The sequence below is a fragment of the Chiloscyllium plagiosum genome, unplaced genomic scaffold (assembly GCF_037043375.1).
Source record: "Chiloscyllium plagiosum isolate Xiang-an unplaced genomic scaffold, Cpla_swu_hap1 HiC_scaffold_33, whole genome shotgun sequence".
NCBI classification, from domain to species: domain Eukaryota; kingdom Metazoa; phylum Chordata; class Chondrichthyes; order Orectolobiformes; family Hemiscylliidae; genus Chiloscyllium; species Chiloscyllium plagiosum.
In genome coordinates, this window is record NW_028270171.1 from 21,106,080 (window position 1) to 21,177,151 (window position 71,072).

General features: G+C 50.0%; 2 protein-coding genes across 9 annotated transcripts in view; both read left to right on the forward strand.

Annotated features, from left to right (window-relative positions):
• Positions 1–15,868: 15,868 nt before the first annotated feature.
• Positions 15,869–50,807, forward strand: xrcc6 (X-ray repair cross complementing 6). Of its 2 annotated transcripts, XM_087978337.1 has the most exons (13): positions 15,869–15,952; positions 17,369–17,466; positions 20,480–20,589; positions 22,385–22,523; positions 25,614–25,868; positions 28,218–28,401; positions 32,906–33,092; positions 37,438–37,606; positions 39,842–40,003; positions 41,068–41,197; positions 44,155–44,255; positions 47,690–47,806; positions 48,795–50,807. In XM_087978337.1, the coding sequence occupies exons 2-13, from the start codon at positions 17,397–17,399 to the stop codon at positions 48,998–49,000; spliced, it is 1,830 nt and encodes a 609-aa protein (XP_087834463.1). In that variant the 5' UTR covers positions 15,869–15,952; positions 17,369–17,396; the 3' UTR covers positions 49,001–50,807. The 2 variants fall into 2 exon arrangements, with proteins under 2 accessions (XP_087834463.1, XP_087834464.1); XM_087978338.1 differs by lacking the exon at positions 39,842–40,003.
• A 3,679-nt stretch (positions 50,808–54,486) lies between these two features.
• LOC122542283 (cytochrome b-c1 complex subunit 2, mitochondrial-like) overlaps positions 54,487–71,072 on the forward strand; it is a 105,586-nt gene continuing 89,000 nt past the window's right edge. For 4 of the 7 annotated variants that reach the window (XR_015752568.1, XM_043679862.2, XM_087978339.1 and 1 more), the window contains exons 1-2: positions 54,487–54,529; positions 58,749–58,847. Coding sequence is in view for 6 of the 7 variants with exons in the window: in XM_043679862.2 (XP_043535797.2) it covers positions 54,488–54,529; positions 58,749–58,847 (141 nt within the window). In the remaining variant the exon portion in view is untranslated. Of the gene's footprint in view, positions 54,530–55,950; positions 56,692–58,748; positions 58,848–71,072 lie in introns of those variants that run through there. The other 3 variants (XM_087978340.1, XM_087978341.1, XM_043679865.2) reach the window with 3 other exon arrangements.

Consider the following 71,072-nt stretch of genomic DNA (forward strand, 5'->3'; position numbering starts at 1 on the left):
CAGCTTTGGAATGTTGGGGCCTCTCACTGGAGAGGAGACAGTGAGGTCTGCAGATGCTGGAGATCAGAGTCGAGAGTGTGGTGCTGGAAAAGCACAGCAGGTCAGGCAGCATCCGAGGAGCAGGAGAATCGACGTTCCGGGCAAAGGGTCGAGGGATTCCTGATGAAGGACTCTGGCCCGAAACGTCGATCTTCCTCTTACCATTGGGTCATACAGCAGAGAACAGACCTTTTGGTCCAACTAGTCCATTCCAACCGTAATCCTAAATGAAACCAGTCCCATTTGCCTGTTTTTGGCCCATATCCCTCTAATTTCCTCTCCATGTACCTGTCCAAATGTCTTTTACATGTTGTAACTGTACTCCCCTCTAGCAGCTCATTCCCCATCAGTACCAATCTCTGCGTGAAAAAGTTCCCCCTCGGGTGCCTTTTAAATCTTTCCCCTTTCACCTTAAAAATACGCCCCCTACTTTTGAACTCCCCCCGGCCTGGGAAAAAAAGATCTTGGCTAGTCACCTTTTTTTAGATTAGATTACATTACAGTGTGGAAACAGGCCCTTCAGCCCAACAAGTCCACACCGACCCGCCGAAGCGTAACCCACCCAGACCCTTACATTTACCCCTTTAACCTAACACTACGGGCAATTTAGCATGGCCAATCCACCCTGACCTGCACATCTTTGGACTGTGGGAGGAAACCGGAGCACCCGGAGGAAACCCACGCAGACACAGGGAGAACGTGCAAACTCCACACAGTCAGTCGCCTGAAGCGGGAATTGAACCGGGTCTCTGGCGCTGTGAGGCAGCAGTGCTAACCACTGGGCCACCGTGCCGCCCACAATTTCTCTATAATTTTATAACCCTCGCTAAAGTCACCCCTCAACCTCCTATGCTCCAGGGAAAAAAAATTCCTAACCTTTTCCATTCTGTTTTTGTATTTCAAACCCTCCATTCCTGACAACTGGAATCAAAAGGTATTGGGGAGAAAGCGGGTCCAGGAAACTGAGTTGGATGATCAGCCATGATTGTACTGAATGGGGGAGCAGGCCCAAATGGCCGAATGGCCTCCTCCTGCCCCTGTTTTCTGAGATGACAGGAAATATTTGTAGGGTTATGAGGCAAAGGCAGCGTGGGGGGGGGGGGGGGGGGGGGGGGGGGGGGGTAGGGGTTGCTGTTGTACCACCCACTTACATTTTAAAAGTTCCTTGTCAGCAGTAGTAAATGTCACAGGTCATGAAGAGTGCTATATAAATGCAAGACTGTCTTTTGTAGTTTACACAAGTGTCAATGGAAGCCTTAATAGGGAGACCCAGAGATTAGATCTCATCCCCCCTGGTCAGAGATTGAGGGTGGCAGTGTGCTGGCATGGGGTAAGTGGGGGAGGGGGCCATGGGGTGAATTGAGGGAGAGGGGACAGCAGTGGGGAAATTGTCAGCAAATTCCTAACTAGTTGGAAAGCTATAGCTCAAGTTTGTCCAATGTGTGCAGGAGGGTTTCCTGACACAATATGTAGATAGGCCAACAAGAGGTGAGGCCATACTGGATTTGGTTCTGGGTAACGAACCAGGCCAGGTGTTAGAATTAGAGGTAGGTGAGCACTTTGGGGACAGTGACCACAATTCGGTGACTTTTACTCTAGTGATGGAGAGGGATAAGTGTGCACTTCAGGGCAAGAGTTATAGCTGGGGGCAGGGAAATTATGATGCGGTGAGGCATGACTTAGGATGTGTGGCTTAAAAAAGTAAGCTTCAAGGCAAGGGCGTAATTGATATGTGGAGCTTGTTCAAGGAGCAACTATTGAGTGTCTTTGATAAGTATGTACCCTTCAGGCAGGAAGGAAAGGTCGTGTGAGGGAGCAGTGGTTTAATAAGGAATTGGAATCCCTTGTTAAATGGAAGAGGGCGGCCTATGTAAAGATGAGGCGTGAAGGTTCAATTGGGGCGATTGAGAGTTATAAGGTAGCCAGGAAGGACCTGAAGAGAGAGCTAAGAGCAGCAAGGAGGGGACATGAAAGGTCCTTAGTTGGTAGGATTAGGGAAAACCCTAAGGCTTTCTATAGGTATGTCAGGAATAAAAGAATGACTAGGGTAGGAATAGGTCCAGTCAAGGATAGTAGTGGGAAGTTGCATTTGGAGGCTGAAGAGATTGGGGAGACATTGAATGAATACTTTTCGTCAGTATTCACTCAGGAACAGGACATTGTTGTCGATGTGAATACTGAGTCACAATTAAGTAGAATGGATGGCTTTGAGGTATGTAGAGAAGAGGTGTTGGAAATTCTGGAAAGGGTGAAAATAGATAAGTCCCCTGGGCCTGATGGCATTTATCGTAGGATTCTCTGGGAAGCCATTGGCCTTGATTTTTATGTCCTCTTTGTCTACAGGAGTAGTGCCAGAAGATTGGAGGCTAGCAAATGTGGTTCCCTTGTTCAAGAAGGGGAGTAGGGATAACCATAGTAACTATAGGCCGGTGAGTCTCACTTCTGTTGTGGGCAAAGTCTTAGAGAGAATTGTAAGGGATAGGATTTATGAATATCTGGATAGGAATAATGTGATCAAGGATAGTCAGCATGGTTTTGTGAGAGGGGCATAGGTTTAGGGTGAGAGGGGAACGATATAAAAAAGACCTAAGGGGTAACTCTCTCACACAGAGGGTGGTACATGTATGGAATGAGTTGCCAGAGGAAGTGGTGGAGGCTGGTACAATTGCAATATTTAAAAGGCATTTGGATGGGTATATGAATAGGAAGGGTTTAGAGGGATATGGGCCGGGTGCTGGCAAATGGGAGTAGATTAGGCATGGACGGGTTGGACCGAAGGGTCTGGTTCTGTGCTGTACATCTGTGTGGAGTTTGCACATTCTCCCCTTCCCAGCGTGGGTTTCCTCTGGGAGCTCTGGTTTCCTCTCACAGTCCAGGTTAGGGTGGATTGGCCTTGGGAAATTGCCCCATAGTGTCCAGGGATACATAGGTTAGGTGGGTTCGTCATGGGAAATGTTGGGTTATGGGGATAGTGCAGGATGCTGTTCAGAGGGACAATGCAGACCTGATGGACTGAATGGCCTCTTGCTGCACTATAGGGATTCTATGGTTTATTTGGCCCCTCAAGTCTGTTCTGTCATTTTCGATCATGTGATCATCTACCTCAGCAGCATTCCCACCCCCCCGCCCACTATCCCGTGAAAACATTAACATTTAGGAACCTACCACATTCCGTATTGAATATGGAATGATTAAGCCTCCCCAGGCCTTTGGGACAGAGATTCACAGCGCTGCGTGAAGAAATATTCTCTCTGCTCAATCCGCACGCACACTGTCTTACTCCAAGCAGAGTAGAAACCGAACTCATCATCAGCTCAGTGAAACAGCAGAGCTGACAGCGACTGAGATTTCAAACTGAGATTGCCAGTTGGGAGCCGAATGTAGCTCAAGGCTATATCCTTGAAACATCTCAGCCGTCAATCTAATGAGTGTGGAAGCAGAGTTCCATAAGTCTTCCTGGCAGGAAGGAAGCATTCCGCCCCAAGCGTTCCCATGGCTTTGATTCGAGATAGCATCATCATAGAATCCCCACAGTGTGGAAGCAGGCCTCTCGGCCCATCAAATCCATAACAACCCTCCAAACACCATCACACCCAATGCTCCCTAGTATTTCATGGATGGCTCAGTGGTTAGCACCCAGGGACCTGGGTTCGATTCCTGCCTCGGGCGTCTGTCTGTGTGGAGTTTGCACCTTCTCCCTGTGTCTGCGTGGGTTTCCTCCCACAGTCCCGAAATGTGCAGGTTAGGGTGGATTGGCCAAGGGGGTTGCAGGGTTACAGGAGTAGGGTAGGACGGTGGGTCTGGGTGGGATACTATTCAGAGGGTTGGTGTGGACTCACTGGGCTGAATGGCCTGCTTCCCCGCTGTAGGGATTCTATGAATTGGGGTGGCACGTTGGCTCAGTGGTTAGCCCTGCTGCCTCACAGCACCGGGGACCCAGGTTCGATTCCCGCCTCGGGCAACTGTCTATGTGGAGTTTGCACATTCTCCCCATGTCTGCGTGGGTTTCCTCCCACAGTCCAAAGATGTGCAGGTCAGGGTGAATTGGCCATGCTAAATTACCCATAGTGTTAGGTGCATTAGTCAGAGGTGAATGTTGGGGAATGGGTCTGGGTGGGTTACTCTTTAGAGGGTTGGTGTGGACTTGTTGGGCTGAAGGGCCTGTTTCCACACTGCTGTGAATCTAATCTATCCCTGTAACCCCCCCATTTCCCACGGCTAACCCAAGCTGCCTGCTCATCTCTGGATACTATAAGCAAGTTCACATAGCAAGCTTTGACACTCCAATGAAAATAGTCCACGCACCTTATCCTTATAATACAAACCCTCTATTCCTGACAACATCCTGGTAAATCTCTTCTGAACCCTCTCCTGCTTAATAACATCCTTCCTGTAAACAGGGAGAAAGTGAGGACTGCAGATGCTGGAGATCAGAGTCGAGAGTGTGGTGCTGGAAAAGCACAGCAGGTCAGGCAGCATCCGAGGAGCAGGAAAATTGATGTTTCGGGCAAAAGCCCTTCATCAGGAATGAGGATGAAGGGCTTATGCTCGAAGCATCGACTCTCCTACTCCTCGGACGCTGCCTGACCTGCTGTGCTTTTCCAGCGCCACTCTCCTTAATGCCTTCTTCTGACAGAGAGGCTCCAGAACTGGGCAGAGTACTCCAGGAGAGACCTCACCAATGCTCTGCACAACCTCAACATGACGTCCCAACTCGTGGACTCAAAGATCTGAGCAGAAGGCAAGTGTGCTAAACACCTTCTTCACCACCCTGTCTCCCTGTGACATAAACATCAGATGGCCAAGGGTTGAGTAACCCAACACGTACCAATGGCAAGCAGTGAGAAGGGGAGCGATTCCTGGTCAACCCTGGCATCAGAAAGAATGCTGGGTCCTCTGCCCTCACTACCTGCTGCTGGAAGCTGAGATAACGTGAGCGGTTTTGATCCCTTTCTCCAAGGCATGATTAGATTAGATTCCCTACAGTGTGGAAACAGGCCCTTCAGCCCAACATGTCCACACCGACCCTCCGAAGAGCAACCCACCCAGACCCATTCCCCTGCATTTACCTCCGACTAACGCTATGGACAATTTCCCATGTCCGATTCACCTAACCTACACATCCCTGAACACTACTGGTAATTTCCTATTGCCAATCCACCCTGACCTGCACAGCTATGGACTGTGGGAGGAAACCCACACAGACACGGGGAGAATGTGCAAACTCCACACAGACAGTCACCGGAGGTGGGAATTGAACCCCGGGTCCCTGGTGCTGTGAGGCAGCAGTGCTAACCACTGAGCCACCGTGCCGCCCATACATTGGATATATGATATTGCACTGGAGGCAGTCTAGAGAGGGCAGATCCCGGCTGACTGCCTCAAGGGGAGAGGTTAGGGCCTCGCCTATTTAGGACAGAGATGGGTCGGGATTTCTTCTCCCTGAGGGGAGGGAATCTGTAGAATTCTTTACCACAAAGGGCTGGGTCACTAAGTATATTCAAAGCTAAGGTGGACAGATTTTTACTCAGCGAGGGAATGAAGGCAGGAAAGTGGAGTTGAGGATTATTGGATCAGCCCCACAATCTCATTGAATGGGGGAGCAGACTCAATGGGCTGAATGGCCATCTTCTACCCCATCTTATTGTAGTCTTGTGTGAACAAGCATATTGCCATAGCAAACCATTGTCCTCCAGGGGTTTGTGAAGGTTGGGGGAGGGGGAGTGGGGTGGGGGGAGTGGTGATTATAAATGCTGGTGGGAACTTAGATTCCCTACAGTGTGGAAACAGGCCCTTCGGCCCAACAGGTCCACACTGACCCTCCAAAACGTAACCCACCCAGACTCAATTCCAACTAATGCAATTAACACTACGGGCAATTTAGCATGGCCAACCCACCTGACCTGCACATCTTTGGACTGTGGGAGCAAACCCACACAGACACGGGGAGAATGTGCAAACTCCACACAGACAGTCGCCCGAGGCTGGAATCGAACCCGGGTCCCTGGTGCTGTGAGGCAGCAGTGCTAACCACTGAGACACCGTGTGGTGAATGGTGCCCCGATGGTGGAGGGGGAGGGAGCGAGATTCTAGGCATTTGGCCAGCCCTGACCATTCAACATGTCTGGTCAGTGTGGCAGCTCCGTGGCAAGGTAATGGCTGAGCGGTGTTATTGCTGGATTGTTGATCCGGGGGACATGGGTTCGGATCCTGCCACGGCAGATGGTAGAATTTGAATTCAATTTTTTTTTTTGAAAATCTAGAATTAAGAATCTAAGTCACCTGGTTCACTAATGTCCTTCAGCTCACCTGGTCTGGCCTGAACGTGACTCCAGACCCACAGCAACGTGGTTGATTCTGAACCACCCTCTGGGCAATTAGGGACGGGCAATAAATGCTGAATGAATGAAGATCATGGGGGTTCGACCCCTGATCTGACTGGGGGAGGTCTGTGACACTGGCTTCCTCCCTCGATGGTGGACGTAGTGGTTGAAATTATGAGGCATTTGGCCAACCTGACAACTTCACATCACAACCAGAGCGACAGAGTGAACAGACAGCTGCCCTCCGAGCGGTATGGAAACAAGAATTTAATGCGGCAGAGATGCACATTCTTAATTATAATGCGAAGATCGCCAGGAAATATCCTGTGTGTTTCCTCAGACCGCCCCCCCAACCCCTACCCCGGTAGCAGCTGGAATTTCATCAGAGTAAATAAAAATTAAGGTGCAACCAAGCAAAAGGCCAACAGGAGTGAGGATCCACAGGAAGGGCAGAGTTATTCAGAGAGGGAAAGTGGCTCGATGTTACATTTTAAAAGTTCTCTTCCTTTCTCCAATCCCTCGTTGCTGTTTGACCTATTTTCTCCGTCTCCTGTCTTAACTCCAGCATCGCCCTCTCTCAGACCAGCCATTGTGTCAGCCTGCCATCTGCTGGTCGCAGGCTGCATTCCAGCTGCAACTCAGTCTGTGAAACTCTCATTGACTCTGCAGGGCCTTTAGAGTCATAGAGATGTACAGCACGGAAACAGACCCTTCGGTCCAACCCGTCCATGCCGACCAGATATCTCGACCCAATCTAGTCCCACCTGCCAGCACCCGGCCCATATCCCTCCAAACCCTTCCTATTCATATACCCATCCAGATGCCTTTTAAATGTTGTAATTGTACCAGCCTCCTCCACTTCCTCTGGCAGCTCATTCCACACATACACCACCCTCTGAGTGAAAATGTTGCCCCTATCTACCTGAGACTCTACTTTCAAGGAGCTATTACACTCCAAGGTCTCTATGTTCAGCAACATTTCCCAGGACCTTACTATTACGTGTACAAGTCCTGCTAAGATTTGCTTTCTCAAAATGCAGCACCTCACATTTATCTAAATTAAACTCCATCTGCACCTCCTCAGCCCATTGGCCCAGCTAATCAAAATCCCAGTTAGTCTGAGGTAACCTTCTTCGCCGTCCACTACACCTCCAATTCTGGTGTCATATGCAAACTTACTGACGATACTTCCTATGTTCACATCCAAATCATTTATATAAATGATGAAAAGTAGTGGACCCAGCATCGATCCTTGTGGCACTCCAGTGGTCACAGGCCTCCATCTCAATCTCCTCTGCTCTGAGGAATACAGTCTGTCCAACCTCTCTTCAATAACTAAGAGTCTACAGCCCAGGCAGCATCCTCTGCTCCCTCTCCAGTGCTGTCACATCCCTCCAATGAAGTGGATCCCTGAACCGTACACAATACTCCAGTTGTGGTCTGACCAACATTCTATTTAACTGATTTTTCTGGACAAGAGATGTTATTACACGTCTCTAGAACAGGTGGGACTTGAACCTGGACCCGGAGTAGGGACACCACCACTGTACTGTGAGGGAGGCCATGAAGAAGGTGTTTGGTATGCTTTCCTTTATTGGTTAGGGTATTGAGTACAGGAGCTGAAAATGTGTTGCTGGAAAAGCGCAGCAGGTCAGGCAGCATCCAGGGAACAGAAGAATCGACGTTTCGGGCATAAGCCCTTCTTCAGGAGTTGGGAGTACAGGAGTTGGGAGGTCATGTTGCGGCTGTAAAGGACATTGAATAGGCCACTGTTGGAATATTGCGTGCAATTCTGGTCTCCTTCCTATCGGAAAGATGTTGTGAAACTTGAAAGGGTTTAGAAAAGATTTACAAGGATGTTGCCAGAGTTGGTGGGTTTGAGCTACAGGGAGAGGCTGAACAGGCTGGGGCTGTTTTCCCTGGAGTGTCGGAGGCTGAGGGATGACCTTATAGAGGTTTACAAAATTATGAGGGGCATGGATAGGATAAATAGACAAAGTCTTTTCCCTGGGGCGGGGTAGTCCAGAACTGGAGGGCATTGGTTTAGGGTGAGAGGGGAAAGATATAAAAGAGACCGAAGGGGCAACTTTTTCACACAGAGGGTGGTATGTGTATGTAATGAGCTGCCAGAGGAAGTGGCGGAGGCTGGTACAATTGCAACATTTAAAAGACATTTGGATGGGTATATGAATAGAAAGAGTTTGGAGGGATATGAGCCGGGTGCTGGAAAATGGGACTAGATTGGGTTGGGATATCTGGTCGGCATGGATGAGTTGCACTGAAGGGCCCATTGTATGACTCTATGATAGAGTGACAGAAAGAAAGAAACATTATGAGGACATAGAGGACAGACAGGGAGGAATCTTTCCCCTTGGTGGTGGGATTAATGACCAGGGTCTTGGATTGAAGGGAAGGAGCAGGAGGTTTTGAGGGGAACGTGAGGAGATACTGTCTCACCCAGAGGGTGGGGGGAATGTGGAACACACTGCCTGGGAGGGGGGGGGGGGAGAGGCAGGAACCCTCATCATATTGAAGCAGGATTTCAATGTGCACTCACCATGCCGAGGTACACAAGGCTAGCGGCCATGGGCAGGGGCATGGGGTTAGAATAGTCAGGTGGGGGCTTTTCACTGGGTCAGACTCGAAGGGCCCGCTGATCTCTGTGACTAGGACACAGCACCTCTTGGGAACTCTGAAGGATGCTTCGAAGCCAGGGTCACTGCCTGGAAGCAGGACGAATGCGACAAACTAACCTGTGCACAGCAAGAGCCCACTGATGGCAAGAACACTCAAGAATAAACATAGAGAAACACAGCAGGTCTTGGCAGAATCCATTGACTGGAAAAAGCAGAGTTAACACTTCGAGTCCAGTGATCCTTTATCAGAAGAAGAAACCTGACACCATCCAGGACAAAGCAAGCATTTGATCAGCACCAAGGAAATGAACATCCCTCTGTAGCAGCAGCAGTGTGTACCATCTCCAAGATGCACTGCAGAAATTCACTAATAATCCTCAGGGAGCATCTTCCAAACGCATGACCACTTCCAAGGACAAGGACAGCAGATACCTGTGAATACCACCCCCCTGCAAGTTCCCCTCCCCATCCTGACTTGGAAATATCTCACTGTTCCTTCACTGTCGCTGGGTCAGAATCCTGGAATTCCCTCCCTAAGGGTCAACCCACAGCAGGTGGACTGCAGCGGCTCAAGATGGCAGCTCACCCCCACCTTCTCAAGGGGCAACTAGGGACAGGGCAATAAATACTGGGCCCAGCCCAGAGACGTCCACATTCCATGAATGAATAAAAATGTTTTAAAAATAAACAAACCAAGAATCATTGTCTGTGGTTTGGGGATTAAGTGATGGATGGGAACCATCGCCAATCAAGGGGAGCTCAGAGAGGCATTTAAAAAGATGAAAGGTTTCAATCAATGGGTACGGGGAGAATATTTCCCATTGAGAGGCAGAGCAGTACTAGAATCAATATCAGGTTAGATTCGATTAATTTAGATTGAACCTGATATTAGATTAGATTTTATTGTGTGTACAGAAGCACTGTGAAAAGTGTACAGAGTCATCATGTGGCCCCACTTAGAATACAATGGTTGGAATTTGAAGAGAGAGATGGCACGGGGCAGGGTGACACTAGGCACATGGACACACAAGATGGCCGCTGAGCCATCAGTTGGCCAACATGACACACAAGATGGCCGCCGGATCACAATATGGAGAGAAACAGCAGAGCAGATACAGACACTGCCTGGGGCCAGCACAATGCACTCACCACCCAGTTGATTAGTTTAAGGCCGGTGGGCGAGAGAATACACATGAGTAATGTACACTGCCCGCTGAAGTGTCTGAGTCCAGCCAACACCTCTTATTGAAATGCTAACAGCTTGATACAGACTCAATACAAAATGCGAACAGCCCGGGCTGCAGTAATCGTCCTTCTCAGGAAAAGCGATTAGTGCCCATTACTACAGCAATGGACTTCCGCGCAGACGTTGAAACTGACGGAAATTAACAAAGGCTGCGCAGGGACTCAAAACTACCAACGATTCTGCAATGATTGCCATAAGCAAACCCATGTTACAAAGACAATAATCTCATCACTGACCTATTGTGTCACAAGATGGAGACAAGTTTCTTGACATGTACTCTGAGTCGAGAGCAGACTCACAGCTGACCACTGTGCTGCTGGTCTCTCTCTCTCTCTCTCCCCCTGGAGCTCCGGTATTTCCTTCTGCAATAAACTCTGTCGTTGAACCCCGACTCTGACTCTGAGACTGGTGTTTTTCTCCATAACAAATTCAAAACAAGAGCTGCGAAGCACGCGGTGTCCACCAACCCCCCCCCCCCCCTCGAGATTTTCAGGGAGAGGTGGGCATCGCAGGGTGTTTTCTTTCCCCCATCCAATTCTATTTTGATTTAACCCCTTCACTGTTTGATCAGTCCTGGGGTCTGACTCCAAGCTGGCTGGCCACAGCCAGTGTACTGTGGGGAAGAAGAGAGTTCCCTTGACTAGGGAGATGTTTGACTTGTTTATTTTTGTTTTTGTGTTATTTGATTTTCTTTCTCTTTATTGAGCTGCGGGAAAAAAACAGCTGAAATTAAAGAAACAGGAACAAAAGGAAATGAAAATGACCCTCACCGCTGCCACCATGAGAGTGTTTAGCTGGGCTCACTGCACCGGACTCACCACAGCCCAGCACCATCACTCACTGCCCACCTCGACGACGCCATCTTGGAATCGATCGTAGCATCGGAGTCCACAGCCTTCCTGAACAAGAGGGCAACCCTCTGAAGCAGCGCTGACATCAGAGCGGCTGTCGATGCCAATGCCTGGAGTCCTGCGCTGGGCCCACCACGGCCTCCCGCTGCTAGGCCTTACCTCAGCTGGTGGTACCACCACAGCCAAGCTCCCCAAAGTGAGGGGGAAACCGCAAAGAAAAGAAGAACATAAAAAGGGAAATGAATGGATGAAAACAGCAGGCGAGCAGGAGCCCAAACGCTCCTACGCACAGCCGCCATCTTGGATCAGTCACGAAGAAACCCAGCAGGGGATTCAGAGAAAACTTCTTCACCCAGAAAGCTGTCAGAGTGTGACGCACACCATCCCAGGGAATAGTTCAAGTGAATTGTACTGATCCAGTTAAAGGGTAGCTGGGCTCAGGGAGAAGGGAACCAAGAGTTTACAGTGACAAATTGAGATCAGGTTTGAGTCAGGAAAAGAAACCAGCACTGACCAGTTGGGCCAAATGGCCTGTTTTTGTGATGTGCAAGTAATCCCAGGAGGGAAATAGGGGCTATTCGGGGAACTGTAGACCTGTTAGCTTAATGTTTGAAAAATATTTTCAAAAGAGTGAGAATATAAATATCATGGGATCAGAGTGCAATGAAAAACAGCACAAATTTCTGCCAAATAAGCTCAAATTTAACCAACCTCACTGAAGGTGCGAAACAGAAACTGAGAGAGAATAGCAAGTCAATTCCCAATGGGGTCTTGTTAGTCGGCGCAACATCGAGGGCCGAAGGGCCTGTACTGTGTTCTATGTTAACCGTCCCTTGATTTGAGAACGACGTTGACTCAGGGTCTCAGGTTTCTGCCGTGGATCTCCATGTGATTGGACGGGTTGATTCCCCCACCGCAGATCCATGAGCTCACCGGGGCGAGGGGTGCAGGACAGGACATTTCAAGAGGCAGTGGGATCTGCTGCCATCTCATTCCCTCTCCGTTGCTACGCTGCCTCGTTATTAAGGCATTGTGACTCGAGGGGCGAGGTGGCTCAATGACGCCATTTTGAGTGACCAATATTGCGACCCCCCCCCCCAACAGTGCTGCCCTGCCACAGGATCTTCTAAGGGTCTTTGTTGAGTTCTGAGGAAAGGGTCACTGGGCCCGAAACTTTGACTGATTTCATAGAATCCCTGCAGTGTGGAGATAGGCCTTTCAGCCCAACGAATCCACACCGACCCTCTGAACAGTAACCCATCCAGACCCATTCCCTTACTACTCTATATTTACCCGTGACTAATGCACCTAGCCTACACATCCCCGAACACTATGGGCAATTTAGCGTGGCCAATTCACCCTCACCTGCACATCTTTGGATTGTGGGAGGAAACCCACGCAGACACGGGGAGAACGTGCAAACACCACACAGACAGTCGTCCGAGGCGGGAATCGAACCCAGGTCCCTGGCGCTGTGAGGCAGCAGTGCTAACCAATGATACTGCCAGGCCTGCTGATTTACAGCATCTGCTTTTATTTGATTTGTCCTCCCCAGAACACACTGACATTTTGAGAGTGAAGGAAACGGAACGTGCCAAGGGGAACTGCATTTCTGCCACCCAGACGGAGTGGCCTGTCCATCAGAGATGGCCTTACAGAATTGGTACTTAATTGCCCTCTGAAATGGGCAAAGGAAGTTACTCAGTTCAAGAGCAACGACCAATGCAGGCCTTACCACAAAATAAATTTTAAGAGGCCCTTCAGTCCTTTCAGACTGGGCCAGCCCCTTTGGGGTGCTATTGAGTTATTCTTGCTGACCTGCTCTTTCTCCATGCCCCATCCTGTCAGCTAGTTTTTCATTTCAGTTAATCGTTCTGTTTGTCTGTGAGCGTTACTCCTGGATCTTTCTGCCTCAGTTTGACCCAGCCTGAGCACATATTGTTTTATCGTGTTGTCAAACAGCTGCACAGCCAACGAAGGGCTTTGTTGAGGTGTAGCCATTCTAGTAATGAAGGTAACGTGGCAACCACCTCTCACACAGCCAGCTCCCAAAGTCAGCAATGCCATGACGATCGGAAAATCTGTTACAGAGTCATACAGCATGGGAAGAGATCTTCAGGCCAACTCGTCCATGTCAACCTGGAATCCCAATCTAACCCATTCATCAGTGTTTGGCCCATATCACGCTAAACCTGAGTAGGGGGGTGTCTGGGAAAGGTTGTGTGTGGGGGAGGGGTGTGGGGGGAGTGGTGTGTCTGTGAAGGGGTGGGGATGGCAGGGCTGTGTGTGAGGGAGATGCGTGTCTGGGGGAAGGGTATGTGTGGGGAGAGGGGGTAATGGGCGAGAGTGGGGTGGGGGTAGTGAGAGAGTGGGGTAGGGGAGGGGGGTGGTGTGTGAGAGTTGGCAGATGGGGATGTGTGTGGGTATGGAGGTGGCCGTGTGTGAGAGAGTGGGGGAGGGATGTTTGTGGAGGGAGGGCTGCATGTATGGGCAGAGAGGGGATCTTTGACAGGGGAAGGTGGGTGCATGTAGGGGGCAGAGGTGTGTCATAGAGTCATAGAGATGTACAGCAGGAAACAGACCCTTCGGTCCAACCCGTCCATGCCGACCAGATATCCCAACCCAATCTAGTCCCACCTGCCAGCACCCAGCCCATATCCCTCCAAACCCTTCCTGTTCATATACCCATCCAAATGCCTCTTAAATGTTTCAATTGTACCAGCCTCCACCACATCCTCTGGCAGCGGGGGGAGGAGAGTTTGGGGGTGGGAGTGTGGGGGAGGGGAGTGGAGGGAGGAGTGTGGGGGGAGGGGTGTGGGGATCGGTGTGGAGGTGTGTGGGGGGGGATGTGGAGGGGAGGCGAGTGGGGGGGAGGGGTGTGGGGGGGGAGGCGAGTGGGCGGAGGCGTGGATGGGGGGAGGCGAGTAGTGGGGGAAGGGATGTGTGGGGGAGGGGTGTGGGGGGAGGTGAGGGGGAGGGGAGTGTGGAGGGAGGTGTGTGGGGGAGAGAGGTGTGTGGGGGAGGGGTGTATGGGGGAGGGGTGTGGGTGGGAGGGGTGTAGGGGGAGGCATGTATGGGGGGAGGCGAGTGGTGGGGGATCGGTGTGGAGGGGAGTGTGGGGAGAAGGGTGTGGAGGGGAGGCGAGTGGGGGTAGGCGAGTGATGGGAGGGGTGTGTTGGAGGAGGGGTGTCGAGTGGGGGGAGGGGTGTGTGGGGGAGGGGTGTGTGGGGGAGGGGTGTGTGGTGGCAGGGGTGTTGGGCATTGGGATGTGGGGGGAGGGGTATATGGGGAGAGGGGTGTGTGGGGGAGGGGTGTGGGTGGAGGTGTGGGGGAGCGGTGTGTGGGGGGTGGGGGGATATGGGGGAGGGGTTGGGGGGAGGGGTGTGGTGGAGGAGTTTGGATGGGGAGGCGAGTGGGGGGGGAAGGGATTTGGGGGAGGGGTGTGAGGGGAGGCGAATGGGGGAGGGGTTTGGGGTGAGGGGTGTTGGGGGGAGGGGTGTGGGTGGAGGGGTATGGGGGATGCGAGTGGGGGAGGGGTGTGTGGGGGAGGCGAGTGGGGGGGAGGGGTATGGGTGGGTTGTGGGGGGAGTGGTGTGGGGGGAGGGGTTTGGGGAGGGTGTGTGGCGGAGGGGAGTGGGAGAAGGGGAGTTGGGGGCAGGGGTGTGGGGGGGGTGTGTGGGGGGAGGGGTGTGGGGGAAGGTATTGGGGGGCGTGTGGGGGAGGGGAGTGGTGGGCAGGGGTGTGGGGGGGAGGGGAGTGGGGGTGAGGCGAGTGGAGGGAGGGCTGTGTGTGGTGGATGGGTATGGGGGAAGCGATTGGGGGTGAGGGCATTGGGGTGAGGGGATTGGGGGAGGAGTATCGGGGAGCGGTATGGGGAGGGGAGTGGGGGGAGGGGTGTGAGGGGGATGCGAGTGGGGGGAGGGATGTGTGGTGGCAGGGGTGTTGGGGAGTGGGGTGTGGGGTGAGTGGGGGAGGGGTAGGTGGGGAGAGGGGTGTGTGTGTGACGGGTGTGGGGGAGGCGAGTGGGGGGAGGAAGTGTGGGTGGGAGGAGTGTGGGGGGAGACGAGTGGGGAGACGATTGGGGGAAGGGGTGTGGGGGGATGTGGTATGGGAGGGAGGGGTGTGGGTGGAGAGGGGTGTGAGTGGGGGGAGGGGTTTCGGGGGAGGGGTGTGGGGGAGGTGAGTGGGGGGAGGGGTTTGGGTGGCTGTGAGTGGGGTGTGGGGTGTTGGGGGAGGGGTGAGGGGTAGGTGGGGAGAGGGATGTGGGTGGGACGGGTGTGGGGGGAGGCGAGTGGGGGGAGGAGTGTGGGGGGGAGGGGTATTGGGGGAGGGGTGTGGGGGGAGACGAGTGGAGAGACGATTGGGGGAAGGGGTGTGGGAGGGAGGGGTGTGGGTGAGGGGTGTGTGTGGGGGGAGGGGTTTCAGGGATGGGTGTGGGGGGAGGTGAGTGGGGGAAGGGGTGTGGGTGGCCGCGAGTGGGGTGTGGGGGGGAGCGGTATGGCGTAGGCAAGTGGGGAGAGGCGAGTGGGGGGAGGTGTGTGGGGGGGAGGGGAGGGGTATGAGGAGTGGGGGCAGGGGTGTCGGGGGAGGCGAGTGGGGGGAGGGGCTTGGGGTGTAGTGGGAGGGGAGTGTAGGGGGAGGGGGGTGGGGCTTGGGGTATAGTGGGAGGGGAGAGGAGGGGGAGGGGGGTGGGGCTTGGGGTGTGGGTGTTCCTGTGAATGAATAGCCCCGCCCATCCTCCTGCCCCTGCGCCTGCGCAGTCTCCCCGCTCTCGCGAGATTTCCCCGGAAGCGGAATGTGATCGAACTGAAGCCGCCGGCGCCTCCTCCCGCGGACTCGCTCTCCCTTTGGATCAGCGTGAGGCGCCGTTTGACTTTCCCCCTCCTCCTGCTCCTGGCTGCCTTGTTTCTCCCTATCCCCCCCCTCCTTCTCTCTCTTTCCCTCCTTCCCCCAGAATCACATTCCAGTGGCTCTACGCGCCAGAAGCTGACCTCTGTCTCTGATTGGCCACAATTAGCCCCATCCCCTCTGCCTATTGGACAATGCCCCTATCAATCACAGTTTCTGTTGGACCCGCCTCTGTTGCAGATAGGCCGTTACCTACCTATCCTCGCTTGCCATTGGTTACCGAGAATGTCTATCACCAATATCTCCTGCTGATTGGCTCTGCTGCCTCTTATGTAAAGCTTCTGATTGGCCGAATCATCTTGTTTCCTCCGTCAATCAAAAACGACTCTCTTAAAGTGACAGCACCCTCGTTTTTAAAGAGACAGCAGTTCCTGTCTCAAAGTGACAGCACCATCCTGGGAAATCATTTTAGTTTAAAAGAAAATCATAATTTGCATGCATTTTGTGTCATAAACCTCAAGGAACAAAAGAGGAGACCATTCGGCCCCTCAAGTCTGTTCCATTTTTTGAGTTCACGGCTGACCTCTGCCTGAATCCTGGTTTCCCAGGTTGTTTTTGTTAATCCCCTTGAGAACAAAAACCTGTAAGTCACAGAAGGGCCAAGCAGCAGATGTGGTCTGAGAGCAATCCATCAGCTTTTCCAATTCTCAGCCCCAGAGGCCGTAGATACTTAGTCATTGAATATATTCCAGACAAAGATTGATATGGTTTCGGCTACCGAAGGAAACGAGGGCACTATGGAAAACCGGAGTTTGTGTGGCAGATCTGCCATTCTTTGATTGAATGGGGCAACATGGTCAAAAGACCACATGCCCTGCATTTGCTCCTTCCTTGTGTTCTTACACGAGAGGGAACCCATGTGGTCTTGAAAGAGCGAAACAAATGTGGGCGGCACGGTGGCACAGTGGTTAGCACTGCTGCCTCGCAGCGCCAGAGACCCGGGTTCAATTCCCGACTCAGGCGACTGACTGTGTGGAGTTTGCACGTTCTCCCCGTGTCTGCGTGGGTTTCCTCCGGGTGCTCCGGTTTCCTCCCACAGTCACAAAGATGTGCAGGTCAGGTGAATTGGCCATGCTAAATTGCCCCTAGTGTTAGGTATAGGGGTAAATGTAGGGGTATGGGTGGGTTGCGCTTCGGCGGGTCAGTGTGGACTTGTTGGGCCGAAGGGCCTGTTTCCATACTGTAATGTAATCTAAAAAATAGAAATGTATGTCTTTTTTAAGAAATCGGCCGTGTCCAAAGTGACTGAATTGCAGAGAAGCAATTCAGTCAGCGAGCTCCCCCAATTTGTCTCCCTCTTACCAATACTGTAATCTCCAGAACGTTTCCTTCGTTAATGTTGTCTCTTGTGCTTCAAACTGACAGGAAAGGAAGCATTTCCAACCCAGTAGATATGGCGGATTGGCACGCACACTTTCAGAATGAAGATGAGGAGGATCCAGAAGAAGCTGAGGATAATGAAGGTACACAGAACATAAATAAAATCACCGATATGTCTGTATCCGGAAAACAAAGGTGGTATATTCCACACTTATTACATTACACATAAGAAACAGGAGCTAGAGAAAGCCATTCAGCCAATGAAACCTGCCCCACCATTCTATAAGATCATGTTTGATCTGCCCTAGGCCTCAACTCCTCTTGATCCAGCTCCTCGTAAGCCCCAATTCTATGATATTTCAAAAATTTACCTACCTACTCTTTATGTACTAACAGTGATCTAGCCTCCACAAGTCTCTGGCATATTGAATCCCAGACATTTGTTACTCTGTAGAAGAAGAAGTTCATTTGCATCTCGGTTTTAAACGATTGTCCCTTATTCTGTAGCTACGTCCATTAATTCAAATCTCTCCCGGTAATGGAAACATCATCTCAACATCTGCCCTGTCAAGCCTCCTCAAGAATTGTATGTTTCAGTAAGGTCACCCTTCATTATGGGACCAGAACTATACACAGTACTCCAGGTGTAGCCTCACCAGCACCCTGTACACCTGACCAGAATTGGATAGCAGACTCCCACTGAGGGCAAACCAGTGTTTTATAAATTTTCACCATAATCTTTTTACTTTTCTTACTAAATATGCCTATTTATAAAACCCAGGATCCCATAGGCCTTTTCCAACCTGCCCTGCCAACTTCAATGACTTGTGCATATCTACCCCCAGGTATCTCTGCTCCTGCACCCCATTCAGAATTATACTCTTCAGTCTGACTTACTTTCCTCTCCGAAACATATCTCTTCACATGTCTCTGAATTAATGACATGACTGCTCGTTCCATCAACCTGTCCGTATACAGAGGAACCTCGATTATGCGAATATCAATTATCCAAACTTCGGATTATCCAAAGGAAATCTCAAGGTCCTGATAGAAACGTTACATCAAAGAGATGTTTCTAACACTGATTGTGTCTTACAATGATTAAAAATGATCTCGGCTTACTGAAATGCTGCCGTGAACAGTCCTGGACATCGATGGGAGCCCAGGCACCACCTCCAAATGACTAACTGCTTTCTCTCTCTCACTCTCTCTCTCTATCTATCTCTCTCCCTCTCTCTCTCTCTTTCTCCCTCTCTCTCTCTCTCTTGCTCACGTCTCCAAATGACTGACTGCTTTCTCTCTCTCTCTATCTCTCTCTCTCTCCCTCTCTCCCACTCTCTCTCTCTCTCCGCACACTTTCCCTGGAGTTCAGGGGTGTACCCTAAACCCAGTTGGGAGGCTTCAGCAATGCTGCAGGTCCCTTACACACACGTGTGTGTCTGCTCAGATACAAACTCTGAGACAGTGAGAGGGAGCAAGGCAGGCAGAGAGAGGATAAAGGAAACTTCAGAAAACTCCGAGCCCCAGAGGAGAGGCATTGAATCAGTTAACCAAATAATCAATTATCCGAATGAAATACTGCCTGCCCATCTTGTTCAGATAATCGAGGTTCCTCTGTATTTGTTTTATTCACTAATGGGCAGCGTTGGTGAGGCCAGCATTTATCGCCCTTCCTTAGCTGTCCCTTGATCATTTCAGAGGCCATGTCTGAGCCACATGGCTAAGGATTGGCAGATCCCGCGTCCGAAAGGGGATTGGTGAACTAGATGGATTTTTAATGAGGGTGTCGCTGGCTAGACTAGAATTTATTGCCCATCCCTAATTGCCCAGATGGTAGTTCAGAGCCAATCGCATTGCTGTGGGTCTGGAGTCACATGTAGGCCAGCCTGGGTAAGGATGGCAGCTTCCTTCCCTAAAAGGACATTAGTGACCCAGATGAGTTGGTACGACAATTAGTAATGGGTTCACGGCCGTCATTAGACACTTAGTTCCAGATTTTTTTGTGAAACTGAATTCAAATTCTATCATCTGCCTTGATGGGATTGGGACCTGGGTCCCCAGAACATGACCTGGGTCACTGGATTAATAGTCCAGTGATAATGCCCATGATTGCCATCAGCATCGTTTTTAATTCCAGATTATTATTAAATTCAAATTTCTCCATCTGCTGTGGTGAGATGTGAACCCACATCTCCAGAGGATTCTGCCTGGTGACATTACCGTGACACTTCTTCACCTTTAGTGCTATCCTCCTCACAGTATCCCTTGCCTTTCTTAGTTCTGTGTTTACAAACACGTTTAAACGTTCACCGTAGATGGCACAATATTCCTCCTGTGTATCTTAGCCACAAATTGCAGAAGGTCTGAGGATGGCTCCTTCGCCTGAGTCTTGACCACCTCCTCACTCTCCCTCCTCCCCCCTGCAGCCGCACAACAGAGAGTGCCACATGCTGCGTGTTTCCAGCATTTTCTGTCTTCACTTCAGGTTTCCCAACGTCCGCGTTACTTTGCTGTAGTTTAGAAGAGGCTGATATCTCTGTTCTCCCAAGTCGGCCTCTATGAGTGAAGGTGCTGTGGTTACAGTAGTTAGAAGGCTGTGAGACCACAGGTACAGACGTTTCACGTGTGTTAGTTGCGTTGGGGCGTTACAGTACAAGAACATAAGAAAGAGGAGCAGGAGTAGACTATCTGGCCCATCGAGCCCACTCCACCATTTAATAAGATCATGGCTGATCTTTTCATGGACTCAGCTCCACGTCCCCATCTGCTCACCATAACCCTTAATTCCTGTACTGTTCAAAAATCTATCTCTGATGGAAATGTGTTGCTGGAAAAGCGCAGCAGGTCAGGCAGCATCTAGGGAACAGGAGAATCGACGTTTCGGGCATTAGCCCTTCTTCAGGATAATGCCCGAAACGTCGATTCTCCTGTTCCCTAGATGCTGCCTGACCTGCTGCGCTTTTCCAGCAACACATTTCCATCTCTGATCTCCAGCATCTGCAGACCTCACTTTCTCCTCAAAAATCTATCTCTGTCTTACAAACATTCAACTGCTTCACTGGGCAGGGAATTCCTGGCTGGGTCAGAGCAGAAATGGCTGTAACAAGCAGGATGTAGTTACTCACACCTTCCCCACTTTTCCATTTGTTCTTTTAGAGGATATTAGATTCGCAGGAAGAGACAGTTTAATTTTCCTCATCGATGCCTCAGAAGCCATGTTTGAAACGAACAATGAGGACACTTCAGCTTTCAACATGACTGTTCAGGTAAGAGGAGACTGGCGATATCACTGGGATGGGAGACAGTGAGGTGTGCAGATGCTGGAGATCAGAGTTGAGAGCGTGTTGCTGGAAAAGCGCAGCAGGTCAGGCAGTATCCGACGAGCAGGAAAATCGACCCAAAAAGCTTGATGAAGGGCTTCAGCCCGAACCGTTGATTTTCCTGCTCTTCGGATGCTGCCTGAACTGCTGTGCTTTTCCAGCAACACGCTCAACACCAATATCCCTGGTATGTCCACTGTAGACACGACTGTACAGCTCTGATAGTGTAGTACTCACGACCCAGTGACCCAGTGGTCCGAACCCCGCTGGGTTACAAGATACACTACAGCAACCAAAGGTGTGCAGGGCAGGTAAATTGGCCGTGCTAAATTGCCCTTAGTGTGAGGCGCATTAGTCAGGGGGGAAATGGGTCTGGGTGGGTTACTCTTCGGCGGGTCAGTGTGGACTTGTTGGGCCGAAGGGCCTGTTTCCACGCTGTAGGGAATCTAATCTAATCTGAACTCACCAAGGCTCCTTCACCTGACCCACAACTATTCCCATTCGGAAGGACAAGAGTAGCAGACATATGGGAACAGCGCCACCTGCAAGTTCCCCGACTGTGCTCAGCTCACATCTGTCACACGCGTTCGCAGAAGTAAAACAAGTTTGAAATTACAGGGGGGAAAAAAGAGCAACATTTTTCATGATCTTGGAAGAGAACTGGGTTTGGAAATTGGCTTCAGATCTCAGGATAGATAATTAGTCACCCTCCAGCAGACCAGAGGACCTTGAGAAGAGAAAGTTTCATGTTAGGAATAAAATAATCCCCTGTGGCTAACACAGCCTTTCTGCCCTTGTGAAACTACACTCTCTGACTCAGCATCAGCAACGGCTGCTAGAGGAAGCCTTTTTTTGCCAAGGAAGTTTGTGGGTAGTTCTGGTTTTATTACTCCCCCCAAGTTGCCCTTGAGAAGGGCAGTTAGAAGTAGGTTTGGTTCCTGTGGTGTAGGGACACCCAGAGTGCTGTGAGGGAAGATTTTGACTGAACAATAGTGAAGGAGTGGTGATATATTTCCACATAAGGATGGTGCGTGGTTTGCAGGGGGTGGTAATCCTATGACCTTTATCCTGTCCTTCGAGAGGTAGAAGTTGTGGATTTGCAAGGTGTTATCTATGGAGCCATGGCGAGTGATAGAGTCATAAAGATGTACAGCACAGAAACAGACCCTTCAAGTCCAACTCACCTATACCAACCAGGTCTCCTAAATTAAGGATGGCACAGTGGCTTAGTGGTTAGCACTGCTGCCTCACAGCACCAGGGACCCGGGTTCAGTTCCAGCCTCAGATGACTGTCTCTGTGTGGAGTTTGCAGATTTTCCCCGTATCTGTGTGGGTTTACTCTGGGTTTTCTCCCACAGTCCAAAGATGTGCAGGTTAGGTGGATTGGCCATGCTAAACCCTTCCTATTCATAGACCCATCCAGATGCCTTTTAAATGTTGTCAATGTACCAGCCTCCACCACTTCCTCTGGCAGCTCATTCCATACACGTACCACCCTCCGTGTGAAAAAATTGCCCCTCAGGTCCCTTTAAAATCTTTCACCTTAAACCTATGCCCTCGGTGTTACAGTGTATCTTGGAGATGGTGCACACTGCTGTACTTCAGTGACAGAGGGAGTGAATGTTTAAGGTGGTAGTGATGGACTGCTTCGCATTGCTTTAGACTGAATGTCCAGCGCTTTCCGGTTCCACCAAGAGCTATGGCTGTTCTGCTGCTGACCAATGTGACTGTCTGCTTGTAGTGTGTTCACAGGGTATACACCAGTAAGATTATCAGCAGTGAACGTGATCTCTTGGCTGTCGTCTTCTTCGGGACTCAGAAGCACAAGAACTCTGTAGACTTCAAGCATGTTTACGTCCTCCATGACTTGGACACACCAGGTAATGTTTGCAGCGGGTGTCTGCTTTTCCAGCACCACACGTTTTGACAATGTTCAGGACCCATCTGTTTAAAGCTACTGCGGCGATCTCCTGCCTGCACTCTTAACTTGGAGGCTTGCTCCGTGCAGTTTGCAATGTGGAAAGTGCAACAGTGAACACCAGCATGATAATGACAATGGATCGTCCTTGTCAGCTGTCTGTAATTATGTTAGCCACTAATTGCCCCCATTAATGAGTCCTGAAGAAATGTTACACCTGAAAGGTCGACATCTCCACCTCCTGACGCTGCCTGGCTTGCCGTGTTCCTCCAGCCCGGCCTACCTACTAGTTGTCCCCATTAGCAGTTATTCATCCTCCCAGGCTCATCTGTTATCCACTCCTTTGTCCAACGTCTCTTTCGACTCTTATCTCCACCTATCATTTATCCTTATACCCCCCCACCCCACCCTTATCTTCTGCATAAAAACCAACATTTTCCTTGCTGCTATCAATTATGAGGGATGGTCACTGGACCTGAAACATTAACTCTGATTTATCGCTACAGATGCTGCCAGACCCCGCTGAGCTTTTCCAGCAATTTCGGTTTCTGTTTCTGATTTCCAGTGTCCGCACCTCTTGGGGTTTTTATAATGACCGGGTGGTCTGTTAATTGCTGAGAAATGACAATTGGGCCGAACACTGGGGTATTTCACTGACTGGTGAACACTTCGGGATGTCTGAAATGGTGATCGGTGATATATAAATGCAACTACTGCTGCTGTTGCTTTTTCTCTCCCCTTATCGTATTTATCCACCCCATTGGATAAAAGCAAAATACTGAGGATGCTGGAAATCTGAAACAAACACTGAATGCTGGAGGAGTTCAACATCTGTGGAGGGAGAAACTGAGTTAACAATTCAAGTCTGATATGACTCCTTCAGAGCGGAATACCTTTGCAATTCTTTGCTTTAATCTTTGCTTCACTGAAATTGCCCTGGGCTCGGCATACAAGTAAAGTTAGACTCAGTGAGAGACGCTGTTTGGTCTGCCTGAAACTTGTTGGTCTTCCAGAGCAAGGAGACGAAAGTGAGCACTGCAGATGCTGGAGATTAGAGCCAAGAGTGTGGTGCTGGAAAAGCACAGGAGGCCAGGCAGCATCCGACGAAGGGCTTTTGCCTGAAATGTCGATTTTCCTGCTCCTCAGATGCTGCCTGACCTGCTGTGCTTTTCCAGCGCCACTCTCTTGGCTGTAAACACTGACAAACCTGTGGGACCTTCATACTGTGTAAACATTAACACATTCTGCAGAACTCTATGCCAGCATTGCCTCAGCACCACCTTCAAATAATGCCCCTCTCTATCTAGGGGGCTCCTGCAAAAACTGACTTAGTTCCAGACTAGGCAAAAGTGAGGACTGCAGACGCTGGAGATCAGAGTCTAGATTAGAGTGGTGCTGGAAAAGCACAGCAGGTCAGGCAGCATCCGAGGAGCAGGAAAATCGAGGTTTCGGGCAAAAGCCCTTCAATCAGGAAAGCTCCTGATGAAGGGCTTTTGCCCGAAATGTCAATTTTCCTGCTCCTCGGATGCTTCCAGAGCAAGGAGTTGACCCTTGATTGAGTTGCAGCTTGGCACATTCCAAGTTCCAGGACTACGTGCTGAGGGACGCAGTAAAGCTTGGGGCAGCTGCCGCCAAGGCACAGAGTGCGGAGAGACTACCGCATAAGGTCTGCCTGCCAAAGTTAAATGGGGTCTGTTCAGGTACTGCACCTTCCTGCTGCCTCAGGTATATGTAAATATAATCTTGTACAAGTAAGAAATGCCTCAGGTTTGTTTGTTGGATTGAGTCAAACTCCAATGTTTGTTTGTTTCTTCAAATACTACTGCATAGAACTGAATCGCTTCACTGACTATGTAATGACTAAAGTATATTATATTAGATTAGATTACTTACAGTGTGGAAACAGGCCCTTCGGCCCAACAAGTCCACACTGACCCGCCGAAGCACAACCCACCCAGACCCATTCCCTTACATTTACTCCTTCACATAACACTACGGGCAATTTAGCATGGCCAATTCACCGAACCTGCACATTTTTGGACTGTGGGAGGAAACCGGAGCACCCAGAGTAAAGCCACGCAGACACGGGGAGAATGTGCAAACTCCACACAGAGAGTCGCCTGAGGCGGGAATTGAACCCGGGTCTCTGGCGCTGCGAGGGAGCAGTGCTAACGACTGTGCCACCGTATATATCTTTGAAATAAAAAAAACTAGGCCCTGAATCAGGTGTTACATGCTTAAAGTGGGATCAAGTAAAGGGAGTTGAAGAGTGTGGTGCTGGGAAAACACAGCCGGTCAGGCAGTGTCCGAGGAGCAGGAGAATCAAAGTTTCGGGCATAAGCCCTTCATCAGGAATGAGGCTTGTGGGCCCGGGGCTGAGAGATAAATGGCAGGGGGGTGGGTGGGGCTGGGGGGGGGGGGGGGGGAAGGGAGCTGAGAATGCGATAGGTGGATGAAGGTGGGGGGGGGGGTGATGGTGATAGATCGGGAGGGAGGGATTGGATAGGTGTGAAAGGAGATGGACAGGTAGGACAGTTCAAGAGGGTAAAGGGAGATTTGGAAACCTGTAAAAGTGAAGTCCCGGTAATTAGAGTAACAACCGGTCAAGTTGGACAGGAAGGGACAGAGAGTCTCCTCGTGAGAGTATATTCACAAATAAGGCCTGTGCAAAGAATAGTGATTAAAACAAAAGTAAAACTTTTCTCTCTGAATCCGAAAGCACTCGTAGCAAGATAGACAAACTAGCTGCTCAATTCGAAATAAAAGATTTAGATTTAATTGTTGTTACAGAAACATTGGCTTGTGACACATATTGTTGACACACCTTCTTGCCTTCAGTATTCTGTAATGAGCCAGGGTTCAATGAGTAATCTCATGATAAGAGATTCCCTGGGATAAAATGATCATAATGCAATCAAATTCAACCTAGGGTTGAAAGGTGTTTGGGCAGGTTTCTGCAGTCACTGTCTTGGATTGTGAGCAGATTGGGCCGTTTGCTGGTGTATGTTTAGCCGATCAATGTCCTAACGTGAATCCATCCCCCCGGACACAGGTGCTAAGCGAGTGTTGGAACTGGACCAGTTCGAGGGAGAGAAAGGGAAGCGTTCCTTCAAGGATCAGATCGGACACAGCACGGACGGCTCACTGGCTGACGCTCTCTGGGTCTGCTCCAACCTCTTCAGTGATGTCCACCTCAAACTGAGCCACAAGCGCATCATGCTGTTCACCAATAACGACAATCCCCATGCCAAAGACAGCTCCAAAGCACGAATGGCCCGGACCAAGGCCAGCGACCTCCGAGAGACAGGTGCGTGGGCGATTATTACCATCAAACATCGCTATTTATTTGTCAGCAACTGGGCAAAAGAATTGCAGTATGTTACATCCTCACTTAAGCTTCATTCCTAAAATGTGCAACTTTATAACTGGCTGATTGGAAAATACCTCGAGTCATCCAGCACGGAAACAGACCGTTCGGCCCAACCAGTCCATGCTGCCAGTAATCCCACATTAAACGGGTCCCACTTGCCTGCTCCTGACCCATATCCCTCCAAAGATTTCTTATTCGTGTGCTTAACAAAATATCTTTTAAATGTTGTAAGTGTATCTGCATCCACTTCCTCTGGAAGTTCACTCCTCATGATTTTACAAACTTCTATAAGGTCACCCCCCAACCTCCGACACTCCAGTAAAAAATGTCCCAGTTATCCAGCCTCTCCTTATAACTCAAACCTTCCATACTCGGCAACATCCTGGTAATTCTCTTCTGAACCCTCTCCAGTTTAATAATATCCTTCCTGTAACAGGGAGACCAGAACTGGACACAGTATTCCAGAAGAGGCCTCACCAATGTGCTGTACAACCTCAACATGACGTCCCAACCCCTATACGCAGAGGTCTGAGCAATAAAGGCAAGCGTGCTAAATGCCTTCTTAAGTGCCCTTCTTTCCTGATGAAGGGCTTATGCCCGAAACGTCGACTCTCCTGCTCCTCGGATGCTGCCTGACCGGCTGTGCTTTTCTAGCACCGCACTCTCAACTTTCTACCTGTGATGCAAATTTGAAAGAACTATGTACCTGAACCGCTAGTTCTCTCTGTTCTACAACACCACCCAAGGCCCTATTTTTAATTATAGAAGTCCTATTCCTGTTTGCTTTATCAAAATGCAGTACCTTGTAGGACCATGAATGGTAATAGAGGTGAGTAGAGCCAAAACCATGGAGGGATTTGACTCGATTAAAAACTGTGTTTCATATTCATTTGACATCAAACCGGGTTAGGCTGGAGTTCCACGTAAAAACCTCTTCACTGCTTTGACTGTCATGGCTGACACGTGAGGCATGTCCCTCAGGAGTGGCCATAAGGCAGTTTTAGAACAGGAGCTGGTGACCCACCAGTGGATGGAACTGAGAGGCAGCGAGTGACTTACTGTGTCTTAGGAGCTTGCCCTAGACCAGGAGGAGGGATTCTCACAACCTCAACCACTTGCTCCCCTCTTCCCCTCTCCTCATAACCCCTCCCCCCTGCTAGACACCTACTGACTCAGGAGCGAATAATATAAATGTACAGGGCCCATGTTAAGACCACGTTAAGACTGGACGCCTTCTTGCAGAGGGCTTTAGGGAACATCTCTGGGACACCCGCACCAATCAACCCCACTGCCCCGTGGCCAAACATTTCAACTCCCCCTCCCACTCTGCCGAGGACATGCAGGTCCTGGGCCTCCTCCACCGCCGCTCCCTCACCACCTGACGCCTGGAGGAAGAACGCCTCATCTTCCGCCTCGGAACACTTCAACCCCAGGGCATCAATGTGGACTTCACCAGTTTCCTCATTTCCCCTCCCCCCCCCCCCCCCCCCACCTCACCCCACTCCAAACTTTCAGCTCAGCACCGCCCTCATGACCTGTCCCACTTGTCAATCTTCCTTCCCACCTATCCGCTTCAACCTCCCCTCCGACCTATCACCTTTACCCCCCACTTCCATCCGCCTATTGCATTCTCAGCTACCTTCCCCCCCCAGCCCCACCCCCTCCTATTTATCTCTCCACCCCCCAAGGCTCCCAGCCTCATTCCTGATGAAGGGCTCCTGCCCGAAACGTCGATTTTCCTGCCCCTCGGATGCTGCCTGACCTGCTGCGCTTTTCCAGCACCACTCTAATCAAGACCCTCCTCAGTCAATCAAAACCATCCCAGGAAATCATATTGGTCAAAAGCGACCTAGAAAGAAACCATTCTAATCTTCTTGCAAAAACAGAAAATGTTGGAAAAACGCAGCAGGTCTGGCAGCATCTGTGGAGAGAGAGCATAGTTAACATTTCAAGTCCAGTGACCCTTCCCTCAGCACCGATGGGAGCTAGGAAAAGGTTGGCATATATTACAGAAGATGATGTCGGGAGAGAAGGAAATGATGGATGGAGGTAGAGCTCAAAGAGAAAAAAAAAACTGTTGTACAGTCAAAGGAGGGGGTAAAGATCAGCCTGGGAGAGTGAATATCCTCTCCTGCTTTCATAATCTCTACCCTGGGCAAGAACTTGAATGATCTGAGGAAAGTAAGGGGAGAAGGTCTTTTTGTGAAAAGGTATTATCAAAAGAGAAATGTTAATAAAGTGCGTTGTTGGTGTGAGTGGAGTTGTCAATGCCTTCTCTGTGTGCAGGCATCATCCTGGACCTGATGCATCTCAGGAAACCCGGTGGGTTCGACACATCCCTCTTCTACCGTGACATTGTCAGCGTCACAGAGGATGAGGACGGCGCCGCACAAGGCAGGGAATCGGCCAAGTTGGACGATCTGCTGCGGAAAGTGTGGGCCAAGGACTACAAGAAAAAGGCCACCACCAGGTCAGCGGTCTCAGGAACAGCACAGAGTCTCCAGGCTCCCAGGAGACTCGGAGGTTTCAGATTGAGTTGCCGGCGCTCTCTTTCCAATGAGGTGCGGATCTCGGCAGCAGTCCCATGGCACAGCGGGTAGCGTCCCTGCCCCTGAGCCAGGAGCTGCGGGTTCGAATCCCAGCCCCGGGACTGAGGAAGGTTCTGTTTGTAATGCAGTCGCGCGCATTGCTTATCGACCTGTAGCTCCTTCCAACACACAAGCGGTGGGTGGTATGAGTCATAGTCAGCTCTGCCTCCCCTGGAGTGGCACCTTTCAAAACCCCCAGCCTCTGGCAACTCATTCAACAACAACAAAAACACTGTAGTGTTCCAGCTGTGAGTGGTTTAGACCCATACTCACTCGGGTTTAGAAGGGTGAGACGAGACCTAATTGGAATGTGTAAAATGCTAAAAGAAATTGATAAATTAGACATAGAGTCTAAAAAGTGTGGTGCTGGAAAAGCACAGCTGGTCAGGCAGCATCCGAGGAACAGGAGAGTCAACGTTTCGATCTGCTTCCTGATGAAGGGCTTATGCCCGAAACGTCGACTCTCCTGCTCCTCGGATGCTGCCTGACCTGCTGTGCTTTTCCAGCACCACACTCTCGACTCTGATCCCCAGCATCCGCAGTCCTCACTTTCCACTGGAGCAGGTGTTTCTTCATGTTGGTCAGTGTAGAATGAGAGGTCATAGCTTTAGCGTAAGGGAAATTATTTCTCTCAAAGGAATCTGTGGAATTCACTCCCCCAGAGTGCAGTGGATGCCAGAACGCTAGATAAATTTGAGGAGGCGAGATTCATTAGTAAAGGGTTGAAGGGTTATGGGGGAAGAGAGCTGGAGAATGGAGTTGAGGTCTAAGTGAAGATCAGCCATTATTGTATTAAGCGGCAGAACATGCTTGAGGGGCTGAATGGCCTCCTCCCGCTTTTATGTCCTAAGAGCGACCAAACAGGCTGGGGTCGTTTTGCTTGGAGCAGAGAAGGCTGAGGAGATGTACGAGATTGGGATGGGCATTGATAGAATCAGTTTGGACAAATGTTTTCCCCTAGTAGAGAAGGGGCATATGTTTCCCAGGGGCATATGTTTCGGGTCAGAGGCAAGGGGCTCTGAGGAGAAACCTACTTACCCGGAGTGTGGTGGATATGTGGAACTCACTGTCTGAACGGCTGGCGGGGGCAGGAACCACCACCACATTTAAAAGCTATTTAGATGAACGTTTGAAATGTCATCACATCAAGGCTCTGGGCCAAACGCTGGGAAATGAGATTACAATATACAGGTGCTAGTACAGACACAATGGGCAGAAGGGCCCCATTCCATGCTATATCGGAAGGATGTTGTGAAATTTGAAGGGGTTCAGGAAAGACTCACAAGGATGTTGCCAGGGTGGGAGGGTTTGACCTATAGGGCGAGGCTGAACAGGCTGGGGCTGTTTTCCCTGGAGCGTTGGAGGCTGAGGGGTGACCTTATAGTGGTTTATAAAATCATGAGGGGCATGGATAGGATAAATAGATAAGGTCTTTTCCTTGGGGTGAGAGAGTCCAGAACTAAAGGACATAGGTTCAGGGTGAGAGGGGAAAGATTTAAAAGGGACCTAAGGGGCAACTTTTTCACGTAGAGGGTGGTACATGTATGGAATGAGCTGCCAGAGGAAGTGGTGGAGGCTGGTACAATTACAACATTTAAGAGGCATTTGGATGGGTATATGAATAGGAAGGGTTTGGAGGGATATGGGACTAAATTGGGTTGGGATATCTGGTCAGCATGGATGGGTTAAACCGAAGGGTGTGTTTTCGTGCTGTACATCTCTATGACTCGATATATAACTCTATAAGCAGATGCAAGCCCGTGTTTTGTCTGCCTGATGTGACAATAGGTGGAGAAAGCTTCCGAGTCAAAGTGGATCTTGGCAGACTTTATGTCTGAGCTCAGGTTTACAATCCATTCAAAAATGCAGTGTCACTCAAACTCAGATTGGAAACGTAATCCCTGGCTACTCTTGGGAAGAGAGGCCATGACAGTTTCTGATGGACTGGAGTGTGGTTTCCATTGAAGTGGACAGAAAGGCTGTTGTTGATGTGGATGGTGTAATCTTTGAAAGTTGCCACTCAGGTGGATAGAGCTTGTAAGAAGGCCTATGGTGTATTAGCGTTCATTAGCAGAGGGATTGAATTCAAGAGTCATGAAGTGATGTTGCAACTGTACAGGACTTTGGTTAGGCCACATTTGGAGTACTGTGTGCAGTTCTGGTCGCCTCACTTTAGGAAAGATGTGGAAGCTTTGGAGAGGGTTGCAGAGGAGATTTACCAGGATGTTGCCTGGAATGGAGAATAGGTCGTACGAGGATAGGTTGAGCGTGCTAGGCCTTTTCTCATTGGAACGGCGAAAGATGAGGGATGACTTGATAGAGATGTATAAGATGATCAGGGGAATAGATAGAGCAGACAGTCAGAAACTTTTTCCCCGGGTACAACAGAGTGTTACAAGGGGACATAATTTAAGGTGAAGGGTGGAAGGTATAGGGGAGATGTCAGGGGTAGGTTCTTTACCCAGAGAGTGGTGGGGGCATGGAATGCGCTGCCTGTGGGAGTGGCAGAGTCAGAATCATTGGCGAACTTAAAGTGGCAATTGGATAGGTACATGGATGGGTGCTTAAGCTAGGACAAATGTTCGGCACAACATCGTGGGCCGAAGGGCCTGTTCTGTGCTGTATTGTTCTATGTTCTGTGTCAGAGCGGATTAATGAGCGGGGCCAATTTTCTCTCGTCGAGGTGTAACCAAGCTCTTTAAAATAATGAAATATGTTGCAAGAATAGCAGCCGAGGGTTGAATCTTCACTCGTAGGAAAGGACTAAATTAAAGATTATTATGAGACCGTGACCAAGGAGTCAAATTGGGAATTGCTTCACCTTGGGAATGGTGAGAACGTGGAACTCAGTCCAGCAGGGAGTGGTTGAAGAGAACAAACTGGGCGCGTTTAAAGGGAGGCTTAGACCAACATTTGGCAGAGAAAGAATGAGAGAGGGTTTAGCTGATAAACAAGAGGGTCAGGAAAAGGCCTGTGAGGAGCTTAAGTAACCTGGTGAGCTGAATGGCCGGTTTCGAGATAATGTCTAATCCGAGTCAAAACGTGTGGCGATGGAAAAGCACAGCCAGTCAGGCAGCATCCGAGGAGCTGGAGAGTCAACCTTTCGGATATACGCTCTTCATCAGGAACGTTGACTCTCCTGCTCCTCGGACGCTGCCTGGCCGGCTGTGCTTTTCCAGCGCCACACTTTTTAACTCTGATCTCCAGCGTCTGCACTTTCTCGTAATTTCTAATCAGCCTGTTCAGAGGAGTTATAACCACACCCCTCGAGCAGGTGGGACCTGAATCCAGGCCTCCTGGTCCAGAGGTAGCAACACTACCTTTGAAATGTTATGGAGGGCAGCGAGGGTGTACTCCACTCCTGGTGGTTGCCTGTCTGGCCTGATTCTAGGCTGTAAGTTCAGCACAAGAACATTGGTCACCTCATGTTGCTTTGAAGCTGTACTGTTGGTAAATGTGGCAGCTTTTGTCCACTAAAATTCCCACAGTGAGACAAATTACTATTCCTGTTTGCGGCTGGTTAACGGAGGAATGAATGTTGTCCAAGACGGGGCTTCCCTGATCTTTTCCTTATTCGTTCATAAGATATAAGCATCATTGCCTGGGCCAACATTTATTGGCCATCCCTGGTTGCCCTTTAGATGGTGACGGTGAGCTGCCTTCTTGAACCGCTGCAGTCCATTGGGTGTAGATAGACCCACAATGCCCTTAGGCAGGGAATTCCAGAATTCCAACTGAAGGAACAGCAATATATTTCCAAGTCAGGACACTGCTGCCATGGGATCCTGGCACCCGGCTAACTAGGTTGAACAGGCTGGGTCTGTTTTCCCTGGAGCGTCGGGGGCTGAGGGGTGACCTTATAGAGGTTTATGAAATCATGAGGGGCATGGATAGGGTAAATAGACAAGGTCTTTTCCCTGGGGTGTGGGAGTCCAGAACTAGAGGGCATAGGTTTAGGGTGAGAGGGGAAAGATATAAAAGAGACCTAAGGGGCAACGTTTTCACACAGAGGGTGGTACGTGTATGGAATGAGCTGCCAGAGGAAGTGGTGGAGGCTGGTACAATTGCAACATTTAAGAGGCATTTTGATGGGTATATGAATAGGAAGGGTTTGGAGGGATATGGGCCGGGTTCTGGCTGGTGGGACTAGATTGGGTTGAGACATCAGGTCGGCATGGACAGGTTGGACCGAAGGGTCTGTTTCGGTGCTGCACACCTCTATGACTCTGAGAGAGTCCGGATCTAAGTTTAACCCTTCGCCCCTAAAGCTGTCACCTTTTGCAGCCACGTGGTGTGCATTAGCAAGTGTCAGCTTTGATGTGTCTCTGCCCTGTTGCCCCTCTCCTTCATGTGGTATTGACAGCATTTGATGTTTCTGTCCTTCAGGCTGAACCTGAAACTGGGAGAAGGCATGGAGCTTTCCGTCGGAGTTTACAACCTGATCCGGAGTGCCAGGAAGCCCACGGCGATCCGCCTTTACCGAGAGACTAACGAGCCGGTCAAAACCAAAACCCGCTGGTTTAACGGGGAGACAGGCAGCTTGCTCCTGCCCAGTGACACCAAAAAGGCCCAGGTAGTGAACCTTCTCATTGCTCAACCAAAAGACAACATCCACATGAGGATGGGCAACGACCAGGAGTGAGGGGGCTGTGGTATATTGTAATGTCCCCGGACTAATTACTCAGAGTCTTATGGGTACATGGGTTTCACCGTGGCACATAGTGACATCTGAATTCAGTGAAAATCTGGCATTAAAAACCAAGCATGATAGTCATCATGGAATTGTTAATGGTATCCATCGGCGGGGCGGGGGAAGCTGCGGTCCACTAATGTCTTTTAGGGACAGAAATCTGCCATCCTTACCTGGTCTGGCCTACATGTGACTCCAGCCTCACCAGCGATATGATTAACTCTGAGCTGCCTTTTGAAATGGTGAAGCAAGATTTTAAGTTAAAGGGGCAGTTGGGATGGGCATTAAGGGCGTCACAGTGGCCCAGTGGTTAGCGCTGCTGCTGCCTCACAGCGCCAGGGACCCGGGTTCGATTCCAGCCTCGGGCGACTGTCTATGTGGAGTTTGGACGTTCTCGCTGTGTCTGCGTGGGTTTCCTCTGGGTTTCCTCCCATACTCTGAAGACGTGCAGGTCAGGTGCATTGGCCATGGCAAATGTGAGGTTGCGGGGATAGGATAGGGGGCTGTATCTGTGTGGGACGCTCTTCAGAGGGTCGGTGTAGATTCAATGGGCCGAATGGCCTCTTTGTGCACTGTAAGGATTCTATGGTTCTTCAATGATTCTAAATTCTGGCCTTGCCAATGACGCACATGACACCAACAATGACACCCACATCCTGGGAGTGAAAACAATAGGTCATCAGGCCCCACCAGGCTTGCTCTGCCATTGAGTAAGATCGTGGATGATCTGATTACAACTTCAAATTCACACCCACCCGCCCCCAATAACCTTTCACCCCCCTTTTCTTAACTGGGATCTATCCACCTCAGCCGTAAAAAAAGATTCAGCGGCTCTGCTTCCAGCAGCTTCTCCGGGAGCACGTCCCAAAGATTCACGACTCTCTGTGAGAAAAAAAGAATCTTACCCCTCTCTGTCTTAAATGGGCAACCTCTGAGTGACAGTCAAAGCACAGCTGGTCAGGCAGCATCCGACGAGCAGGATAGTCAACGTTTCGACCTTGTTCAAGATCCTCCCACAAAAGGAAACATCTTCAACACGTCCATCCAGTCGAGACCCTGTTGGTTCATATTTGTCCCATCCACGTCACCTCTTCCAGCAGACACAATCCTAACCAGTCCAAACTTACCTCACAACACAATTTTCTTGCTCCAAGTACTGGTCTGATAAACCTTCTCTGAACTGCTTCCATATAAATAACTGAAGCATGATCTCCCTACTTGTGCATTCAATCCCTTTGCGATAAATTATATCATCCTGTTAACTTTCCAAACATGGAATCTCAATTTGTAGCATACAACTCGTCCATGCTGACCAGGGTTCCCAAACTAAACCAGCCCCACTTGCCTGCATTTGGTCCATATTCCTCTGAACCTTTCCTATTCATGTACCTGTCCAAATGTTTTTTGAATGCTGTAATTGTGCCTGCATCTACCATTTCCTCTGGCAGTTCATTCCTCACACGAATCACCCTCAGTGTGAAAAAATTACGCCTCAGATATCTCTTTCCCCTCTCACCTTAAACCTATACTCTCCAGTTTTGAACTCCCCTACCCTGGACAAGACCTTGGCTATTCACTTTATCTATGCTCCTCATGATTTTATAAACCTCTATAATGTCACCCCTTAACCTTCTGTGTTCCCACGAAAACGTGTCCCAGTTCATCCAGCCTCTCCTTATAACTCAAACCCTCCATTCCTGGCAACACCCTGGAAAATGTTGTCTGATCCTTCTCCAGTTTAATGATATCCTTCCTATAGCAGAACTGTGGACAGTACTCCAAAAATGGCCTCACCGATGATGTCTCAACTCCTATACTCAATGGACTGACCAATGAAGGCAAGCATACCAAATGCCTTCTTTACCGCTTTGAAGAAGGGTTACACCCGACACGTTGATTCGTCACCACCTGATACTGCCTGCCTTGCTGTGTTCCCCCAGCCTCCTGCCTGTCCCTCCTGATGCTGCCTGCCTTGCTGTGTTCCCCCAGCCTCCTGCCTGTCCCTCCTGATGCTGCCTGCCTTGCTGTGTTCCTCCAGCCTCCTGCCTGTCCCTCCTGATGCTGCCTGCCTTGCTGTGTTCCTCCAGCCTCCTGCCTGTCCCTCCTGATGCTGCCTGGCTTGCTGTGTTCTCCCAGCCTCCTCCCTGTCCCTCCTAATGCTGCCTGCCTTGCTGTGTTCCCCCAGTCTCCTGCCTATCCCTCCTGATGCTGCCTGCCTTGCTGTGTTCCTCCAACCTCCTGCCTGTCCCTCCTGATGCTGCCTGGCTTGCTGTGTTCCTCCAGCCTCCTGCCTGTCCCTCCTGATGCTGTCTGGCTTGCTGTGTTCCTCCAGCCTCCTGCCTGTCCCTCCTGATGCTGCCTGGCTTGCTGTGTTCCTCCAGCCTCCTGCTTGTCTACCTCAGATTCCAGCATCTGCAGTGTTTTTGTCTCTTTTTTACCACATTGTCTATCTTCAACTCCACTTTTGAGGAACTATTTATGTTACTGGATTATCTCTGCTGATCTGATGTGAGAAAATGTGACCTGTGTTATGAGTGCTGAGCACATCTGTGCCTCTCAGCTCAGTTTACCAGAAGGAAATTAGTGTAAACAGATGGCTCACTAATGTCACACAACATGATTATAGTAATCCAGAGGACCATAGGGTTGCTGTCTCATTAGAGAGAGAGAGAGACAACTGACGTTCACTTTAACCTGAGGGTCACTGTGCCTGATGCAAGGGTCATGGTGGAGAAACCTAGACCTTCGCGGTAACGTCAGCTGGGGTGGCAATTGAAGTTATGTTGTTGGCTTCACTCTGCGTCACAAACCAGTCGTCCAGCCCACTGAGCGAACCAGCCTTGCAAGGTGATAACGTTCCACAGCGTGATCAGTTCCTGTTCTCAGTACAAACATGCTCAGCACTAATAAGACTGGTCATATTTTTTCCACATAAGATCAATTCTTGTTTTCAGTTTGACATTGAAATGGGCGATCATCACATTTACATCAGCGTCAACTTATAAACTCAAATGCCTGTAACCTAACTCACACTGAGTCCTGTGGTTAGCAACTTACATTGCCCTAGCAACGCCTGAATTTTCAAATTCTCATCTTTGATTTCAAATACCTTCATGATCTCCCGATCTCTGTTCCCTCCTGTAGCCCCACAGTGCTATGATATCTCTTTGAGATCTCTGTACCTCTCAGAGTATCATCTCTTGCATAACCCTGATTTTCTTCATTATTGGCAACTGTGTCCTGCAGCTGCTGGGCCCTAGGTGCTCAAAGTCTGTCCATATACCTCTTTTTTCATCTGTCTCTCTCTTTCTCTCACTTGCCCATCCCTCTCTTTCTCTCTCCCTGTCCCCCACCTCTCTCTCCCCCCCCTTTCTCTCTCCCTTTCCCTCCCTCTCTTAAGACAGCCTCTTTGACCAAACTTTTGTTCCCCTGAACTAACCTCTTTATGTGACTTGTTGTAAAATATAATCTTATAGGGCTCCTGTGAAGAAATGTGTGATCATTTACCATGTTAAATTTGCTCTATAAAGACAAATTATTTATTCTTTCTTGGGTGTGGGTGTCACTGACTAGGTCACAATTCCTATTCCCATCCCTAACTGTCCTTGAGAACGGTGATGAATCACTGCAGTCCATGGGCTGTAGGTACACCCACAATGCCGTTAGGAAGAGCGTTTCGCAATTTTGACCGAGTGACACTGAAGAGACTGTGATATAGTTGCAGCTCAGAATGGAGTGTGGCTTTGGAGCGGAACTTGAAGGTGATGGTGTTCTTCTGCATCTGCTGCCTTTGTCCTTCTCAATGGGAGGTGTCCCAGGTTTGGAGGCGCAGTGGAAGGAAATATAGTGAAGTGGTGCAGTGCATCTTGGAAATGGTACACACTGAAAGAAGTGGTCATGTGTTTGGAAAGTACAGTTTAAGGAGTTTTGGTGAATTTCTGCACTGCGCCTCATAGATGGTACACACCACTGTTACTGAGCACCGGTGGTGGAGGGAGTGAGTGCTTGTGGATGTGGTACCAATCAAGGAAGGGTGTTTTGTCCTGGATGCTGTCAAGCTTCTTGAATGTTGTTGGAGCTGCCCGCATCCAGGCAGGTGAGGAGTATTCCATCAGATGGTGTAGATGGTGGACGCACTTTGGGGAGTCAGGAGGTGAGTAACTTAAAAGCTCTTTTGTACAGTTTCGTGCAGCTGCAATCCTGACATTGTTCCTTTTTTTGTCCTGAGGTTTACGGACGCAGGCAGATTGTTCTGGAGAAAGAGGAAATAGAGGAGTTGATGAGGTTTGATGCTCCAGGCTTGGTCCTCATTGGTTTCAAGCCACTGTCTCTGTTAAAGCAGCACCATTACATCAGAACATCCCAATTCATTTACCCAGAGGAGACGATGATAACAGGTAACTCGTCACCACGTGACTTGAGACTCCAGAGTTTCTCCTCTGAGTGGGGGGGGGGGGGGGGGGGGGGGGGGGGAGAGACGATGGTTCAGGTTACAAACCCAGTTGGGAGAAAGTTAAAAATCACACAACACCAGGTTATAGTCCAACAGGTTTATTTGGAAGCACTAGCTTTCGGAGCGACGCTCCTTCATCAGCTGGTTGTGGAGCAGGATCATAAGACACAGAATTTATAACAACAGTGTCATGGACCGTAATATTAAACTTGGGGAGAAATGATGGGGAAACTGTGCTGGTAGCACGAACAGTGAAAAATGCTATTTTCCTAACAGCGAATGTTGCAGCATGTAGTGGGGAAGAGTATTACCGTCGCTGGGATGGGGGTGGTGGTTGGTGGCATTGAATACTAATACACTGCACCCAGACTAAACACAGCTGCTGCTGCTGCGTCATTGCTCAGAATGCCTCAACCCTGCGTCACTGCTTGACATGAGCTGAGAACTTTGATGACTAAGAACTGAGAGAATGGTATTGAGCTCATTGTAACTTCTCCCTGTGGCCCACTTCTCCGCCCCCCCCCCCCTCCCCCATTAGTCCGTGATATTCTGTGTCCCCCAGTGGCCAGCAGAGGCTGAGTCACTGAACATATTCAAGGCTGAGTTAGATTTTTCGATCAATCAGGAAGTTATCAGCTATGGGGTCAGGCGTTCAGATTGGAGTTAAAGCCACGATCTACCAAGTAGCTGTGCCGAAGCAACTGGTGGAATTTAATTTCAGTTCCTAAAGGTGGATTTCTCAAGCTAACGTCAGTAACAGTAAGCACCACAATCGTCATCAGTTGTTCTAAAAAATGCCTCTCACCTCACTAATGTCCCGTAGTTGTTTACTTGCACAGAATTTGAGAATTGCTGAAGAAAAGCACATTTGGTCAAAGCTTTTTGTTGTGCTCACTTACGGACAACTCACAAGGAATCCCAAAGTAAAGGGAAAACAGCATTTACAGCGCAACCTTGGTTATCCGAACATCAATTATCCGAATTTCGGATTATTCGAACAAGATCTCAAAGTCCCGTAAAAACGGCATTCAGAAACTCAGCATTCAGTTATCGGTTAAACGGCATTATGGCGTGCTTTGCCGGATAACCGAGAAATGTTTGATAATCGGCTGTCAGATCGGTTACCCGAACAATCAATTATCCGAACAAAAAAACTCCCTGCCCATCTCGCTGGGTTAATTGAGGTTCTACTGTACAGTGTGTGAGAGAAGAGCGTTGGTTAGTTCGCAAGTGGACCCATGTCGAGGCATTGTCATGGAGTATGTACCAGTTAATGATGATTGACAGTTGTTGATCGAGGAGGCAATGGCCTCGTGGTATTATCACTCGACTGTTAATCCAAAGACCCAGGAAATTTTCAGAGGATCTGGGTTCACATCCAACCATGGCAGATGGTAGACTCTGAATCCAATAAAAATCTGGAATTAAGAGTCTAGTGATGACCATGAATCCATTGCGGATTGTTAGAAAACCCCAGCTGATTCACGAATGTCCCTTGAGAAAAGGGAACTGCCATCCTTAGCTGGACTGGGCCTCCATGTAACTCCAGATCCACGGCAACGCGGCTGACCCTTAACTGCCCTCTGGGCAATTAGGGATGGGCAATAAATGCTGGCCTAGTGAGTGATGCCCTCATTCCTGTGAATGGTCTTTTTCCAAGGGATAGGGGAATCCAAAACTAGAGGGTAGAGGTTTAGGGTGAGAGGGGAAAAGTTTATAAAGGACCTGAAAAGTAGCATTTTCACACAGAGGGTGTACGTTTATAGAACTAGCTGCCAGAGGAAGTGGTGGAGGCATAAGATGGGTATATGAGTAGGAAGGGTTTGGAGGGATATGGGCCGGGTGCTGGCAGGTGGGACTAGATCGGGTTGGGATGTCTGGTCGGCATGGACGAGTTGGACCGAAGGGTCTGTTTCTGTGCTGAATGGTTCTCTGATTATATTTCAAATGGCACTCAATTTCTCTCTGCCGCTCTGCTGGATAGATAATTCCAAAGAGTTCTCACATTTGGAATGTATGGTGTTCAGGGTTCTCTTACTCTGGTTAAACATAAAATGACAACCTTGGTTCTGTTTCCTGTCACCCGGAGAGCCTTGCTCCTTGACGGGAGCCTGCCTTTGGGCTCAGAGCTGACACTAGCTTCTGCTGAGAGCTGTGTTTGTGTTGACAATCCTGACAGGAAGCAGTACATTATTCAGTGCGCTGCTCACCAAGTGCCTGGAGAAGGAAGTGTTCGCTGTTGCCCGGTACATTCCCCGGAGGAACACCCCACCCCGGTTCGTGGCACTGGTCCCACAAGGGGAGCAGCTGGACGATGAGAAGGTGCAGACCATCCCTCCAGGTGAGTGGGACCAGCTCCAACTTCCAACGTCTGGTCTAGTCCATTACAGTAACTGGGTGAGTGTTATGGACCAGACCAGACCCCCCACACCACCCCCCAAAAATACAATCAGAAGACCCTAACATTGTATTATTTTAAAGGCAAGTGCCAGGCATTGCTTTCCAGATGCAATTTGATTGGTCAATCTTAGAGCGAAACACACTTTGTTCATGCACTCAAGTTAAAATACAACAAACCAAAGGAGAAATTAGAGTATTGTCACTGTATTGGAAAATTTAACACAATAATAGATTATTTAATGACTAAACAGTAGCTGTCCCAACACAGTAACATCCCATAAACACACCCTTGGTAAAGGCACATGCAGCAAAACAGATTGTCTCACGGGCAGTTCTTCAACCGAGGAGGAAAACATCAAAAGAAAATTCAGAGAGAGAGAGAGAAACAAGGAGAGATGAACTGCAGCTTCCAAACCCCAGCTTCAAGATCCAGCATCAACTGCTCCTGAAAATCAAAGACTAAACATCCTGGCTCTGTGGGAGCTTGGCCCCACCCGTTCAGGCTGCTTCTATTGTTCTAACTTTATTTTTAAAAAAGCCCAATGCCTCACAAATTGTTTCCTCTAGTGGCTCTGAGGAGACCAATGGGCACCTCTGTCTCAAGCTTTCATTATAAAAAAAGGGACAAAATTCACCCTAAAAGCCAGAGTGTTGTTGCACAGTGACACCCAGGCAAACATTCCTGCTATTGTTCAAAATAGTGCAAGGAATTGGTAACTTCCAGCCAAGAAGGAAGACAGGACCTTGGTTTTCTGTCATTGAACATCAAAGTGCCCAAAGCTTCCTGGCACCCAGAGGATTCATAAATGACCCCCCCCCCCTAGACACAGCAGGCATTTGCAGGAGGTAGTTGCAAAGATCATTGGTGGTGGTGGGTGTACTCCCTTTTCTGTGGAATTATGAATGTTCTTCCTGAGACCCGTCAAGCTCAGCATCTCTAACTCAGGCAGAACGCTTCACCAGCTCTGGGTACAAGTAAAACTGTCCCCATTGTTTTCCTGTCAGGATTCCACCTCATGTTCCTGCCTTACGCTGACGATAAGAGGAAGGTGGATTTTACGGAGAAGACGGTGGCCAATGAGGATCAGATCGAGAAGATGAAGCAAGTGGTGCAGAAACTCCGGTTTAAATACAGGTCGGTATTAGTCCTTGATAGCTGAGCAGGACTGAGCATTTGTCCGTTACAGTACTTGGGGGGTGGGGGGAGGTGCCAGACACCTTGGCCAGGATTGGGAGGGGTGAAACTGCTTGGACAGAGCTTACATTTATATAGCACCTTCCAGGTTAGAATGCCTGCTTCATAGGAGCACAGTCAGGAGATGTTTGACACCAAGCCACGTGAGGAGATATTAGAGCACGTGATGGAATACTTTGCTGAACAGGTAGGTTTTAAGAGGCATCTCAGAAGGTGAAGGAAGGAGTTTCAGAGCTTAACCCCCCGCAGTGGGGTCAGGAGCTGAGACTTTGGGCTCAGGAGCTCTGAAGCTGCCTTGAGTGACCATCTTTGCCCTTAGGTGTCCTTCCCCTCCACCTCCACCAAACCACCACCACCTCCACCCACACACAGCCCCCCCACCCAAACGTCACCAAGGGGTGACAGTGATTGTCAAGCTTTGATCACAGTGAGGGAGGAGAAGTTTGGGAAGCACTGGCTTAGACCCTAGGCAGCTGATAGCAAGGCTGCCGACTCTGGAATGATGGGAGTCGGGGGGAGTGCAGCAGTGTCTTCACCAGTGAGCAGCTGCCCAGGGACTGTTTCACCTTGCAGTTTGAGTGAAGGACATTGTGAGGCTGCCCTAGACACATACAGACACAGACAGACACACACACATACTCACACACCTATACACAGACACATACATGCTCACACGGACACTTATGGACACGCAGACATACACACACACACTCTCACAGATGCACACACACACTCACAAGACGCACACACACACACACACACCCAGACACAGACATAGACACACACGCACACATACAAATACATACAGAAACACACAAAGGAACACAGACAGACAGATACACACACACAGCCCTGCACCACGTGGCTTCCCTCTCTCCCTGTTTCTCGATCAATGAGGGAGATCTCTGTGTTACCTTGAGGCGGGACGGCGGTGTGCCACACTGCCCACTGAACATCAGCTTTTAGCAGGGCTTCTGTGACGGGTCGCACTGTATCCCATAATCACATCACCACCAGCGACGGGATCCAATTCGCACGGTCTGGGTGGAAGATTTCTCTTCAACTGCTTGTGAGAGTTTCAGAATGACCCCGGGTTGGCATTAGGACTTTCAGGGCTGTCACTAAGTTTTCAGAAAAAATCTGAGGACCATCTTCAAATTGTCCTGAGAACAGTGCAGACACAGAGACACTCTCTGATCTTATATCTTTAAACCATAAAACACCAACAAACTTCGACATCTGCTCATGTTCACTGCCAATTATTTCTAAATGTTCACACACACACACAGTTAAACTGATCGTTGAAACCTAAACTAAGAAACCAACCTAAATTTAAGCTTCATAAAAAGCGAAAGAACTGCAGATGCTGTAAATCAGAAACAAGAACAGAAGTGGGTCTGGTGGCATCTGTGGAGAGAAATCTGAGTTAACGTTTCGGGTTGAATGCCCCTTCCCTGCTCAGCCTTTCCAGCAATTGCTGTTTTCTTTCTAAATTTAAATGTTATTTTTCTTATACAATCTAATCATGATTTTTTTTCTCACTTGTATTTTTTACAACACTCTTTGTTTCAGTATACTTAAGAGAGAGACCACCTGTTAGTGCACATGTTTCTGGCTGCGAGTAAGTGCAGCAACTCTGTGGGACGTGCTATGTCACACCTCCAGGGGAAGGTGGGACTTGAACCCAGACCGTCTGTCCTCGTGGTCACTCCACCGCCGACCCTTAAACAGGCTTGAAGTGCTTTATCCCTGGATCAGAAGTCACACAACACCAGGTTATAGTCCAACAGGTTTATTTGAAATCACAATCTTTCAGGTAACACCTGATGAAGGGGCAGCACTCCGAAAGCTGGTGATTTCAAATTAATCTGTTGGACTGTAACCTGGTGTCGTGTGAGTTCTGACCTTGTCCACCACAGCCCAACACCGGCACCTCCACATCATCCTTTGATAGCCCCGAACTGCTAACCTTTCCGTTAATTACCAAATGCTTTACCGAAGACTGATTGATTGTTTTTAAAAAGGGAAGGAGGTAAGGGTTGGAGACAAGTGACAACAATCACTATGGGGATTTAACTTACAAACTTGGCTTTACGAGCACTGCACTGTATCCAACTGACTTGATTTAATTAAGGAGAGGCAGGTTGTGTCAGTATGTTGCCCCTCTCAGGATAGAACTCTCTAGAACTGAGTCACACAAGCCAGGATGTTCCTGTCCGATCCTCCCAACAGTATGGAGTCAGCTGAACACTAGAAACGCCTTTCCCATAATAAATCAGGAATTGGAAGCTGGTTTCAGTTGGAGGAAAAAATCATCTGGTTCACTAATTATCCTGGACGGCATGGTGGCTCAGTGGTTAGCACTGCTGCCTCACAGCGCCAGGGACCCGGGTTCGATTCTAGCCTCAGGCGACTGTCTGTGTGGAGTTTGCACGTTCTCCCCGTGTCTGCGTGGGTTTCCTCCGAGTGCTCTGATTTCCTCCCACAGTCCGAAGATGTGCAGATTAGGGTGAATTGGCCACGCTAAATTGCCCGTAGTGTTCAGGGATATGTAGATTAGGTGCATTAGTCAGGAGTAAACATAGGGTAGGGGAATGGTTCAGTGTGGACTTGTTGAGCTGAAGGGCCTCTTTTCACACCCAAGAGAGTCTATGATTTAGGGAAGGGAATCTGCCATCCTCATCTCCAGACCCACGGCAACATGGTGTGAAATGGCCTCACGCATCACTCAGTTCTAGGGCAACAAATAGGCCTTGCTTATGATGCTCACACCCCCAAACAGATTAAAGAATTAAAAGACTGAAATTGATGCACGCTTGTGCCAGTGAACAGGAAATGGACCTTCCCAGTAGTGGTTCCTTTCGGTAAAACCATGACGTCTGTTTGTCTGGCAACAGGCCCGAGAGCTTTGAGAATCCAGTCATTCAGAAGCACTTCCGTAATCTGGAGGCTTTGGCACTCGACTTAAAGGAGCCAGAAGAAATGGAAGACTTGACACGTGAGTATCCTACTGCATAGCTCCTAGTGACCGCCTTGAATTGAATTTATTGTCATGTGCCCAGTCCATCACACAAACCAATCTTCCATCCACTGACCCCCGTCTACACTTCCCACTGCCTCAGGAAGGCAGCCAACATCATCAGAGACCCCTCCCACACCCCCCGGGTATAATCTCTTCCATTGGGCGGGAGATACAACAGATTCAGGAACAGCTTCTTCCTCGCTGTCATTGAACTTCTGAATGGGCCTCTCAAAGTTCAAATCTGACATTGATCCCCCTCTCTGTGTACCTTCTCTGCAGCTGTCACTTTGTATTTCTCGCTCTGTTCTATTACTCTAATGCACTTTGTATGATATGATCTGTACTGCATGCAAAACAAAATTTTTCACTGTATCAAGGTATACGTGACAATTATAAATTAAAGCCTATACCAGGTTAGCCGACTGCATCATCGCAACTTAACAGGGAAGCCTTTTCCACCTGAGAAAACATCCCCAAGGCAGTGAGATGGAGATGAGCCATGATCCTCCCCACTCCCAGTGGGTCTCCCTCCTGGGAAATCTCAATGTGTAAATTTCGGGTGAGTGTTGACATTTCTGTAGGGATGGGGCTTTGGAGCCTGGGCGTGGACAGCGGGAACTGGGCGTGCAAGGATGAGCTCAGGGGAGCGTAGGAGCAACATGGAGATGTGGGAAGGTTGAGTGTTGGCGAAGGAACAGCATGTTGCTGAAGAGATGTTGTGGGACTTCGGATGTAGAGGCATGAGGGCAGGAAGAGAAGACGCTACGGGAGATCAGCCAGCTTCAGTTGGATAAGAGTGGAATCTGGTGAACTCAGCAACCAACTTATCCCAACCTGTCAAGAGATGTGAAACCCACATGAGGTATCTAATACCAATCAGCCATTACCCCACATGGGGTATCTAATACACATGGGCCATTACCCCACATGGGGTATCTAATACGCATGGGCCATTACCCCACATGGGGTATCTAATACCAATGAGCCATTACCCAACATGGGGTATCTAATACCCATGAGCCATTACCCCACATGGGGTATCTAATACCCATGAGCCATTACCCCACATGGGGTATCTAATACACATGGGCCATTACCTCACATGCGGTATCTAATACGCATGAGCCATTACCCCACATGGGGTATCTAATATGCATGGGCCATTACCGCACATGGGGTATCTAATATGCATGGGCCATTACCCCACATGGGGTATCTAATATGCATGGGCCATTACCCCACATGGGGTATCTAATATGCATGGGCCATTACCCCACATGGGGTATCTAATATGCATGGGCCATTACCCCACATGGGGTATCTAATACCCATGGGCCATTACCCCACATGGGGTATCTAATATGCATGGGCCATTACCCCACATGGGGTATCTAATATGCATGGGCCATTACCCCACATGGGGTATCTAATATGCATGGGCCATTACCCCACATGGGGTATCTAATATGCATGGGCCATTACCCCACATGGGGTATCTAATATGCATGGGCCATTACCCCACATGGGGTATCTAATACCCATGGGCCAGTACCCCACATGGGGTATCTAATACCCACTGTCCCGACCTCACATGGGGTATCTAATACCAATGAGTCATTACCCCACACGGGGTATCTAATACCCATGGGCCATTACCCCACATGGGGTATCTAATATGCATGGGCCGTTACCCCACATAGAGTATCTAATACCCACTGTCCCTACCTCACATGGGGTATCTAATACACATGGCCATTACCCCACATGGGGTATCTAATACCCATGGGCCATTACCCCATATGGGGTATCTAATACCCATGGGCCCTACCCCACATGGGGTATCTAATACCCGTGGGCCATTACCCCACATGGGGTATCTAATACCCATGGGCCATTACCCCATATGGGGTATCTAATACCCATGGGCCATTACCCCACATGGGGTATCTAATATCCATGGGCCATTACCCCACATGGGGTATCTAATATCTATGGGCCATTACCCCACATGGGGTATCTATTATCTATGGGCCATTACCCCACATGGGGTATCTAATACCCATGGCCATTACCCCACATGGGGTATCTAATACCCACTGTCCCTACCCTACATGGGGTATCTAATACCCATGGCCCCTACCCCACATGGAGTATCTAATACCCACTGTCCCTACCCCCCATGGGGTATCTAATACCCATGGGCCATTACCCCACATGGTATCTAATACCCATGGGCCATTATCCCACATGGGGTATCTAATACCCATGGCCCCTACCCCACATGGAGTATCTAATACCCACTGTCCCTACCCCCCATGGGGTATCTAATACCCATGGGCCATTACCCCACATGGTATCTAATACCCATGGGCCATTATCCCACATGGGGTATCTAATACCCATGGCCCCTACCCCACATGGAGTATCTAATACCCACTGTCCCTACCCCCCATGGGGTATCTAATACCCATGGGCCATTACCCCACATGGTATCTAATACCTATGGGCCTTTACCCCACATGGAGTATCTAATACCCACTGTCCCTACCCCCCATGGGGTATCTAATACCCATGGGCCATTACCCCACATGGGGTATCTAATATCCATGGGCCATTACCCCACATGGGGTATCTAATATCTATGGGCCATTACCCCACATGGGGTATCTATTATCTATGGGCCATTACCCCACATGGGGTATCTAATACCCATGGCCATTACCCCACATGGGGTATCTAATACCCACTGTCCCTACCCTACATGGGGTATCTAATACCCATGGCCCCTACCCCACATGGAGTATCTAATACCCACTGTCCCTACCCCCCATGGGGTATCTAATACCCATGGGCCATTACCCCACATGGTATCTAATACCCATGGGCCATTATCCCACATGGGGTATCTAATACCCATGGCCCCTACCCCACATGGAGTATCTAATACCCACTGTCCCTACCCCCCATGGGGTATCTAATACCCATGGGCCATTACCCCACATGGTATCTAATACCTATGGGCCTTTACCCCACATGGAGTATCTAATACCCACTGTCCCTACCCCCCATGGGGTATCTAATACCCATGGGCCATTACCCCATATGGGGTATCTAATATCCGTGACCCCAAACCCAAGTACAGGTCAACCTGGAGATAAGTGGACAACCCCCAAACAAGGAAATTAACACACACAGTCTCACACAGGCATCGACACAGAGAGACATACAGACACAGATACACACAAACACATTTACTCACTCATCCTCACCCTCCACTCCACCTGCACCTCCCCCCACCCCCCTCCCCACCGCATCCTCTCTTTCTCTCTCTTGCTCTCTCCCTGATGCCACATAGTGGTGGAATATGTTCTGGTGACAGATGGAACCTAAATGATCTTTCCTCCACGCAGTGCCAAAGATTGATATGATAGACAAGAGGATTGGGCAGCTGGCCGAGGAGTTCAGGGATCTGGTCTACCCTCCGGATTATAACCCAGACGCAAAGAGCCATATGAAGAGGAAGCTCGGTACGTGGTGATCAGTTTATATAAATGCACGGTGCTGCATTTTGGTGGGTCAAACCAGGGCAGGACTTACACAGTCAATGTTAGGTCATGGGGAGTGTTATAGAGACCTTGGAGTGCAGGTTCATAGCTCCTTGAAAGTACAATCGCAGGTAGATAGGATAGTGAAGAAGGCGTTTGGTATGTTTTCCTTTACTGGTCAGAGTATTGAGTGCAGGACATTGGTTAGGCCACTGTTGGAATATTGCGTGCAATTCTGGTCTCCTTCCTATAAGAAACTTGAAAGCGTTCAGAAAAAATTTACAAGGATGTTGCCAGGATTGGAGGATTTGAGTTACAGGGAGAGGCTGAACAGGCTGGGGCTGTTTTCCTTTGAGCATTGGAGGCTGAGGGGTGACCTTTTAGAAGTTTATAAAATCATGAGGGGCATGGATAGGGTAAATAGACAAGATCTTTTTGCTGGGGTGGGGAGTCCAAAACTAAGGTGAGAGGGGAAAGATTTAAAAAGGACCTAAGGGGCAACGTTTTTACGCAGAGGGTGGTGCATGTATGGAATGAGCTGCCGGAGGAAGTGGTGGAGGCTGGTACAATTATGGCATTTGAAAGGCATCTGGATGGGTTTATGAATAGGAAGGGTTTAGAGGGATATGGGTCAAGTGCTGGAGAATAAGACTAGATTAGATTGGGATATCTGGTCGGCATGGACGAGTTGGACTGTAGGGACTGTTTCTGTGCTGTACATCTCTATGGTTCTATGACTTCCTTACCTGGTCTGGCCTTCATGTGACTCCAGACCCACAGCCATGTTGTTGACTTGTAACTGCCCTCTGGGGGCCATCAGTGATGGGCCCAGCCTCTGACACCCACATCCCATGAATAAATAAAAAGCAAAAACACAATGCAGGCTGGGTCTGTTGCAGGTTTGGCGTTGGGAACTTCCACAGCGACTGTCTGACGAGTAGCCATGTGAATCGCTGTTTTGTGTCTGCAGGCAGTGCTGCAGGGGGAGCGGAGAAGAAGCCAAAGCTGATGGAGTCCATGGGGACGGATGAGCTCAGGCAGCACGTACAGAGCGGGACCCTGGGAAAGCTGACGGTGCCGGTACTCAAGGAGGTCTGTAAGCAGTACGGTCTGAAAGGCGGCGGCAAAAAGCAAGAGCTGATCGATGCTATCACCGGTCACTTCACTGAGCATTGACCGAAGCGACAAGATGGGGGGGGGGGAGTGGGAGCAGGGGACATGTATCTGCAGCAGCGACGCTCTCAGGTTGATTTAGCGGGGTGGGGGCGTAGTTGGTGCAGGCTGTGCCATCTTCGTAACTGAGGTATCGCAATCATGGAGATGGCACACCCCCCTCCCCCAGCCCTTGCAGCGGCCTGTATCCCGGTCCAAATCCGACAGAACCGAGGCCCTCTCTGGCTCCAGCAATCCGAACCTTCTCGTCGTCGTGGGAATGTCCCGGCTTCTCTGCTGAGCTCTCCCGGGCGAGAAAGTTTAAAACGATTAAACTACCCCACACAAGATATTTTTGTACCTCCTCAAATTTTTCACAAGATCCCTTTTATATTTAACGTTGTACCAAGTGCTTAAAACTTACATTTAGGGACATGATGGGAAATTGCTGAACTCTGTCCCCCTCCCTGTTGTTTATATGAAGGATGCAGGGACAAGTGAAATTGGTCACATCTGTGCGCTACTGATTAATGACCAACTACAACTGCTCATGCCCAATGCAGTGAACTTTGGCCGCTCTCTTCAAAAGCGCTAGTTAAGATACACTTGTAGTTCTAGTAAACAGAGTTTTAGTGTGGATTGAGGGAGACACAGACAGACACAGTTCAGTGGAACAGCCCCGCCTCACGTGAACCTAAACCAGGCTTAACAAAAATATACTTTAATCGGGTGATTTGGAGACCTCGCTTTAACTGGCTGCAGGACTGAGACTCTTCTGATGGGAGGGGGTGAACCTCTGGGTGACTCTCCCCACCTTTAGCAGCATCGTAACAGGAACACGAATGAAAATGCTGGTAATGCTGAGCAATTAAGGCAACATCAAGGTCTCGGAGGTCAGTACCAGGGTCAGCCCATTCAGTCTGATCTCCATGAGAGCAGCCAGGGTTAATCTGAGGATAAGAATTCACTGGGAAATTGTAACACAAACCATCTCATATCCCTCTTATTCAGCACACACCTAACCTCCCATCCTTTATTTTGGGTATCTGTATTTTTGATAGGGAGCATTTTGAGCATTTTATTGCCCGTGTTGTTAAGTTTCCATCTGTTTTTCTTTTGGAAACACTACAATTTTCTCCCATCCTCCCTCACAGACCCCAGCAGCTCCCTCAGACAGCCCCGCATCTCCCTCAGACAGCCCCGCATCTCCCTCAGACATCCCAGCATCTCCCTCAGATAGTCCCGCATCTCCCTCAGACATCCCAGCATCTCCCTCAGACATCCCAGCATCTCCCTCAGACAACCCAGCAGCACCCTCAGAGACCCCAGCAGCTCCCTCAGAGACCCCGGTAGACAGCCCAGCAGCTCCCTTAGACGCCCCAGCAGCTCCCTCGGCGACCCCGGCAGACACCCCAGCAGCTCCCTCAGACACCCCAGTAGCTCCCTCAGAGACCCCAGCAGCTCCCTCAGACAGCTCCGCAACTCCTCCTAGAGTTAGCCACAGCTCCGTCAGAACTCTCACACCACCAGCCACAGTGCACCAGTGCCACTCCCTTGGAGTTCCATGATTGCGCCGTTGTAGTTCTGCAGGACTGGTGTTCACCTCCCATACACACAGCACGACAACGCAGCCACCTGAGATTCTACTGAAGTACTGTCCTACTTCTCAATATGGAATCTTCAATTTTGTTTGTTTTTCTAAATTAACTTTTCCTTTAAAGCGTTGGTATACAGATTAGGATCTAAGACTTGAGAATGTGGAGAAATGAAAGTCATTCAATATTGGGGATGGATTTTTGTAAAATAAAATTAAATCTAATTTTGCCCATTCTTGAAATCCTTTCTGCTTTTCTGTCACAGATGGTTTGGGGATTTTAATTTTTACTCTGCTTCACTTTCTCTAAGCTGGTTTCAGCGCTTGAGTGTAAGGGTTAAATTCAGCCCAGCATCATTCCTTAAAGCTTCTTACCCGATATAAGAAGCGCTGAGGGAGTGGTTGAGGATTGGTGTATACTGGAATTGAAAACTACAGATAAGTGCCAATGAAACAGGCTGACAATTGTCACACTGATCAAGGTGCTGCCAAAGAGGCTTCAGTCGGTCAGTTTTGTAGTTGGGACTGCTTTCCAGCCCTCTTGTTTGTTACTTTAATTCGGCGGGTCGGTGTGGACTTGTTGGGCCGAACGGCCTGTTTCCATATGAAATGGATTCTAATTCGAATATCAGATTTTTTTCTTACCTGGTCTGGCCTACATGTGACTCCAGACCCACAGCAGTGTGGTTGACTCATAACCACTCGCTGGGTAATTAGCAAGAAATGTTGGGTTAGCCAGCAACGCCCACATCCTGTGAATGCATGAAAAAAACACTAAACAAAATCCTGGACTGGAGTTATACAGCACAGAAACAGACCCTTCGGTTTATCCAGTCCACACCAAACGCAGTCCCGTTGCACCTGCCACAGTGTGTTTATCAGCAAAAGAATGGAGAGTCAACTCTTAATAAAGAATACTACTTATTTGTTTAACACAATTAATACTATAACAGCAAAATACACTAAAAATGAACAGTTTACTCTACAAATCTATCTTGGGCTTTAACTTAACTCTGGATGATCATATACCAACACACTTAAACAAGTAGACACAACATGTCCAGACACTCCAGCCACACTATCATACATCAAAGACATCTCGGAGATGACCACCAGACCTACCCCTTGGCATCATGGTAACTCACAAACCTACCAACACACCGAAACAGCTACTGATAAAGGACCCGATATCAACAACCAGCAAAACTAATGTGATTTACAAAATACCATGCAAAGACGAAAAAACACTACATTGGACAAACAGGCAGAAAACTAGCCACCAGGTTACACAAACACCAACTAGCCACCGAAAGACATGACCCAATATCACTCGTATTCTTACATACAGATGAGGAAGGACACCACTTCAACTGGGACAACGCATCCATAAACAGAGACACGCACAGGAATTCCTAGAGGCCTGGCATTCCAACTGGAACTCCATCAATAAACACACTGATTTGGACCCCAATTACCAACCTCTCAGAAAAAGAACCAGAAATGATATCACCCACCACAACAAACCAAGACACATAAATAGAAAGTGGGACACAACACCAGCGCTTCACTGGAGGCTCACTGATGATGTTTTGGAAGGGCTTTTGCCCGAAACATCGATTTTCCTGCTCCTTGGGTGCTGCCTGACCTGCTGTGCTTTTCCAGCACCACCCTAATCTAGTCACTGATGATGTTACCTAGCATGCTGATGAAAGATCTGAAAACAAGCCTTCCAGCTCAGTGAAACCTACAACCTGAACCACCACACTAAAACATGGATTGCTCCATGTGGTGATCAGAGTGGTGCTGGAAAAGCACAGCAGGTCAGGCAGCATCCGAGGAGCAGGAAAATCGACGTTTTGGGCAAAAGCCCTTCATCAGGAATAGAGGCAGGGTGCCTGCAGTGTGGGGAGATAAATGAGAGGGGGGGTGGAGGTGGGGGAAGGTAGCAAAGAGTACAATAGGTGAATGGGGGTGGAGGTGATAGGTCAGAGGGAAGGGTGGAGTGGATAGGTGGAAAGGAAGATAGGCAGGTAGGACAAGTCATGGGGATGGTGCTGAGCTGGGGTGAGGTGGGGGAAGGGGAAATGAGGAAACTGGTGAAATCCACATTGATGCCCTGGGCTCGAAGTGTTCCAAGCGGAAGATGAGGCGTTCTTCCTCCAGGCGTCGGGTGGTGAGGGAGCGGCGGTGGAGTAGGCCCAGGACAGAGTGGGAGGGGGAATTGCAATGTTGGGCCACAGGGCGGTGTGGTTGATTGGTGCGGGTGTCCCGGAGATGTTCCCTGAAGCGCTGTTCGAGGAGGCGTCCAGTCTCCCCAATGTAGAGGAGACTCCCCAACGGATACAACAAATGACATTGGTGAATGTGCAGGTAAAACTTTGATGGACATGGAAGGCTCCTTTGGGGCCTTGGAAGGAGGTGAGGGAGGAAGTGTGGGCTCAGGTTTTGCAATTCCTGCGGTGGCAGGGGAAGGTGCCAGGACGGGAGGGTGGGTTGTTGGGGGGCGTGGACCTGACCAGGTAGTCACGGAGGGAACGGTCTTTGCGGAAGACGGAAAGGGGTGGGGAGGGAAATATATCCCTGGTGGTGGGGTCCGTTTGGAGGTGGCAGAAATGTCGGCGGATGATTTGGTTTATGCGAAGGTTGGTTGGGGGGGGGGGGGGGAAGAGGACCAGGGGGATTCTATCCTTGGTATGGTTGTAGGGGTGGGGTTTGAGGGTGGAGGGGCAGGATGTGGACGAGATGCGTTGGAGGGCATTTTTAACCACATGGGAAGGGAAATTGGGAAGTGTCCTCCAATAGGTTGATCAGGCTTGATCGCCCTGATCAATTGGACCCAAACCAGGCCTTGGACCTCCTTTCCTGGAGGTGCTGGGTACATGGAGCCTCCTCCAAATAAGGATGGGAGGTGCCCCCGTGTCTGGTACACACCTCGATATTTCTGATCGCCCTGTGGACAATATGCACGGTCTTCCTTCAAACCCAAATTCAGGTGTGTCCTGTAGGGTCTGCAGCTACCGGGTTTGTTGCAAACTGTCTTGTTGGTAGCTGCAGCTTGTCTGGATTAACACAGTCACTTTGGTCAGGGCTGGCTTCCATTTCCCAGCATGCCTTGACCATTGTCCATTCTACCCCCCCCCCACCCCCAACCACCCTGTGGACAACCACTTCAACTCCCCCTCCCCCTCCGCCAAGGACATGCAAGCCCTGGGCCTCCTCCACCACCACCACCACCAAATCCTAGACACCCGACGCCTGGAGGAAGAACACCTCGTCTTCCGCCTCGGGACCCTCCAACCGCGCGGGGATCAACGTGGATTCCCTCGCCGCCACCCCCCCACCAACCTCATCGGAGATCCAACCTGGCACTGCCCATCTCCCTCCCCGCCTATCCGTGCCTCACTCCCCTCCGGCCTGTCACCGTCACCCTCCCACCTCCATCCACCGGCCGTCTTTCCAAGCTAACGTCTCCCCGAACAACTCGGGGAACCGTGCGTGGAGCCCTCTGTGACGGCTGGAGCAGTTCATGGAGAGGCAGGTCGTCCCCACCAACCCGAGAGTAACTGATTGCCCACCCCGCTCCAGTGATGCCCGTGTCCTGGGAGTGAGTAAACCCACTCCCCACTGTCCGAACACCCTGGACATGAGACAGATTATTGATGATTTGGGGCCCCAGTGTTTGCTGAAGGTGGGGACGCCTCTCTCCGTTCAGTAAAGTTTATTAATTTCTGGTTTCCCATTAACTCGAGGAATATTTGTTCCTGAAAAACACTGAGCTTCCCCTTTGGGGATCTTTTTGCCAACATTAATCGCATTGCCCCTTTAACAGTGTTTGCCCCCCTTTAGTAACCTTCCCTTTAAGCGTGTTCTGCCGGCATTAATGGTCCCTCCCCTTTAAGGGGGCGGGGCCGCTGGAGATGCCGCTGTCGGGGAGTGTCCGCCTCGTGCTCCGCGGATCCGTGAGTGTCCGCTCCTCCACTTCAACACGATAAACACAACCTGTCACCGGGGGGGGGGGGGAGAGGGGGGACAGTGCGGCCCCGGGGGGGAGGGGGAGAGTGCGGCCCGGGGGGGGAGGGGGAGAGTGCGGCCCGGGGGAGGGGGAGCAGCAGCGTCGACGTTTCACGCAGAAGGCTGAGGGGATCCGAGCTCCAGGTCACCTGACAACAGGGGGCGGGGCTAGAGACAGGGGCGGGGCTAGAATCCGGGGAGGGGCGGGGCTAGAGTCCGGAGTGATAGAACAGTCACTGGGGGAGGGGCCAATGTCTGAGAGGACAGTGTTTGGGGGCGGGTCCAGTACATGGGTGGCGGGGGCAGTGTCCGGGGGTGGGGCCAGAGCCTGGGGGGGGCAGTGTCTGGGGGCAGGGGCAGTGTCTGGGGGCGGGGCCAGTGCCTTGGATGGCAGTGTCTGGGGCGGGGCCAGTGCCTTGGATGGCAGTGTCTGGGGCGGGGCCAGTGCCTTGGATGGCAGTGTCTGGGGCGGGGCCAGTGCCTTGGATGGCAGTGTCTGGGGCGGGGCCAGTGCCTTGGATGGCAGTGTCTGGGGGTGGGGCCAGTGCCTTGGATGGCAGTGTCTGGGGGCAGGGCCAGTGCCTTGGATGGCAGTGTCTGGGGGCAGGGCCAGTGCCTTGGATGGCAGTGTCTGGGGGGCGGGGCCAGTGCCTTGGATGGCAGTGTCTGGGGGACGGGGCCAGTGCCTTGGATGGCAGTGTCTGGGGGCAGGGCCAGTGCCTTGGATGGCAGTGTCTGGGGGGCGGGGCCAGTGCCTTGGATGGCAGTGTCTGGGGGCAGGGCCAGTGCCTTGGATGGCAGTGTCTGGGGCGGGGCCAGTGCCTTGGATGGCAGTGTCTGGGGGCGGGGGAGAGTGCCTTGGATGGCAGTGTCTGGGGGGCGGGGCCAGTGCCTTGGATGGCAGTATCTGGGGGCGGGGCCAGTGCCTTGGATGGCAGTGTCTGGGGGCGGGGCCAGTGTCTTGGATGGCAGTGTCTGGGGGCAGGGCCAGTGCCTTGGATGGCAGTGTCTGGGGCGGGGCCAGTGCCTTGGATGGCAGTGTCTGGGGGCGGGGCCAGTGCCTTGGATGGCAGTGTCTGGGGGCGGGGCCAGTGCCTTGGATGGCAGTGTCTGGGGGCGGGGCCAGTGCCTTGGATGGCAGTGTCTGGGGGCGGGGCCAGTGCCTTGGATGGCAGTGTCTGGGGGCGGGGCCAGTGCCTTGGATGGCAGTGTCTGGGGGCGGGGCCAGTGCCTGGGAGGGCAGTGACTGTGGGTGGGGCCAGTGCCTTGGATGGCAGTGTCTGGGGGCGGGGCCAGTGCCTGGGTGGGCAGTGTCTGGGGGCGGGGCCAGTGCCTGGGAGGGGTATGAGGTGTTCAGGGCAGGCTGTAGTATCTAGGGAGGAGTATCTGAGACAGACATAGATTCTGGGGGATCTGCAATGGGAATTTCACTCAGGAATGACAGTCGCTTTACAACTCTCATCTCCAGGTGAGAGAGCTCTCTATCTTCCCCCAGACTCTCATTCCTCCCAAAGCCTGCAATTCCCTCCAGCCCCACAACTTTCACAACCCAGGAGTGCGACTCAGCCCCTCTGTGGTATTCTAAATCATGGCTCACCATCCACCTCAACACCATTTCCCCACAATATCTCCATAATCTTTGGTGTCATTCATATCTCGAAATCACGGTCTAGATTAGAGTGGTGCTGGAAAAGCACAACAGGTCAGGCTGCATCCGAGGAGCAGGAAAATCGACGTTTCGGGCATAAGCCCTTCTGTCAATCTCAATCTTGAACATTTTCTGTGATTGAGTTTACACAACTTTGTGGGGTAGAGATTGCTAAAGATTCACCACCCTCTGAATAAAGATAAGTCTCCTCTTCTCAGTCCTGACTGAATCTGCCCCTCATTCTGACATTTAGTTCTCTTGGTCTTGCTCCACCTGCCTATGGAAACGTCCTTCCTGCATCCATTTGTCAAACCTTTCAAGGATTTTGTTAAGTTTCAATGAAGTCAACTCTTCATTCATCCAAACTCTAGAGAATACAAGTCCAATCTCGCCTCACCATCCCAGGAATCAGTCTGCTGAACCCCAGCTGCACTCCCTCTATGGAAAGTATTCCTTCCTTAGGTAAGGGGACCAAAACTGCAAACAATACTCTATGTGCAGTTTTATACGTTTGACACAAGACGTCTACTCCTGTACTCAAATATTCTAATGATAAAGGAATTATGAATTGGAGGGAGTGCAATATAGGTTTACAAGAATGATACCTGGACATCAGGAGTCAAGTTATGAGGAAAGATTACACAAATTAGGATTGTTTTCTCTCCAAGGTTAAGAGGTGCTCTGATTGAAGTCTGCCCGGTAATAACAGGAAAAGACAGGGTACATAAAGATAAACTGTTTCCATTGGTTGGGGATTCTAGAAACGGAGGGTTTGATCTGAGAATTACGGCCAGATCATTCAGGAGAGATGTTAGACCTCTGCACACAATGGGTGGTAGATATTTCAAACTGTCTTCCACAGACGGCAGTGGATGTTGGGTTATTTGTTAATTTTTAAATCTGAGACAGGTATTTTTTTAATTAAGCAAAGGTATTAAGTGTGTATAGACCAAAGACAGGTGTACGGATTTAGATGACAGATCAGCCATGACCTCACTGGCAGAACAGGCAGGAAGGGCCGAATGGCCTATTCCTGCACCAATGTTCCAAACTGCTAGCTGCACCAGCATGTTCACTTTCAGACAGCCAGGTCCCTGAGCTCGCTCTCTTGTACATCTCCCAATTTTAATCACTCTATCCTTGGCAGCCATTTCAGTAACCCAGTCACGAGGCTCCAGAATATTCTCTGCAGACTGCTCCAATTCACCACCTCTCAAAGACCCAATCGTAAAACGTCTCCCTAACCAGGATCTGTCCATATATCTCCTTAGAAATGGATCTTGATCAAATTCGACGTCACCAGTTACCTCATCTCCCCTCCCCCCCACCTCATCCCAGATCCAACCCTCCAACTCTGCACCGTCCTCTTGAACTGTCCTACCTGTCCATCTTCCTTCCCACCTTATCTGCCCCACTATCACCCCCCTACTTTCATCAACCTATCACCTTCACAGCTAGCTCACCCCCCATCCCACCCTCACCCTCCTATTTATCTCAGCCCCCTCTTTCCCCCCCCCCCCCCCCTCCCTGATCCCACGTTCCTGATGAAGGGTTTATGCCCGAAACGTTGACTCTCCTGCTCTTTGGATGCTGCCTGGCCTGCTGTGTTTTTCAAGTGCCACAGCTTTTTCCAACTCTGATCTCCAGCATCTGCAGTCCCCACTTTCTCCATGATCTAATTCTGTTTGTCACGCCGCATTGATGTTTTCCTTCTGTCAAAAAAGTGCAATATAAATGCAAGTTGCTGAATTGCAGTCACATCTGAACTGTCAGCAGTTTGTGGCCATTGAAGGCTCAATGTGGGTTACATAGTTTGCAGAGATGAATAATTGTACTCCATATTGGCACATAGTGTCTGCCTGGAGTTTGCACATTGAGATTTTGGTCGTGTCTGTATCTCCTGAAGGTGAGTCAGGATTTTCCATTGTTCTGGATGTTTAGATTAGATTAGATTCCCTATCGTGTGGAAACAGGCCCTTTGGCCCAACAAGTCCACACTGACCCTCCAAAGAGTAACCAATCCAGACCCATTGCCCTACTCTATATTTACCCCTGACTAAGGCACCTGATGCTATGAGCAATTTAGAATGGCCAATTCACCTAACCTGCGCATCTTGGGACTGTGGGAGGAAACCGGAGCACCGGGAGGGGACCCACACAGACACTGGGAGAATGTGCAAACTCAACACAGACAATTGCCTGAGGCTGGAATCAAACCCTGGTCCCTGGCATGTGAGGCAGCGGTGCGAACCACTCAGCCACCATTCCCCCAGGATTGTAAATCCAGGATTGGTCTAGTTTACTGTAGATAAGCCTTTGGGGTCCACACATCAACACCCTTTCACCCCTCCAGCGGTTCTCTGGTGAGGGAACTTGTGCACAGTCATTTTAAATCCAAGTGTCACCGTGCGAATATGAGTAATGACCTCGAGGAGACTTTGAATTTCAACTTGTGTTTCACCGTCTTGTTTGGCCTTTGCAGCAATGACCTGCCCTCATTATTCCTGCTGTGTTTTCAGAGGCAGTACCATCCAGTGCTCATCACTCCCCTCACACATCCACTTAAAGGCATGAAGAGTCCAGACTCCTGCATAAGACTTAACCCTCAGGATGTCGAGGTAGGGTGTAACTTCTTAATGTTTTCTCTCTCTCTCTCTCCGTACCTCCCTCTCTCTCTCTCTTCAGTGGTCCCTCGGGATGGACACTCACTTGCCTCCCCTCCCTGCCACATCCAGTGAGCTCTGAGAATCATAGAACCCCTACAGTGTGGAAGTAGGCCATTTGGCCCATTGAGTCCATACCGACCCTCTGAACTGCCTCCCACCCAGACCCATCCCCGTACCCTGTCCCTACGTTTCCTGTGGCCAATCCTGCTCATCTTCGGACTTTGAGAGTCAGCGGTGCGAACCACTCAGCCACCATGCCCCCAAGATTGTAAATCCAGGATTGGTCTAGCTTACTGTAGATAAGCCTTTGGTGTCCACACATCAACACCCTTTCACCCCTCCAGCGGTTCTCTGGTGAGGGAGCTTGTTGTGGACAGATTCTACCCGACGTGGGGCTGAGAGGGTGTTTGAGGGGTTGGATAGGTGCACGTCCTCCGTTCCCTCAATTTCCTCTCTGCGTGTTCCCGATAGAAGTGTCCAGTCCCTTCCCAAAACAAGCCTCCACCATGTGAGCTCAGTCACGGGGGTCGAATGATGGTGACCCCTCCCGTCGCCCTGGGAGCCTGTTGCCATAACGGAGTTCCAAGCACAAGATGGCCATGACCCCTGACAAAATCACCAGGTTTATTGATGCAGGGCTGCTCATGTACAACGAAAGAGCCTTGGTATCTAAGATGGTGAGGTAAGTGGTGACTTGTAAACCTGTCACTGTATTCATGTGGGTACACGTGACAATAGAGCTAACTCTAATTCTAAAAGAAATCTCTGGGCTCTGAAACTGTACGGGTGTGAAGAGCTGGGATACAAACAGGGTGGCATGGTGGCTCAGTGGTTGGACTGCTGCCTCTCAGCGCCAGGGATCCAGGTTCGATTCCCGCCTTGGGCGACTGTGTAGAGTTTGCACATTCTCTCTGTGTCTGTGTGAGTTTCCTCCCACAGTCCAAAGATGTGCAGGTTAGGGTGGATTGGCCATGCTAAATTGCCCCATAGTGTTCAGGGATGTGTAGGTTAGGTGTATTAGTCACGGGTAAATATAGGGTAGGGGGAATGGGTCTGGGTGGGTTACTCTTCGGTGTGGACTTGGGCCAAAGGGCCTGTTTCCACACTGTAGAGATTCTATGATTCAGGAGGGGAAGAGGTATACAGCACGGACAAGGACCCTTCGGCCCACCTCGTCCGTGCCGACCCAAACTGAACTAGTCCCATTTGCCTGTGTTTGGCCCATATTGCTCTGAATCTTTCCTGTCCAAATGTACTGGGAGCTAAATGGTTGTGGGGAGCGTATTGCAGAGGGAGCTTGCATGACCAGAGAGGAATGAATCTGATTGAAGAGTCTGGGTCTGGTATGGCCACAACGGGTTTGGAAGACGGGGGCAAGGGTTAGGGTCAGGTCACCCAAGAGATGAGGCCCAGAGATCAGCAGAGCTGGGCAGGGAGCAGGGTCCTTGCAGAGAACAGCTCAGATGAAGAGTCATTCGGACTTGAAACGTTAGCTCGCTGTCTCTCCATGGGTGCTGTCTGACCTGCTGTGATTTCCAGCATTTTTAATTTTCATAGAACATACAACATAGAAGATAGAACATTACAGCACAGTACAGGCCCTTCGGCCCTCAATGTTGCGCCACCCTTCTATCCTACTCTAAGATCTGACTAACCTACATACCCTTTCTTGTACTAACTCCGATGTGCCTATCCAAAAGTCGCTTAAATGTCCCTAGTTTTCAGTACAGATTGCAGCATCTGCAGTGACTTGCTGTTACCTCGAGTCCTTGTGATTTCTGGGATGTGGGGTCATTGCCAATCGCTTTGTTTCAGTAGGTAGCATTCTCTCTCACCAGAGGTTGTGGCTTCGTGTCTGAAGTCAAAGTCAAATTCTGGCTACCAGTCCCAGCGCAGTATGGAGGGCATGCTGCACTGTCAGAAGTGACGTTGAACCCAGGCCCCCTCTGGCCTCTGAGATGGACCTGTAAGTTCCCACGGCAATCATTTTGAGAAAAAGCAGCTGCACTCTCCACAGTGTCCAGGTTAAGACTTATCCTCGAGCCAAAACAGGTGGTTTTTGAGCTTTGCTCCCAGATTTTAGGGGTTTACCTCAAAATTTCCCAATGCAGCCCTCTCTGAACTGCTCCCAGAAGGAGTCAGATTGAAATTTTACTGTCACATGTACTGAAGCACAGGAGGACAGTGAAAAGTGTACAATGTCACCACACACACGACACTGTTAAAGTAGACATTTGAGACAGCCCAGGGAACCTCTGATGGACTCAGACCTGTAAGCCTCTCTTGGTTCATCCCAGAGATCGTACTCTCTGGAAATCTGGAATAAAAACCTCTCACAGACAGTTTAGTTTAATTTTAGTTTTCTCCTTTATTAACCAATAGCATCACTGTTACAACATAACACAGACATCTATAAGGCAGGTTAGCAAAGATTCTGAAACTTCAGGAGAGTAGGTTACCAGCTCTTCCTTTAAGAGCTCTCACAGGCTACTCTACCTTTCTGTTACAAACTGGCTTCCTTTATACAAAAAGCTTATAAAAACACTGCATTTTTAAAATTAGATTAGATTCCCTAAAGTGTGGAAACAGGCCCTTCGGCCCAACAAGTCTACACCGACCCTCCAAAGAGCAACCCACCCAGACCCATTTCCCTCTGACTAATGCACCTAACACTATGGGACAATTTAGCATGGCCAATTCACCTGGTCTGCACATGTTTGGATTGTGGGAGGAAACCAGAGCACCCGGAGGGAACCCACGCAGACACGGGGAGAATGTGCCAACTCCATACAGACAGTCACCCGAGGCAGGGAATGAACCCGGCTCCCTGGCGCTGTGAGGCAGCAGTGCTAACCACTGAGCTACCGTGCCACCCTAGACAGACAACATTAGAAAGGCAATAATTCATAAGGAAGGGAAGTTAATTGACAGGTCTGTGTGCCCTTGACTGATCACTCCTACAGCCCCTGAGCCATCCATCAGGTGGGAAAAACAAATCCAGCCGAGTCAGGTGTCTGTTGGTGAGATAAGTTCCTGTCATAAAGAAGTACTAGTCTGAACACATTGGAAGAGGTCATAAGGTAACCTTGCACAGCTCGCATATCTGATATCATTTTTTTTATTTCAAAAATATACTTTATTCATAAATATTTTGATGATCTGTACAATTGGTCATGCCATACATACGTAAACATTTGCATACAGAGATCAGAATTTATCATTTGTATATACAGGTCTGTACGTTTATCAATCATATATCCATATATTTGGCTGAGGCGTCAGCAGAGCCCAAATGACTGTGTTGGCCCCCTGTCCATAGCAAGTAAGCACAAAGAGTTAGATTAGATTAGTTTACTTAAGTGTGAAAACAGGCCATTTGGCCCAACAAGTCCACACCAACCCGCCGAAGCACAACCCACCCAGACCCATACCCCTACATTTACCCCTTCACCTAACACTACGGGCAATTTAGTATGGCCAATTCACCTAACCTGCACATTTTTTAGACTGTGGGAGGAAACCAGAGCACCTGGAGGAAACCCACGCAGACACAGGGAGAATGTGCAAACTCCACACAGTCAGTTGCCTGAGGCGAGAATTGAACCCGGGTCTCTGGCGCTGTGAGGCAGCCGTGCTAACCACTGTGCCACCGTACCGCCTTTTAATTTTCTACTAGCTTCGGAAGTCTCAGCGCTAAAATGGTCTCTCTCTCTCTCTCTCTCTCTCTCTCTCTCAGGTGTCCTTTTGAACTCTCAAGTCAGAGACTTGTAACAGAAAAATGCTTTACCCACTGTGTCTGCCTAGCTTACAAGGGGAATAAGAATCCATTATAATTGGTAGGACCTAACTGATCATTACAAGACTTTTGAGATGCTTACAAGATGATGCTGAGTCCGAGATCAGAATCAAACACGGTTATTAGTTTCACAAGGGAACAGCCGTGAATGTTATCACACTTGGTATCCTGTTTACACAGATACACCGATGTTAAGGCAAATGTTCTTAATTGCCTCAGTGCACCCTGTTATAATTTGGTGAGAACAGATGATTTTATCTTCTGCACATCCTGGGTTCCCCCTTTATTATGGCCTTACACCTCCCTGCCTGTCCTGTTTATTTTCTAGTGCACAACAAATGTATCTATAATTCAACATTACATTTAGCCAAATGTTTAAGGACAAGTTTTAAAGCTATAGACTTTCTCAACACCATCTTAGGTGCAAAAATTCTGAGGTACGAAAAACTTAGGAACAAAGTAGTTAAAAAAGACAAAGTTTAAAAAAAAAAGTTAAGCATTACCTTCATAAAATAAGTTAGGTGTAGTTCTTAGGGCTAAAGGTATCAAATGGCTATTGGGGAGAAAGTGGGAACAGAGGACTGATTTGGATGATCAGCTGTGATTGGCCAAAGATGTGCAGGTTAGGGTGAATTGGCTGTGCTAAATTGCCCATAGTGTTCAGGGATGTGCCGGTCAGGGTGGATTGGCCATGCTAAATTGCCCATAGTGTTCAGGGATGTGCAGGTCAGGGTGAATTGGCTGTGCTAAATTGCCCATAGTGTTCAGGGATGTGCAGGTCAGGGTGAATTGGCTGTGCTAAATTGCCCATAGTGTTCAGGGATGTGCAGGTCAGGGTGAATTGGCCGTGCTAAATTGGCCATATTGTTCAGGGATGTGCAGGTGAGGGTGGATTGGCTATGCTAAATTGCCCACAGTGTTCAGGGATGTGCAGGTCAGGGTGGATTGGCCGTGCTAAATTGCCCATAGTGTTCAGGGATGTGCAGGTTAGGGTGGATTGGCTGTGCTAAATTGCCCACAGTGTTCAGGAATGTGCAGGTTAGGGTGGATTGGCCTTGCTAAATTGCCCATAGTGTTCAGGGATGTGCAGATTAGAGTGGATTGGCCGTGCTAAATTGCTCGTAGTATTCAGGAATGTGCAGGTCAGGGTGGATTGGCCTTGCTAAATTGCCCATAGTGTTCAGGGATGTGCAGGTTAGAGTGGATTGGCCGTGCTAAATTGCTCGTAGTGTTCAGGGATGTGCAGGTCAGGGTGGATTGGCCGTGCTAAAATACCCATAGTGTTCAGGGATGTGCAGGTCAGGGTGGATTGGCCGTGCTAAATTGCCCGTAGTGTTCAGGGATGTGCAGGTCAGGGTGGATTGGCCGTGCTGAATTGCCCGTAGTGTTCAGGGATGTGCAGGTCAGGGTGAATTGGCCGTGCTAAAATACCCATAGTGTTCAGGGATGTGCAGGTCAGGGTGGATTGGCCGTGCTAAATTGCCCGTAGTGTTCAGGGATGTGCAGGTCAGGGTGGATTGGCCGTGCTGAATTGCCCGTAGTGTTCAGGGATGTGCAGGTCAGGGTGAATTGGCCGTGCTAAAATACCCATAGTGTTCAGGGATGTGCAGGTCAGGGTGGATTGGCCGTGCTAAATTGCCCGTAGTGTTCAGGGATGTGCAGGTCAGGGTGGATTGGCTGTGCTAAATTGCCCACAGTGTTCAGGAATGTGCAGGTTAGGGTGGATTGGCTGTGCTAAATTGCCCATAGTGTTCATGGATGTGGAGGTCAGGGTGGATTGGCTGTGCTAAATTGCCCATAGTGTTCAGGGATGTACAGGTTAGGGTGGATTGGCTGTGCTAAATTGCCCATAGTGTTCAGGGATGTGGAGGTCAGGGTGGATTGGCCGTGCTAAAATACCCATAGTGTTCAGGGATGCGCAGGTCAGGGTGGATTGGCCGTGCTAAAATGCCCATAGTGTTCAGGGATGTGCAGGCTAGGGTGGATTGGCCGTGCTGAATTGCCCATAGTGTTCAGGGATGTGCAGGTTAGGGTGGATTGGCTGTGCTAAATTGCCCGTAGTGTTCAGGGATGTGGAGGTCAGGGTGGATTGGCCATGCTAAATTGCCCGTAGTGTTCAGGGATGTGCAGGTTAGGGTGGATTGGCCATGCTAAATTGCCCGTAGTGTTCAGGGATATGCAGGTCATGGTGAATTGGCCGTGCTAAATTGCCCATAGTGTTCAGGGATGTGCAGGTCAGGGTGGATTGGCCATGCTAAATTGCCCATAGTGTTCAGGGATGTGCAGGTCAGGGTGGATTGGCCTTGCTAAATTGCCCATAGTGTTCAGGGATGTGCAGGTTAGAGTGGATTGGCCGTGCTAAATTGCTCGTAGTGTTCAGGGATGTGCAGGTCAGGGTGGATTGGCCGTGCTAAAATACCCATAGTGTTCAGGGATGTGCAGGTCAGGGTGGATTGGCCGTGCTAAATTGCCCGTAGTGTTCAGGGATGTGCAGGTCAGGGTGGATTGGCCGTGCTGAATTGCCCGTAGTGTTCAGGGATGTGCAGGTCAGGGTGAATTGGCCGTGCTAAAATACCCATAGTGTTCAGGGATGTGCAGGTCAGGGTGGATTGGCCGTGCTAAATTGCCCGTAGTGTTCAGGGATGTGCAGGTCAGGGTGGATTGGCCGTGCTGAATTGCCCGTAGTGTTCAGGGATGTGCAGGTCAGGGTGAATTGGCCGTGCTAAAATACCCATAGTGTTCAGGGATGTGCAGGTCAGGGTGGATTGGCCGTGCTAAATTGCCCGTAGTGTTCAGGGATGTGCAGGTCAGGGTGGATTGGCTGTGCTAAATTGCCCACAGTGTTCAGGAATGTGCAGGTTAGGGTGGATTGGCTGTGCTAAATTGCCCATAGTGTTCATGGATGTGGAGGTCAGGGTGGATTGGCTGTGCTAAATTGCCCATAGTGTTCAGGGATGTACAGGTTAGGGTGGATTGGCTGTGCTAAATTGCCCATAGTGTTCAGGGATGTGGAGGTCAGGGTGGATTGGCCGTGCTAAAATACCCATAGTGTTCAGGGATGCGCAGGTCAGGGTGGATTGGCCGTGCTAAAATGCCCATAGTGTTCAGGGATGTGCAGGCTAGGGTGGATTGGCCGTGCTGAATTGCCCATAGTGTTCAGGGATGTGCAGGTTAGGGTGGATTGGCTGTGCTAAATTGCCCGTAGTGTTCAGGGATGTGGAGGTCAGGGTGGATTGGCCATGCTAAATTGCCCGTAGTGTTCAGGGATGTGCAGGTTAGGGTGGATTGGCCATGCTAAATTGCCCGTAGTGTTCAGGGATATGCAGGTCATGGTGAATTGGCCGTGCTAAATTGCCCATAGTGTTCAGGGATGTGCAGGTCAGGGTGGATTGGCCATGCTAAATTGCCCATAGTGTTCAGGGATGTGCAGGTCAGGGTGAATTGGCTGTGCTAAATTGCCCATAGTGTTCAGGGATGTGCAGGTTAGGGTGGATTGGCTGTGCTAAATTGCCCATAGAGTTCAGGGATGTGCAGGTCAGGGTGGATTGGCTGTGCTAAATTGCCCATAGTGTTCAGGGATGTGCAGGTCAGGGTGGATTGGCCGTGCTAAATTGGCCATAGTGTTCAGGGATGTGCAGGTCAGGGTGGATTGGCTGTGCTAAAATACCCATAGTGTTCAGGGATGTGCAGGTCAGGGTGGATTGGCCATGCAAAATTGCCCTTAGTGTTCAGGGATGTGCAGGTCAGGGTGGATTGGCCGTGCTAAAATACCCATAGTGTTCAGGGATGCGCAGGTCAGGGTGGATTGGCCGTGCTAAATTGCCCATAGTGTTCAGGGATGTGCAGGTTAGGGTGGATTGGCCATGCGAAACTGCCCATAGTGTTCAGGGATGTGCAGGTTAGGGTGGATTGGCTGTGCTAAAATGCCCATAGTGTTCAGGGATGTGCAGGTCAGGGTGGATTGGCCATGCAAAATTGCCCTTAGTGTTCAGGGATGTGCAGGTCAGGGTGGATTAGCCGTGCTAAATTGGCCATAGTGTTCAGGGATGTGCAGGTTAGAGTGGATTGGCCGTGCTAAAATGCCTATATTGCTCAGGTATGTGCAGGTTAGAGTGGATTGGCCGTGCTAAAATGCCCATAGTGCTCAGGGATGTGCAGGTTAGAGTGGATTGGCCGTGCTAAAATGCCCATAGTGCTCAGGGATGTGGAGGTCAGGGTGGATTGGCTGTGCTTAAATACCCATAGTGTTCAGGGATGTGCCGGTCAGGGTGGATTGGCCGTGCTAAATTGCCCGTAGTATTCAGGGATGTGCAGGTTAGGGTGGATTGGCTGTGCTAAAATGTCCATAGTGTTCGGGGATGTGCAGGTCAGGGTGGATTGGCCGTGCTAAATTGCCCATAGTGTTCAGGGATGTGCAGGTCAGGGTGAATTGGCTGTGCTAAATTGCCCATAGTGTTCAGGGATGTGCAGGTTAGGGTGGATTGGCTGTGCTAAATTGGCCATAGTGTTCAGGGATGTGCAGGTCAGGGTTGATTGGCCGTGCAAAAATACCCATAGTGTTCAGGGATGTGCAGGTTAGGGTGGATTGGCTGTGCTAAATTGGCCATAGTGTTCAGGGATGTGCAGGTTAGAGTGGATTGGCCGTGCTAAAATGCCTATATTGCTCAGGTATGTGCAGGTTAGAGTGGATTGGCCGTGCTAAAATGCCCATAGTGCTCAGGGATGTGCAGGTTAGAGTGGATTGGCCGTGCTAAAATGCCCATAGTGCTCAGGGATGTGCAGGTCAGGGTAGATTGGCTGTGCTAAATTGCCCACAGTGTTCAGGGATGTGCAGATTAGAGTGGATTGGATGTGCTAAATTGCCCAGAGTGTTCAGGGATGTGGAGGTCAGGGTGGATTGGCTGTGCTAAAATACCCATAGTGTTCAGGGATGTGCAGGTTAGGGTGGATTGGCCATGCTAAATTGCCCGTAGTGTTCAGGGATATGCAGGTCATGGTGAATTGGCCATGCTAAATTGCCCGTAGTGTTCAGGGATGTGCAGGTCAGGGTGGATTGGCCATGCTAAATTGCCCATAGTGTTCAGGGATGTGCAGGTCAGGGTGAATTGGCTGTGCTAAATTGCCCATAGTGTTCAGGGATGTGCAGGTCAGGGTGGATTGGCCGTGCTAAAATACCCATAGTGTTCAGGGATGCGCAGGTCAGGGTGGATTGGCCGTGCTAAAATACCCATAGTGTTCAGGGATGTGCCGGTTAGGGTGGATTGGCCCTGCTAAATTGCCCGTAGTGTTCAGGGATATACAGGTCATGGTGAATTGGCCATGCTAAATTGCCCGTAGTGTTCAGGGATATGCAGGTCATGATGAATGGGCCATGCTAAATTGCCCATAGTGTTCAGGGATGTGCAGGTCAGGGTGGATTGGCCATGCTAAATTGCCCATAGTGTTCAGGGATGTGCAGGTCAGGGTGAATTGGCCGTGCTAAATTGCCCATAGTGTTCAGGGATGTGCAGGTTAGGGTGGATTGGCTGTGCTAAATTGCCCATAGTGTTCAGGGATGTACAGGTTAGGGTGGATTGGCTGTGCTAAAATGCCCATAGTGTTCAGGGATGTGCAGGTCAGGGTGGATTGGCCATGCAAAATTGCCCTTAGTGTTCAGGGATGTGCAGGTCAGGGTGGATTGGCCGTGATAAATTGCCCATAGTGTTCAGGGATGTGCAGGTCAAGGTGGATTGGCTGTGCTAAATTGCCCATAGTGTTCAGGGATGTGCAGGTCAGGGTGGATTGGCTGTGCTAAAATACCCATAGTGTTCAGGGATGTGCAGGTTAGGGTGGATTGGTCGTGCTAAAATGCCCAGAGTGTTCAGGGATGTGCAGGTCAGGGTGGATTGGCTGTGCTAAATTGCCCATAGTGTTCAGGGATGTACAGGTTAGGGTGGATTGGCCGTGATAAATTGCCCATAGTGTTCAGGGATGTGCAGGTCAAGGTGGATTGGCTGTGCTAAATTGCCCATAGTGTTCAGGGATGTGCAGGTCAGGGTGGATTGGCTGTGCTAAAATACCCATAGTGTTCAGGGATGTGCAGGTTAGGGTGGATTGGTCGTGCTAAAATGCACACAGTGTTCAGGGATGTGCAGGTCAGGGTGGATTGGCCGTGCTAAATTGCCCATAGTGTTCAGGGATGTGCAGGTTAGGGTGGATTGGCCCTGCTAAATTGGCCATAGTGTTCAGGGATGTGCAGGTCAGGGTGGATTGGCCGTGCTAAATTGCCCATAGTGTTCAGGGATGTGCAGGTCAGGGTGGATTGGCTGTGCTAAAATACCCACAGTGTTCAGGGATGTGCAGGTTAGGGTGGATTGGCTGTGCTAAATTGGCCATAGTGTTCAGGGATGTGGAGGTCAGGGTGGATTGGCTGTGCTAAATTGCCCATAGTGTTCAGGGATGTGCAGGTCAGGGTGGATTGGCCGTGCTAAATTGGCCATAGTGTTCAGGGATGTGCAGGTCAGGGTGGATTGGCTGTGCTAAAATACCCATAGTGTTCAGGGATGTGCAGGTTAGGGTGGATTGGCCGTGCTAAAATGCCCATAGTGTTCAGGGATGTGCAGGTCAGGGTGGATTGGCCATGCTAAATTGCCCATAGTGTTCAGGGATGTGCAGGTTAGGGTGGATTGGCTATGCTAAATTGCCCATAGTGTTCAGGGATGTGCAGGTCAGGGTGGATTAGCCGTGCTAAAATGTCCATAGTGTTCAGGGATGTGCAGGTTAGGGTGGATTGGCTGTGCTAAATTGGCCATAGTGTTCAGGGATGTGTAGGTTAGAGTGGATTGGCCGTGCTAAAATGCCTATATTGCTCAGGTATGTGCAGGTTAGAGTGGATTGGCCGTGCTAAAATGCCCGTAGTGCTCAGGGATGTGCAGGTTAGAGTGGATTGGCCGTGCTAAAATGCCCATAGTGCTCAGGGTTGTGCAGGTCAGGGTAGATTGGCTGTGCTAAATTGCCCATAGTGTTCAGGGATGTGCAGATTAGAGTGGATTGGATGTGCTAAATTGCCCAGAGTGTTCAGGGATGTGGAGGTCAGGGTGGATTGGCTGTGCTAAAATACCCATAGTGTTCAGGGATGTGCAGGTTAGGGTGGATTGGCTGTGCTAAATTGCCCATAGTGTTCATGGATGTGGAGGTCAGGGTGGATTGGCTGTGCTAAATTGCCCATAGTGTTCAGGGATGTGCAGATTAGAGTGGATTGGCCGTGCTAAATTGCTCGTAGTATTCAGGAATGTGCAGGTCAGGGTGGATTGGCCTTGCTAAATTGCCCATAGTGTTCAGGGATGTGCAGGTTAGAGTGGATTGGCCGTGCTAAATTGCTCGTAGTGTTCAGGGATGTGCAGGTCAGGGTGGATTGGCCGTGCTAAAATACCCATAGTGTTCAGGGATGTGCAGGTCAGGGTGGATTGGCCGTGCTAAATTGCCCGTAGTGTTCAGGGATGTGCAGGTCAGGGTGGATTGGCCGTGCTAAAATACCCATAGTGTTCAGGGATGTGCAGGTCAGGGTGGATTGGCCGTGCTGAATTGCCCGTAGTGTTCAGGGATGTGCAGGTCAGGGTGAATTGGCCGTGCTAAAATACCCATAGTGTTCAGGGATGTGCAGGTCAGGGTGGATTGGCCGTGCTAAATTGCCCGAAGTGTTCAGGGATGTGCAGGTCAGGGTGGATTGGCTGTGCTAAATTGCCCACAGTGTTCAGGAATGTGCAGGTTAGGGTGGATTGGCTGTGCTAAATTGCCCATAGTGTTCATGGATGTGGAGGTCAGGGTGGATTGGCTGTGCTAAATTGCCCATAGTGTTCAGGGATGTACAGGTTAGGGTGGATTGGCTGTGCTAAATTGCCCATAGTGTTCAGGGATGTGGAGGTCAGGGTGGATTGGCCGTGCTAAAATACCCATAGTGTTCAGGGATGCGCAGGTCAGGGTGGATTGGCCGTGCTAAAATGCCCATAGTGTTCAGGGATGTGCAGGCTAGGGTGGATTGGCCGTGCTGAATTGCCCATAGTGTTCAGGGATGTGCAGGTTAGGGTGGATTGGCTGTGCTAAATTGCCCATGGTGTTCAGGGATGTGCAGGTTAGGGTGGATTGGCCATGCTAAATTGCCCGTAGTGTTCAGGGATATGCAGGTCATGGTGAATTGGCCGTGCTAAATTGCCCATAGTGTTCAGGGATGTGCAGGTCAGGGTGGATTGGCCATGCTAAATTGGCCATAGTGTTCAGGGATGTGCAGGTCAGGGTGGATTGGCTGTGCTAAAATACCCATAGTGTTCAGGGATGTGCAGGTCAGGGTGGATTGGCCATGCAAAATTGCCCTTAGTGTTCAGGGATGTGCAGGTCAGGGTGGA

Coding starts and splice junctions, on each gene's coding strand:
- xrcc6 (XM_087978337.1), top strand. CDS start 17,397: ATGGCGGATTGGCACGCACACTTTCAGAATGAAGATGAGGAGGATCCA. Junction 25,869..28,217: donor CAGCGACCTCCGAGAGACAG/GTGCGTGGGCGA, acceptor CTCTGTGTGCAG/GCATCATCCTGGACCTGATG. Junction 40,004..41,067: donor GGTGCAGACCATCCCTCCAG/GTGAGTGGGACC, acceptor TTTTCCTGTCAG/GATTCCACCTCATGTTCCTG.